General features: G+C 38.4%; 2 protein-coding genes and 2 pseudogenes across 2 annotated transcripts; 1 reads left to right on the forward strand and 3 right to left on the reverse strand.

Moving 5' to 3' along the window:
* The first annotated feature begins 22,952 nt into the window (after positions 1-22,952).
* LOC145138974 (CENP-B homolog protein 2-like) lies at positions 22,953-24,242 on the forward strand (annotated as a pseudogene).
* Positions 24,243-24,790: 548 nt separating this feature from the next.
* Positions 24,791-28,050, reverse strand: LOC145138975 (protein NRT1/ PTR FAMILY 5.2 pseudogene; annotated as a pseudogene).
* A 1,642-nt stretch (positions 28,051-29,692) lies between these two features.
* LOC145138412 (protein NRT1/ PTR FAMILY 5.2-like) lies at positions 29,693-31,754 on the reverse strand. The gene is made up of 3 exons (XM_079072504.1): positions 31,634-31,754; positions 31,223-31,440; positions 29,693-31,138 (listed from the first exon to the last, which is right to left on the reverse strand). The coding sequence occupies exons 1-3, from the start codon at positions 31,749-31,751 to the stop codon at positions 29,693-29,695; spliced, it is 1,782 nt and encodes a 593-aa protein (XP_078928630.1). The 5' UTR covers positions 31,752-31,754.
* A 4,028-nt stretch (positions 31,755-35,782) lies between these two features.
* Positions 35,783-38,007, reverse strand: LOC145137730 (heterogeneous nuclear ribonucleoprotein 1-like). Its single transcript, XM_079071868.1, has 2 exons — positions 37,628-38,007; positions 35,783-36,961 (listed from the first exon to the last, which is right to left on the reverse strand). Exons 1-2 carry the CDS (start codon positions 37,847-37,849, stop codon positions 36,014-36,016), a joined length of 1,170 nt encoding a protein of 389 aa, XP_078927994.1. The 5' UTR covers positions 37,850-38,007; the 3' UTR covers positions 35,783-36,013.
* Between the last annotated feature and the right edge of the window lie 34,082 nt (positions 38,008-72,089).

Raw genomic sequence — 72,089 nt, forward strand, 5'->3', positions numbered from 1 at the left:
GGTGCTATGTGCTAACCATAGTCTTACCATTATGCCATGAGCCGTATCATGGTCTTTCCTTGCCAAGTCGGGGACCAAAACCTTATGTCTTACAGACAAGTTCTAGGAGCCACCTCATGGTCTTCCATGCAAGCATCACAGAGACAACTAGCATACAATCTACAAGTACTTATCTACTTAACTGCCAGAGTCCAAAATCTAGTCTTGCATACAGATTTGCTAGGAGCCACCTCCTGGTCTTTCATACAAGTGTCAAGGGTCACCCCCTGGTCTTCCTATAATACATAAACCAATAGGCTGGCATTGGTGCCTTCAACCTAATAGTACATTGAGGAGACTCACCTTGCACTTCTGAATCCTGCAGATAAGTCTTTGATTGTTGGTCCACTAAAATCTTCGTGCTATCAATCACAAGTTAATCATCCATCAATAATCGGATTCCGACTCATACAAAGTGTCCAAACTAGGGTCAAAGACCTTTTTATCCTCTTCATAACTTGGCCCAATTCAACAATCCAAAAGCCCAAATTCCAATTAAACACCCAAGGCCCAAATATGGCCTAATATTCCAAATTGGGCCCAAATCACATAGTAGGCCTCCACAAATAAATATTAGATCAAAACATGATGGCCCAACAGGGCCCAAAGCAACTAAGCCCAAAAGATGGCCCAAACCGAAGCCCAAACACCGAAATCAATTCGTGCCGATTACGCGGGGCGTACTCAGATTGTACGCTAAGCGTACTGGCTTAAAGGCTTGTAATGTAACACCCAAAAATTCAAACCAATTTAAAACTTTTTAAACAACCCAAAAACCATTAGTTATTACAAACTTGTTTTCAAAATGTATAATATCAGAGTATCCCAGAAACATAGTCATAAAAAGTGAGGAGCTGTACGATCACGCCTTTGCCCTGCCACGATCCCCTGATGCACCTGAAACAATAAACTGAAACTGTAAGCCCGAAAGCTTAGTGAGTTACCCCCAGAATACCGATACACATACACTCCACATAACCATGTCACACAATGACATATCATAACAAACTGAACAGAACAACATGCAATGGGTCCACAGCTTTACAAGCTGGATTATCCCTGGGCCCTCAGTACGCGTCTGGAATGCCTATCGGGCCCTCAGCTCGTATCTGGAATACCATCGAGCCCTCAGTACGAGTCTGGAATGCCTACCGGGCCCTCAGCTCATATCTGGAATGCTCCCGAGTCCTCAGTATGAGTCTGGAATGCCTACCGGGCCCTCAGCTCATATCTGGAATGCTCATGAGTCCTCAGTATGAGTCTGGAATGCCTACCGGGCCCTCAGCTCATATCTGGAATACTCTAGGGTTTGTTGGCTACATCCATGTAAACCCTAATACCCATGACCTTTCATTTACATAGGATCCATGGGTTAAAAGCTCCATGGACCATCCATGAAAGCTTAGCCCAACCTAAATGAACTTGGCCCATTCCATATATATAAGAGTCCATATTTAATTAGTTCTTTTTGATCACTTAATTAGTTCTAAATTAATTCTTGATCAATACTAATTAAATAATATGATTCCATATTAATATATTAGAACTTATAATATATTAATATAAATGATAAATATACTATTCTCAAAAGACTATCCATATAAATTGTGCCGGTGAAGTGCAACCCAAATGGACCATGCCGGGTCGGGTCAAGTACATACCAAATATAGTTATGGACTTAGACATTAATCCAACAGTCTCCCACTTGGATAAGTCTAAAACTATTATTGAGTATGACTTCAAAACCTAACTGGCAATCGTAGCTCTTAAAGCCGCTGTCGAACTCTGACCTTGTCAATGACTTGTCCATTAGATAAGGGATCATATATTCCTCCATTCTAGATATCATATGGACTGAGACATGGATTATAATCATTCTCTCTGTCCATTTGTTGTTTCCCGATTTTCGATTTATGATGACTAACTGATTGAACAAATCAAATCAGTCCTGGCTTGGCCAAGCACTCACATGTGTCATCGCTAAATCATCGAGAGGACCACAGATATCGCTTTTATCCTGAAGGTAAAAGGAATGGATAAACTTCGACTCATATGGCTTGTTCTACTACTTGTTGAATCATACACAAAGGCACGTTTTATAACATCGAGTTACCAAATGCGTTTTCATGCAATCAATGTATAACCAACTCATAGTAACAACTCATATCTCTAGGTTTGAAGAATATAAGATATTATCGTCTCATGATCACTCGTGATAAAATCCATGAAGTGATTCAAATGAGCGCGGGTTGAATCCAATACTCAGAACTTATGAGCACTCATGAGTGTTGTAGCACCACTTTGTCCACCAAATTGGACCTCTACAAACCAACCCATGACAGTCTTGATTCATATCTACTTCCAACATATGACCGACTGTGGATGGTTTGAATAACTTAATCATTCAGGAAGAGCGACTTAGTTATTCTGCAAGTCAAAACATGCAAAGTGAAACACAAGAATAAATGAATCAAATATGGTATCAAACCCTATGAATATAAATAAACACTTTTATTTATCACCATGCTGATTACTCATTATTCATTGTTTCGGTTTTATCAACTTTATACTTGAATTAAAAACACTAGTTGTCCCATGCTCCAAGCATGTACACTATGTTTTTCTTAAACAATAGCTTTGCCATACACCAAGTATGCACTCTATGTTTGTCTATGATCCTTACTTTGTGAAATAAACCAATTGAACATAATTTCAATGATTCTAATTTCACACTCCCAAATCCTTATCGAAAAATGTGAGAATTTCAAATTCCTATCATTTATCGAAATCTGTTTAGATTTTAAACTTATATGCACTGACCCTCCTATAATGAATATGTACAAAGTCACAAAGACTTGTCAACAGTCATTATAAGGTATTCCAATGGAGATCAACTCCATGGAAACTAAGTCTCATATTCAAAGTACATTGCTTTGGACATGCTTCTTGCATTAAGTTTTCTAATCTTACACAGATAACTTCCACCTATGGAGACAACTCTATATTCTCATTTTGACTATCACTTCTGAATAAGAGATGCCTCTTTTCAGAATATGTCAATATGGTCCTTCCAAAATTAGCACTATACTTCCAACTGTCCCTGAGCAACCAAAATTAAAACCATTTAACACCAAATTTTGTAACTCCATAAAAACTTTGAATCAAATTTTTTTTTTTTTTAAAAAACTTTCATATCCATAACTTATGGAAGTTTCAAAAACCCTTAAGATCACAACTTTAAAAAAAAAACTTTTGAGCTCCAAAATTTTATGACAAAATATGTAACTCCTTAAAACATTTAGATCAAACTTTTAAAACTAATAAAATAATCATATCATTTTATCTTTTACTAAATTTGACCTAATTCAACTCATATAACAAATGATTCAAATTTTACAAATAATTCGTTTTTCACAAAACAAGTAATTATCTTAAAATTTGACAAACGTCATGTTTTTTTTTTCCTTTTTTTTTCAACTTGAAAATAAAACATTTGCATCAATATAACAGAAAACAACCCATGGCTCTGATACCACTGTTGGGTTTTGAGCATTCTAACACTCCTATGGTGTACATGCAACCCTATAAACCTTGGATCTATGTTTTCTCTATTATACATGCAAATATTAACTATTCCAAGGTTTCATCCTAACTAGCATATTATGAAGCACCTATACTACAAAGTTCTAGTTAGATGACATACCTTTTGATGTAGCTTGATGTCTTCAAGCTTTAAGAGCTTAGCCTCAATAGTGTGGAAGCCTCAAATGGAATCACAAATCACCAAAACACTTTGGAAGAACTTGAGAGAATATGTATGCACACTAGAATCGGCCCACTCTTATTTTCACACACTTGTGCCAATTTTGTGAGCCAAGGACCCCTTTATATATTATGGAGGATTAGGGTTACATCCATGTAAACCCTAATACCCATGACCTTTCATTTACATAGGATCCATGGGTTAAAAGCTCCATGGACCATCCATGAAAGCTTAGCCCAACCTAAATGAACTTGGCCCATTCCATATATATAAGAGTCCATATTTAATTAGTTCTTTTTGATCACTTAATTAATTCTAAATTAATTCTTGATCAATACTAATTAAATAATATGATTCCATATTAATATATTAGAACTTATAATATATTAATATAAATGATAAATATACTATTCTCAAAAGACTATCCATATAAATTGTGCCGGTGAAGTGCAACCCAAATGGACCATGCCGGGTCGGGTCAAGTACATACCAAATATAGTTATGGACTTAGACATTAATCCAACAGATACATGATATTAGGGTTAGGGTTAGGCTGCATGAGGGTTAGCAAGAATTTATATGAAGGCCAAATAGGGTGACGGGTTCACCCGTGTCCATCTTCAAGCATTTATATATATTACACATTTAGTCCCTCTCCATAAGAAAGCCTTTCCAACTAAGTCCCAAAATTTACTCCTTTAGTCCCTGCCTTTTAAAATCTTTTCACAATAAGAACACAAAGTTACCAATCATACCCTGGCTTTTGAAAATCTTTACAATTAAGTCTGAATTTACCGAACAGCCCCTCCCTCTACAAATCCTTTTTAATTTAAATCCAAATGATACCAAATAGTCCCTGACTTCTAAAATCCTTTGCAAAATAAATCCTGAAATTATGCTTTAACCCCTGGAGATTCACTTCTTGTCATTTGGCTTCCCGAAACCAACAACCCACTAATTGTTATTCGATTTTAGGCTCAAATAATATAAAATGATAATAATAATTACTTCCTGGGATTCCTGATTTATTATCTAATTACTTTACTTAAAATGGGATGTTACATGTAAGTTGCGTGTAAAGGCTTGTACCCCCAGCGTACTCCTCCATTCAGCCCAAACTCATTTTTCTTCCTTAATCCATTAAGAAATTAATCCAAAACATAGATCTGACTTCCTTGAGCTGGATAATCACGTAAAGTTGCTAACTTTACGTTCATACATGACTAAATGAAGCTCTTAAAGCTCAAAAGGACTTATTGGGTGACTTAACCCATGCATGAGACCTTAAACCTCATAAAGCTTGCACCTTTATGCATAAGAACCCCATAAAAAACTCATATCTAAAAGAATAAGTCCTTCAAACATCTTAACTCATAAAACAACCCAAAAAAGGACCCAAAAGCATGAATATCAAGACAAGAAGAGATCTAAGCATTGACAAGTGTTTGGCTGTCAAACCAACAAATAATGGGATAAAATAATAACAATAAAACTCAAATCACTGCTACTTCTTACACTAAAGATAGTATAGAATAAGTAGGGTCGATCCACAGGAATACAGGACTTATTATTTAGCCATATTCTCACACATCATACAAATAATATTAAAGTGGGGGTGGGGTTATGTTTAAACGAGAATTAAACTTCATAAGTAAACAAGATTAATACTAAAAATCAATAAAAGAAATACATTTCCGATTCGGATTCCTATACATGCATTATGTTGTAGGATGTAATATGCCGGTGATTCATGTTCAATCTAGGTTGGTAATTTAGATATTAACAAGCTCTAATACCCAAGTTGACAAAAATGTTTTATTCAAAACATGTTCTTTAAATAAAACTTCATTTAATTGATTCAATTCAAACAAGCTCTTGGATCAAATCATTAAATGACATTAAGATCTTGCAACAATTACCAACAATATCCAACATTCCTCATAAGTTCGGGAATATGAACATCTAATCTTTGATTACACTAATTTTTGATCTAATTACAACCAATTAAGTGCATGTTACTAACATCAAATCATAAAACATATACGAATTTCATAATTTGATTAACTAGATTGATAAGAACCCTAATTCATTGATCAAGTGAAAAGAGAACCAATCAAACATATAATTAAGATCAAATCGAAGATTACTAGATGATAAACATAAAATCAAATGCAAATTACAACTTAACAACAAACACTTAGGAATCCAGAATCAGAAATGATAAAGAAATCAGCCACACATGTCTAAGTGACACTACAAATTCAACTAGTTTGATCTTCAAATTAACTTACAAAATGTAAAATAATGTGTTTCCAAGATGCTAGATGATGATATGATACACCAAAATCGCCCCCTTCAAGTCTCTTGTCGAAGTTATGTTTAACATGCATGATAAATCGGAAGTTAAGAATTCAAATTTTGATCAGATCACGTCACACGGCCCGTGTAACGTATGCCTTGCCATTACACGGCCGTGTAATGACTCTGATGTGCTGAAATACTTCCAAAGCGTGGCCGCGTAACGTATGCCTTGCCAAAGCGCGGGCCGTGTAATGCAGTTCATAAAAGTCAATTCCTGATTTTCTTCATTTCTTCAATTTAGCTCCGAAAGTTCCGAAATTTCACCGAGAGCTTCCCTTGACCATCCTAAGCATGCTCCAATCTTCAAATCACCCTGAAACATCCACAAAAAATGGTGAAATATCGATAGATCCTCGATAATGTCCTTAAATGCAAAATGAATGAATATTACACTAATAATGCAATGCAATGCTATAAATAAACAAGAAATTAGCTTATGAAAAAGTGCAATTTATGCACCTAACAAATCTCCCCAAGCTTGAACCTTTTTTGTCCTCAAGAAAACAAAACAAAAATTAACCTTGGAAGAGATGAATGCAAATGCAAATGAAAAAAATGCAAACATAGAAATAAAAAGAAAGAATGCCTCAAGTTATTTATCCCGACAACATAATCATGATTAAAGAGTTGTCAACTTATACCCCAAACACATACGAATGTACTGCATTCCAAATCAGGACAGTAGAAGACTTGGAACACAAAGATTTACCAACCACTTGGTTTAATTGCATAGAACCATAGTATAAGGCATCTCCTAGTAACTTTTACTGTGAAGGCAGGTGCATCTCAATCTATAGGGCGTGCTCACTGAAACACTCAACTCGTGTATGCACTCATTTCACAAGATGTGTGAACTCACTCCTATAAAAGAATCTACACTCGTTATTTAGGGTGGAGGGCACTCGGCGTCGGTAAGGCATATCCCATTCTTCTTAGTTTTCTCTTCATGCTCTTCAATAGCTTGCGGTTGCACAAGCTTCATATCTTCTTCAAAAATCCGTGTCAACTCTCGGTAATCCATAATACGAGATAAATCCATAACCATATCAGGAGCGCAAAAGAAATATACAACAACAAATATACAAAATAGAACCATATAATCATAATTGTTGGCTTCAAAATAAACTTCTAATGCTAAACAAGCCAACAACATCAAACACAAACGAATTTCATGTGAAAATATCATCATGAAAAATCTGAACAGGCTTGGTTCGTTTTTTTTTTTTTTCAATTTTTTTGTTTTTTTGTTTTTTTTTTTGTTTTTTTTACTAGAAAGCAGCATGGATATGTAAAAAGATTCAACTTAAATATTACAAAAGAAATGAAAAACAAACATAAACTAAAACTTCTTTTTTTATTTTTTTATTTTATTTTATTTTATTCTTTATTATTTTTATTTTTTTTAGTTTGAACACAAAACTTGATAAATTGATTTTTGAAGAACTCTTTTATAAATGACAAACACTTGTAGAGATTTGACTTTGAAATCCGCCATTTTGATGATCTCGCGGTTTTGACTTTGGAAAACAAATTGGTTTAAAATAACGATAAACTTCTAATATGTACAAGTAGAAAACTAGAATGAAAATAATAAACAACTTAAACAACTATTCTTTGGACATTGATTTGACTTTAAAATGCATAAAGACTAATGTTGAAAAAGCTGCATAAATCCTATATTTTTTTTATATATTTTTTTATTTATTATTTTTATTTGAACCAATCTTTTTGAACCAAGCGAAGATCATGTATAATCCAACAAAAAGTCAATTAGTCTAAACTAAATATTACAAAACAAAATAAAACAAGCATATATACAAACGATTAACAAAATAAACTAAAAACGAAACTAGACAACCAAATGAACTTTTACGCCTCCTTATGCCTTACCGATTCACACAATAACGTACTCACGGGTATTTAAAAACGCCCTACATTTGATTATCACCTGCCGTGACCGAATTATTTAAGAGGAGTTGCTTGTCATAAAATACCTCAATGCACCGCCACTAAGTGAATAGCAAATAAATGTGTTCTCAATAGTTCTAAAGTTTCACAAATTAGTGACACCACATGTATAAGGGGTATAAGCAGACAAAACCTTGAACTTGACCGTGTATTGTGATAAAAAGTTAAAGGCATTCTAAAGATGAGAAGAAAGAGGAGAGAAAATTTCATGAAATGAACTTAAAAACCTAAATGAAAAAGAAAAATATTTTTGTATTTTTATTTTTATTTTTATTAATGCGATGAATAAATATGCAAATTTTTTTTAATGAATATGCATAATACACTCCTCCCCAAGCTTAAAAATGTGCATCGTCCTCGATGCTTGGGAAGAGAGCGGGACAAATTATTGAGGAGGATCTTGAGGTAGGAATGGAGGAGGATATTGATGTGGAAATTGTGGATTGTACGGTGGGGGGGTAATGTGGATATTGAGGGTTCTTGTTGAGAGTCTAAGAATGCCAATGCACCCGAATTTTGGCGTGGAGGGTGTAGGTCACGTTGACTAACACTAGAGTCAACGACTCTAGAACGCCTGGAATTACCCTTTTTACCACCCCTACGAGATGATGAAGCCATGAGAGAAACAATTTAAGGACAAAAATTTGACTCTTAAGCACAATGCACAACCACTTAATATGACCAACACACAATTAATACTCAATATGACAGTTTAAGCACAAAGATTAAAGTTTTTTGACTAATAATGCAAAGTCAAAGAATTGGAAGGAAAATACCCGATTTGGAGCTTGAAACACGAAATTGGTGCTTGAAATCACTTGTAATCTCTTCCACAATGTTTCCCCAAGCTTATCCTTGCTTGCTTAAATCCATGAAAAAATGAAGATTTGAGATGTATGTGTGTTTGTTCGGTCGTGTATGGCGAGGGAAAATGAGAGACAGGAGTCACGATTGAAATGAATGAATGAATGGAAGCTTGATTTTTCTTATTTCCGCACCCGCTCACTTCCAATCTTCATAAAAATTATTTTTAGACTCCCCTAATTATTCTAAGAACCTTGGAACACAAAAACTTAAAAGAAAATGTCCATACGAAAATTTTACAAATATGACCAAAATACCCCCGAGTTGCCTCTCGGGTAGCTACCCTTGTTTAAAGTCGGTGGCTCGACATGGACCCCAATTATTTGTCAATCTTGGTACTTTGGGTCCGCTACTTCCTCCACTTCCTCGTTTTTTACTTCAAATCCTTCATAATAAGGCTTTAAACGATGACCATTCACTTTAAATATCTTCCCGGTTTTCTCACTTGTGATCTCTTTTGACCTTTTTGAAATACCTTGCGTGAAATCATCTTGTCATGGTATGCTTTCGTCTTTTCTTTGCCCTAACACTGCACCAACTGCATGATTACTAGCATCACACATGATTTCGAAGGGTAAACTCCAATCCGGTGATTGAAGTATTGGTGCTGAGATTAACAACTCCTTCAACTGATCAAAACCTTGCTTGCACTCTTTGGAAAATTCGAACTCTGCATCCTTTTGTAGAAGCTCACACATAGGACGGGATATCTTGGAAAAATCTTTGATGAATCGTCTATAAAAACCTGCATGACCAAGAAACGAACGTACCTCACGAACACAAGTGGGATAAGGTAAAGACTTAATGACATCAATTTTTGCTTTGTCTACCTCTAGACCCTTAGAAGACACAATATGACCAAGTATGATACCTTTATCAACCATAAAATGACACTTTTCATAATTCAAAACAAGGTTGGTCTCAATACATCTTTGCAAAATCTTTTTCAAATTACCCAAACACTCATGAAAAGAATTACCATATACAGTGAAATCGTCCATAAATACTTCAATGATTTCCTCAACATACTCCGAAAAAATACTTACCATGCACCTTTGAAAAGTGGCAGGAGAATTGCAAAGTCCAAAAGGCATCCGTCTATATGCAAATGTTCCGAAAGGACATGTAAAAGTGGTTTTTTCTTGATCCTCGGGTGCAACGGGTATTTGATGAAAATCGGAATACCCATCCAAGCAACAATAGTGTGTTTTTCCCGCTAATCTTTCCAACATTTGATCAATGAAGGGAAGTGGGAAATGGTCTTTCCGAGTTGAGGAATTGAGTCTTCTATAATCTATGCAAACTCTCCACCCGTTTTGCACACGGGTGGGGACTAATTCACCTTGGTCATTCTTTATAACTGTAATACCTGTCTTCTTGGGTACAACTTGGACTGGACTTACCCACTTGCTATCCGATATAGGATAGATCATCCCCGCATTCAACAACTTTAAAATCTCCTTTTTCACAACCTCCATCATTGGAGGATTTAAACGCCTTTGAGCTTCTCGGGAAGGCTTGTAATCTTCTTCCATAAGGATATTGTGCATGCAAAGCGAAGGACTTAGCCCTTTGATGTCGCCTATAGTCCACCCAATAGCTTCCTTATACTCCTTCAAGGTGGTGACAAGCTCTTCTTCTTCTTTTGTTGACAACTTTGTGGAGATGATCACTAGTAAAGTCTCTTTCTCTCCAAGATACGCATACTTGAGGTGCTCGGGTAAAGTCTTGAGCTCCAACTCCGGTGCCTGCACAATAGAAGGAACAAGTTTCTCATTAGGCATTGATAACTTCAGTTTCAGAACATCAAACCTCATTTTCTTCTTCTCATCCATGCAAGATACAACTTCCATAATCTCTTCATCAATTTTAAATTGTTTGGCAAGTTTTTCCACTTTTTCCTTTTGAAGATTCCTGTCTAAAATGAGAGCTAACACATCAAGATTAGACAAATCAAAACACTCCTCTGTCAATGGTTCTATGATATCCACAAAATTCAAAGATGAAATATCACTTGGATATCTCATAGCATCATAGATGTTGAAATTTATCACCTCTCCATCAAATTCCATGGACAATGTACCATCATACACATCAATTTTTGTCCGGGCTGTTTTCAAAAAGGGTCTTCCTAGAAGAATTGAACTCAAATTCGGTGAGTCATCATCATCCATATCAAGGACATAAAAATCTGCTGGAAATACTAATTCATCTTTACCCCACCATCTTCACCTTTACCCGAATCTGAAACCTTTATCCTTACTCCTACCATGGGGGACAACCATGGCCAAAATCCTCCAAATCCACCACCTGAACAAACCTTTAGACAGTGGGCCACTCAAGATGTCACCCAACAACCTTTGTGCATAAATTACCCTGCAACAATCAACTTTGAACTCAAGTCTGGACTCATCCATTTGTTACCCTCATTCTGTGGTCTTGAGAATGAAGACCCACATAAATTCCTTAAGGAATTTCATGTTGTCTGTGTGGGTATGAAGCCACATGAAGTCACAGAAGATCAAATCAAATTAAGGGGATTCCCCTTTGCTTTACAAGATTCAGCCAAGGAGTGGTTATATGACTTACCACCGGGGTCAGTCACAACATGGAATGAACTTGCAAGGATGTTTTTGGACAAATATTTTCCAGAGATGAGAGCTTCGGCCTTACGCAGGGAAATCATTGGTATCAAGCAACAAAAGAGAGAAGCTTTGCATTCTTATTGGGAACGGTTCAAGAAATTGTGTTCAAGATGTCCAAAACATGGGATTTCAGAGTATCAGTTGTTACAATATTTTTGTGAAGGAATGTCATCTTGGGATAGAAGATTGCTCAATGCATCAAGTGGTGGATCCATAGCTGATAAAACTCCAACAGAAATCAGAGCTCTTATCAAAAACATGGCAGAAGAGTCCAAGCATACAACACAAGAAGAAGAATGGTACAGTGATGCACCAAGAGGAGTGAAAGAAATTTCTACCCCAAAAATTGAGAGTCAACTTTCTGAGTTGACTAAAGTAGTGATGATGCTTGCTAAGGATAAGGGTGTGCAACCACCAGTAGTTAGACCTTGTGGTATTTGTACCCAAGTTGGACACCCTACTGATATGTGCCCAATGTTACAAGAAGATGTAGAGCCGGTTCAAGCTATGGGATTCTCAAGCCAACAGCAAGGGAACTTTCAGCCAAGAAGCAATCCAAATTGGCACCAACCCAATGCCAATTTTCAGCCAAGGCCACCTTATCCACCAAGACCTCCATTTCAAAATCAAATGCATCTTCAACAAAATTATAAACCACATTTCCATCCAAATTAACCTCATCATCAATCTCAACTCCAACCTCAAAACATGCAGCAAGGAAGCAATTCAAGCGGGTCAATAATGTCTTTGGAAGACATTGTCAAGAGTTTAGCCACAAGTACTCAAACATTTCAAAATGAAACCAAGGCGAGTATTAAGACTCTGGAGCAACAAATGACTCAACTCGCCACTTCTGTGAGTAAATTGGAGTCACAAGGCAAACTACCCGCACAAACTGAAAAGAATCCAAAGCATAGTGCATGTGCTATCACATTGAGAAATGGCAAAGAATATGAAGGTCCAAAGATGATTGAAGAAGAAGAGATGGAGCTAGAGAAAGAAGAATAGAAGTCAAAAACACCCTCAAAGCAAGTTTCCATTGAAGCAAAAGTCATTCCTCCTCTATTTCCCACAAGGTTAAGCAAGTCAAAGCGTGAAAGGGAAGACAATGAGATCATGGAGATGTTCAGGAAGGTTGAGGTAAATATCCCTCTTATTGATGCCATCAAGCAAGTCCCAAGATATGATAAATTCCTTAAGGAATTGTGCACATCTAAAAAAAAGTTAAAAGGGAATGAAACTGTCAAAGTGGGTGAAAATGTATCTGCAGTGTTACAGAAAAGACTACCTCAAAAATGTAAGGATCCGGGTGTTTTCACGGTTCCTTGCAATCTAGGTAATCTTCATGTTCCACGAGCTATGCTAGACCTTGGAGCTTTTATCAATGTTTTGCCATACTCTATTTTCAAAACTTTAAATATTGACATATTGAAGAAAACCAGGGTGATCATTTAATTGGCTGATAGGTCTTTAGTACATCCAAAAGGTGTGCTAGAAGATGTGTTTGATGGATTTGATGAAGAAGCTCCAGATTGTTGTTGTTTCTTTAAAAGTCTGGCTTGCCTCCTTCTTTGTTTTGCAGATTTATCTATCTCCAAATCAAGTGGTAAAGGTGTATCTGTGCGAAAAGATCTTGGCATAAACAATTAGTACTACCGTATCCCCAACAACGACGCCAATTTGTTTGGCTGTCAAACCAACAAATAATGGGATAAAATAATAACAATAAAACTCAAATCACTGCTACTTCTTACACTAAAGATAGTATAGAATAAGCAGGGTCGATCCACAGGAATACGAGACTTCTTATTTAGCCATATTCTCACACATCATACAAATAATATTAAAGTGGGGGTGGGGTTATGTTTGAACTAGAATTAAACGTCATAAGTAAACAAGATTAATACTAAAAATCAATAAAAGAAATACATTTCCGATTCGGATTCCTATACATGCATTATGTTGTAGGATGTAATATGCCGGTGATTCATGTTCAATCTAGGTTGGTAATTTAGATATTAACAAGCTCTAATACCCAAGTTGACAAAAATGTTTTATTCAAAACATGTTCTTTAAATAAAACTTCATTTAATTGATTCAATTCAAACAAGCTCTTGCATCAAATAATTAAATGACATTAAGATCTTGCAACAATTACCAACAATATCCAACATTCCTCATAAGTTCGGTAATATGAACATCTAATCTTTGATTACACTAATTTTTGATCTAATTATAACCAATTAAGTGCATGTTACTAACATCAAATCATAAAACATATACGAATTTCATAATTTGCTTAACTAGATTGATAAGAACCCTAATTCATTGATCAAGTGAAAAGAGAACCAATCAAACATATAATTAAGATCAAATCGAAGATTACTAGATGATAAACATAAAATCAAATGCAAATTACAACTTAACAACAAACACTTAGGAATCCAGAATCAGAAATGATAAAGAAATCAGCCACACATGTCTAAGTGAAACTACAAATTCAACTAGTTTGATCTTCAAATTAACTTACAAAATGTAAAATAATGTGTTTCCAAGATGCTAGATGATGATATGATACACCAAAATCGCCCCCTTGAAGTCTCTTGTCGAAGTTATGTTTTAACATGCCAGAAGAACATGATAAATCGGAAGTTAAGAATTCAAATTTTGATCAGATCACGTTACACGACCCGTGTAACATATGCCTTGCCATTACACAGCCGTGTAATGACTCTGATGTGCTGAAATACTTCCAAAGCGCAGCCGCGTAATGTATGCCTTGCCAAAGCGCGGGCCGTGTAATGCAGTTCATAAAAGTCAATTCCTGATTTTCTTCATTTCTTCAATTTAGCTCCGAAAGTTCCGAAATTTCACCGAGAGCTTCCCTTGACCATCCTAAGCATGCTTCAATCTTCAAATCACCCTGAAACATCCACAAAAAATGGTGAAATATCAATAGATCCTCGATAATGTCCTTAAATGCAAAATGAATGAATATTACACTAATAATGCAATGCAATGCTATAAATAAAGATGAAATTAGCTTATGAAAAAGTGCAATTTATGCACCTAACAACAAGTGAACTTGATACCTTTAGGAGCTTGCAAAGTGATGAATGGTTCTAGATCTCTAAGTTTCCCACCAAGCTATGAACCTTCCTCCTTCTCCAATCTCTTTAAAAATGAGCAAAACAACACCAAATTCTCCTCAAGAGCTCAAATGCACATCAATGGAGTCTAAAAGAAGATTTCTAGGGTTTTGGGGGCTGGTAAAGAGGCCATCCCTAATGACCTAAGATGTTTATATAGGGTATAACACCCTAAAATAGGGTTTCCACTAACTCCTTGTACGCCCTGCATACTCCTTGTACGCCCAGCGTACGCGGCCTCGCACTCCCGATCCACCATTCTCAGTACGCTAAGCTTACACCACATTACGCCTCGCATACTATCCTCCGCAGTAGTACTCCCCGCGTACTAGGGTTTCCTTTTAAACCCTAAAACACTTTGAAGGCCATATCTTCTTTGTTACAAATCCGATTCCGACAATCCTTATATCCATGAAAAGGTAACAAGAAGCTCTATGCTTTCATCAACTCATATTTGCCATAAAATTTCCCGAATAAGAATCCAATTTCCATAAAACCGAACTGACACTTTACCGAAATACCCATTGACTCCAAAACACAAACCGAACACCCAGATCATCCAAATTACATCACCCGCCTCCAAATGAGAAACGATTCAGAACAGGGCGTTACAGAGATTGATGAAATCAATCAGTTTAGAGAAAAGTTGGTTACTTTGTTTTATATTTGTTCTTTTTTATTTGACTGATTTGTTGTATTTATGTTTACTTTATTTCTTTTCATAAAAGAAATCTTCATTTTTTATTTATTTTTTATGTTACATATAACAATTATATGACATTAGTTCACAATTTGTATACTTAATATTGATTAGGTTGGATAAACGAAATGGATCTTCACAGCCATCTGGTACTATCATCTTAATTTGTTCTAAACATGTTTCAGTTAATGATGATTTCCTAAAAGATAATGAGGTCAAGACGATTTTCAGAAGCAGAGAACCAGTCCGGGTAAATAAATATTTTTGTATCACATATATTTATATAAAAATGATTATTAACATCTTACTTTCTTTCAAGCAGATTGAACAGTTCGTAATTGTGCGTACTATAATAGGAATCCATCAAGACAAACCTTGGTTTTCCCAAAGTTGTGCTGACTATCAAACAAAGGCAGTCGAAATATCGGGTAGCAATGAAGATGTGAAGCTTTTCAAATGTACAAATGTTTAATGCAATAAGCCCAATAAGTTTGTTGTTCCAAGGTTTTTTTTGTTATCTTTTCAAATTACATATCTGGTTTTTCATTTAAATTAACCGTTTTAAATTTGTTCTAACTCCGTATATTTTAGATACATGATTCCAGTTTGTATACAAGACGATTCTGCTTCTACAATCTTAACTATGTTTGATCGGGAAGCATATGGGCTCTTGGGGATTTCAGTCAGAAACTTAGCATAAAAACATACTCTGGTATATTTTAATATATATTTTTTCATATATTATTATCTTTACCATTTAACCCTTATGTAATCGTTAGTTTTGCCATTTTTTCAGCTTGGATTCAGTTTGTCCATATATCCGCCTGAACTTAATTTTTTGAAAAACAAGCAATTAGCTTTTACAGTGAGTGTCACCAAATATAATGTGAGATTTCAAAACAGTGTCTACACAATCTCAAGGGTAACGGATGATAAGCAAATAATCAAGACTTTGGAGAGAAAGCTACTTCAATCGCAGGTTATCATTTACCATTACTTTAAGTTATGCAATTTCAAAACACCATATTTTTAAATTTCTACAAATACAATATATATATATATATATATATATATATATATATATATATATATTCATTTTTCTAATCTGCCCTAATATATCAATTTACTTTCTAATTACATTTGTATTTGCACATATATTTCAATTTTTAAAATATGGCAAAAGACTTTCTTTGGAAGACTTTATCAATAGTTATCAAATCTAAAGGATACATTGTTTATATTCACCTGATGTTCTAAATGGACTTAAAATCTCTGGTTTTCCAAACCATAAGTTGATTTTAAAAGTCGGTGTTCCGGTTATGTTACAAAGAAATATCGAGGTATCGACCAGAAAAATGGGTTATGTAATGGTACTAGACTTCAGGTGGTATCTGTAAAAACGTAAATTTCCAAAACAATTTTTCATTTTTAAAACATACTTTTATTCATAAGGTAATATCAAAACATAATGTATCCAATATTATCATAACAAAACATATCCCAGAATCTCAAGACATAAACTCCATGAGTGTGTACGGATCATGCCGGCGCCTTCCCACGATCCTCGCTAGTACCTGAAACACATAACACAACAACTGTAAGCATAAATGCTTAGTGAGTTCCCCAAAATACCACATACGCACATACGCCACTCAAGGCTCTAAGACCTTCCTGTCACTGTGTCTCAGAGGACTTCCGTCCCACAACCCTGGTAGACCTTCCGGTCCTACCCGTAATGACCTTCCGGCCCATATCATCTTGACCTTCCGGTCCATATCATAATAACCTTCCGGTCCTTAGCATTCATAACATACATAACACATCCATATCATATAACAATATACAGCACATACATCTCATAGCATATAAGACCTTCCGGTCACACATAGGTACCACTCTAGGTACAGTATAGTGAGAAGACTCACCTCGTACGAAGTCGGATAAACTCTCATGCTTGACGTCCCGACCTAGCCTCCTCCTATCATACGAATAACATTCCTGATCAATACCCTCCTATAGCCTCATCTCTAAAGATTTGGTAGAAGGTCATCCTACCCCTCCCTGAACTCTCCTGAATCAGCTTGACCGAAACCCTATGGTCAACTGAAGTCAACGGTCAAACTTTGACCCGACTCGTCGAGTGCACATGGGCGACTCGGCGAGTCCATGCGGGTCCTCGGAATCCTTCTAGCCTCACTTGGCACGTCGAGTCATCCCTTCACTCGACGGGTTACACCTGTCATGAATCGCGGGGCAACCGCGACTCGACTCGTCGAGTCCACTTATGAAGTCGGCGAGTAGCGTTCATGGCAACACTCAAATGACCTTCTGAGGTCAGATCCGCTTCTCTAACCTATAGATCTGACCTTTCCATACCTACTAATCACGTAAAGGTGAAACCTTTACACTCATGCAACACATATATGGTTCCTTTTGAAGAAATAGCCTTAAAAATGGCAACCTAAGTCCATCCCTTCCATAACACTTCATAAAGCAAGATGGATAATGCTCTCTGGACCTCTATGGGTCCAGATCTGAAGCCTAACACATAAAGGGACCATAAACTCATCAATTCAAGCCATAAAAAAGGTATAGAAAACCCTAGATTCATAGATCTTAACCAAAATAGAAGGAGGGTTCGATTTGCTACCTCAATACTGCAGATCCAAGCTTGAAAACCACGGATTAGCAATCCTCTTGACCTTCTCTAGCTGGAAACACCTTCTTCTTTGCAAAACAACACCAAAAAGGATTAAAATGGCTTGCTCTCACACACAACTCGCCCAAGCTCTCTAGGGTTTCTCTCTATGGACTGGTAGCCGCAAATGAGGGCTATAAGGACCCTTAAATAGGGAACAAGCCCAAAGATTTAGGGTTTCTGCCCACAGCGCGGACTCGTCGAGTCCACCCATCGACTCGTCGAGTCCCTTCATTAATCCAGTCAGCAAATCGCGATCCTACTCGACGAGTCTATGCGTCAACGCGTCGAGTCCCTCCTCATAACTCAAAAAGAAATACTCAAATTGCCATGCCTGGAAATCCGGATGTTACAGTATCATTGGGTAATCGCGTCATAGAAACACTGGTCTTAACTGGAAGCAACATTGGACATCGATTTTTTATTTCAAGGTTGTCTTTAACACCTTCAGATAACAAAATTCCATACAAGTTCAAAAGGAGACAATTTTCCCTAGCGGTTTGTTTTGCTATGACCATAAATAAAAGTCAGGGCCAATCATTGTCAAAGGTTGGGTTGTTTTTGCGAGAACCAATTTTCTCACACGGTCAGTTATATGTTGTTTTATCCGGAGTAAAGAGCATAGAAAAATTGAAGTTATTGATTTTAGATAAGGATGGTAATTTGAATAATAAAACTTCCAATATTGTGTTCAAGGAAGTATTTCAAAATCTATGTTTAAGTGTTATGTTTATTTTACTTATCAAATAAAGTTGTAATTACTTACCATCCAGAATCCAATATTTTTTTGTTTTTTACAGTTATTAACTTTTTTGTCTATAATTTTTTTTAAACTATACCTCCCATGGTTTCCACGGGTTATAACATAGTTTGGGATAAAAGGTTTCGGATGCACACAAAAAAATAAAATGATTAGGGTTTAATATTTAATTTTAAGGTTTAGTTGTAAATAATAGTAGTAATGGTAATATGATAACACTAATTTAATAAAAGGTTCTCAAAGATTTTTATACGTGATAATTTTAGAAATTAGGATTCAAATTTGGATTAAATTTTAATAGAAAGTTATTGAGATACAGTAAAACCTCTATAAATTAATAATGTTGGGACTGATATATTTTATTAATTTAGCAAGATATTATTATATCGATAAATTAATAAATTATTAATTTAAAGATTTGGCTTATATTCGTGAGCAACTCTCAAACCAATGCATCGACCTTCAAAATTTCCATGTCCGTTCACTTTACCTATTTGAATAAAACATAAACAAGGACCTTCAAATTTTCCATGTACATTCACACATTAATGAACTTGTCAAGTTCAATGTACATAGATCTAGATTGATCACTATAAAATGTCTAATGATAAATTTTAAAATCATATTAACTATGGCTTCTAAACTAAAAGGTGTTAAAAAATCAACGATGACCAATCAACAATGAAAACTATTATGCGAGTATCAGGGAGATCACCAAGGATGCACTCAACAAGATTTGGTGAAGTGGGTTGACAAAACTTTCAATTTGAAAGCTAGTCAAGGAATAATATAAAACACTCTTAAGAGATCATCGGAGTTCCTATTAGCTAACTTTGACAAAGATGGATCTTCCAAGTGTAACATCCTGATGTTCAGATACTTCTAAATTCATCCCTATAATTCTATTTCATGTCAATTGGTCAAGTGATAGCACCCTTGCATATAATTGAGGTTTGGACACGACGTGTTGGAGGCACCAACACGGCGTGTCTAGATTTGAGAAGACGCGAGTTTCTTTTTGGGCAACACGTCGTGTTTCCTCTTGGAACACGACGTGTTGATGGCTGGAAAGAAACCCTTATCTTCCGGGTTTTTCTCCATGTTTAAAGGAATATGGAGGCTAGGTTTTGTTCACCCTCAACCCCCATCAGTCCCTCAAGCCCTGAAAGAAACCCTAATCATTTTCTCTCCCAGTTGTGAAGCTAGTTTGGTGTTTTGAGGCTAAAGAAGGAAGAATATGGAAGAAGGAAGCAAGGATCCAACAAGCAAGCCCTATTCTTCAGTTTGGCACTCTTCTGGACCTTTGTAAGTGTCCAAGACCCGATTTTTATCATTAAAACTTGTTAGATCTTGAGTTTTGTCCCTTTTGCTCCTTGTTCTTGAATGTTGCAATGGTTGTATCTCATAAAGTTGCAACTTTATAAAGCTCCAGGTCAAGGTGACCTTGTAGTGTCTTGGATCTGGTCTATAATCAAATTTTGATGTCATGCATAAAGATTAGGTCATAAATCCTCATTTTGACATAATATGGGTTCAAGACATACATTGGACATGTATGTCTAAAAATCTCCAACCTTTGGGATGACTTAAGTGTTAGAATCACTTATGGAAAGGATGGACTTCAGATCTTAAGGATTAAGGGTATTTTGGTTAAGTCCTTGCATTATCAAGCTTGTGATTTGGGTTTTTTGGACCTTTTTGGTAGTCCCAATGGATAAAGTTGGAAACTAAAATTTACCCTTCATAATCACATTTTGGTCTAGATCTGAGCTTTGGAGCTCTTGAAGTCGATAAGGTAGCAAAATGTATTAAGTTGTTGGAACTCAGGCGAACATGACGTGTTTGCAAGTCAACACAGCGTGTTGGCTGAGGTTTTCCAGACTGTTTAGATGTTCGCGGAACACGGCGTGGCCAAGAGGAACACGACGTGTTGGGTCAACATGGACTGTTGACCTTGACCGTTGACTTTGACCAAGTTGGACTTTGACGGTACTTTGGGTATTTTGGGATCTTGATGGAATTGGTCACTTGGTGGATGTAAGTATTGTGTAGAGAGCTGAGATTCAAATTCGGGCCTCATCCGTTCTGTTTGCGAGGTGAGTTTTCATCACTATACTTACGGGTCGAAGGCCCCAAGGCCGGCCCATTGGTTTGATAACCTAATATTCGCTGATATGTTGAGTATGGAATAGATATGCATGCTAGTTTTGATATGCTAGTTTGGTAGATCTGTAGGACTGCCTGTGATACTGTCTGATTATCTGTGTATGTTATTATTTGTTATATGTCGACATATTGAGTAGGTTGGGTTGAGGTTGTACTGCTCCGTGCAGTAGCCAACAAACCCTGTAGCAATCCAGATTAGGGATGAGATTTAGAACCGAAAAACCGGACCGGAACCGGAATCGGACCGGAACCGGAACCGTTAGAACCGAAATATATAGAACCGGTTCCAGTTTCGGGTTTAAAAATTGGCTTTATCCAGGTTCCGGGTAATCTTGGTTTGGGTCCATCGGGTCCGGGTAAACCGGGTCTAAAAACTGGAACCGGTGTTAGGAACTGGAACCACTTTTAGTGTCGGAACCGGTTTTTGTGAAACGTTTAAAAGATGAATATCTCATTCGTTTCAACTCCGATTGGCATGCGGTTTTTTCCAACGTGTAGTTTAGAGTTTGTACATGATTTTAGACTATAAATTTGCCATTTTTATTATTATATTCATTGACTTACAGTCTCCCAAAGTCAAGATATCAAAGCTGAAAGTTTTTAGTTTTTCAGTTTTTTTGTATTCTGTGAAAAATTTAAAACATACATATCTAATTCGTTTGAAGTCGGATTGACATGTGGTTTTTTTCAACTTGTAGTTTAGAGTTTGTACATGAGTTTATACTATAATTTTTTCATTTTTGGTTTAATATTCATTGATTTACAGTCTCCCGAAGTCGGGATATCAAAACTGAAAATTTTCAGCTTTTCAACTTGTAGTTTAGAGTTTGTACTTTGTATTATGTGAAAAAGTTAACACATGCATATCTCATTCATTTAAAGTCGGATTGATATTCGGTTTTTTCCAGAATGTAGATTAGAGTTTGTATATGATTTTAGACTATAATTTTGTTAATTTTGGTTTCATATTCAATGAGTTACAGTCCCCCAAAGTGGGGATATCAATATGAAAATTTTCAAAGTTCAACCCACTAAGTAGTAAGTAATTACCAAAAATTCCGGTTTTTCAGGGTTTTCCGGTTCTAAACTCACTTTATCCGGTTCCAACCTACCCACTTTGATGTCTCCGGGTTTTCCGGTTCTAGACCCACTTTACCCGGTACCGTACCCGGAACCGAACCGGAATTGCTTCCTATATACCGGTCCGGTTTTCGGTTCTATAAAATCTCGTTAACCAGTTCCGGGTTTTCCAGGTCCGGGTCCATCCGGTCCGGGTTTGGACCCACTTTCATCCCTAATCCAGATATGAGCTGAGGGTCGGGGAGGGCATGTCAGACTCATACTGAGGGCTCATGAGCATTCCAGATACGAGTTGAGTGCCAGGAAGGGCATGCCAGACTCGTACTGAGGGCTTAGTAGTATTCAATCCGAGGACTGATCTGGTCGGGGAGCAAGCCAGACATAAGTTGTGGGCTAAGGGCAAGCCAGACTTATGTTGTGGGCTTAGGGGTAATCCAATATGTTAGCTGTGGACCCATTGCATGTTGTTATTATATATGTGTTATTTGTTGTGTTGGTGTTTTGGGGGAACTCACTAAGCATTAGGCTTACAGTTGTGGGTTATGTTTCAGGTATCTCAAATGATCGCTGGAAGGCGAATGCGTGATCGTGCACCTCCTCGTGTTTTATTCTATGATTTTGGGAAAACTCTGATATTAAACATGTTTTTAAAACTATTTTGTAAACAATGATGATTTATGGGTTGTTTTAAAAGTTTAAAATTTTCATGAATTTTATGGATGTTACACCAAGCGTCACAAAGCAGCCAAGTATTCGGACATGGAGAAAGTTGTTTATGAATGATTTCTCCAACATCAAGAGCGTGCAAATATAACAGGAGAGTTAATCATAGAGAAGGCGGTTGAGACGTTGAAGCTTTTGTATCCACAAGATTCTTCTGAGCATAATCTTTCACAGGTTGGCTTGAGAAATTCAAGTTAAGGCATGGTATCAAATCGTATCGCCAATTCGGAGAAAGTGGCTCGTCGACACACATGACATGGAGAATAAATTGGAGTCTATAAGGGAAAAATTAATCAATTTCCAATGAAAGATGTTTTTAATATGGATGAAACTGGTTTGTTTTACAGGTTACAAGCTGACCATTCACTTGCAACAAAACAACTTGAACGTAGGAAAAAGGACAAGGAAAGACTTACAATTGTTACCTGTTGCAATGCGGATGGCTCGGAAAAATTTCCTCTATGGATCATTGGTAAGTATGTAAAGTCACATTGTTTTAAGAATGTCAACATGAATAACATAGATTGTGAATACCGTGCCAACAAAAGAGCATGGATGACTGAGTTGCTTTTCGAAGAATTTGTTCGTAGGCTAGATGATCAAATGCATGGTCGAAAAATTCTCTTGGTAGTGGATAATTGTCCATCCCATTCAAAAAATATTCAAGGGTTGCAAAACATTGAGTTGTTTTTTCTACCGCCAAACATGACTTCAAAAATTCAACCATGTGATGCTAGGATAATTAGAGCCTTTAACATGTACTACCGCAAAAGGTTTTATCGTAATATTTTGGAAGATTATGAGTTGGACATTTCTTCCCCAGAAAAGATTAATATTTTAGATGTCATCAACTTGGCCGCCTTGGCTTGGAGAAATGTGAAACAAGAGTCCATAGCAAATTGCTTTCGACACTGTAAAATTTGTTCGGCTAATCCAACCGGCTTAAATGATTTAAACGATGTAAATTCTAGAGAAGACATTCGTGAGCTTGAGAACTTGATTACAGGAATGAATTATCGGCACAAAATGGATGTGAATGAGTTGTTGGATTATCTAGGTGAAAATAATGAATGTTACGAGGTTCAAAAAGCATTGAAGAAATTATAGCGGATACCGTTCAAAATTCGGTTGATGATGAAGTTGATGATGATTTAGTACCTTTGGAACCGGTCACTCTGAAAGATTCACAACTTTTTGTTGCAATACGAGAATACAATGTCTCAACTCTTAAGTGCAATTGAGAGATTTAAAGATGAACTCAATATAGATTTGAAGTTCACAGAAAAACAAGTGACTATAGATTCATTTTTTACTAGACAATTCTAGAATTTTGGAATATTTAAGTAATTATTAATTTATAGTTTCACTGGGAGCAATATATTTACATTGGGATTTCAAAAAAATTATTATTTTATTATTTTATTGATTGGGGTCCAATTTTGTACTGGTTCCAAGTTGGAACCAGACAAATTATTAATTTTATCGAGGTTATTAATTTATTGAGTATTAAATTATAGAGGTTCTATTGTAATGGTTAAAGATTTTTACCAGATTTTATAGGATTGAATTGTTAAAAAAAATGGTAGATATTTTAGAAAAATATCACGTGTCAAAGAAGTATGCTAGAAAAAGGACACATGACGTTTTTATGTTTTGTTTATTAGAAGAAATAGTTGTGTCATTTAATGCAATGGTCCATTATATCATGACAAATATTACCTAAATAAAACAATAGTTGACACTATCACATTCGACTAAAATAGGGTAGATAGTAAATACAAAATGTTATGTAAATATGTAATCATAATAGGAAAAAATACGAGAATTTATCCAAGGTTTGTGTTAATATGAAACAATATTACATTTTATGATCATCATCTGACAACATACCTTTGCTTTGTGAACTTCCCAATATCTTGTTTTCCAACTCTTGTTTGGTTTCATCAACTTCAACATTGTAGTCAAAGTTTTTTGCGGCAACGAGGAAGAAAAAGAAGTTCACGAAGCTCAAGATAGCATAAAAAACATAATAATAGTCTATATGCGATTCATTGAGGTTGTTTAGTATCCAACCTTCGTGTTCATTCCTCTTGGTAACATCAGACACAGTCGATAGTATAAAACTACTTAGAAAAAACCCGACACCAAGGCTAGTTGTAAAATAAGCAGTCCCAAGACTTTTCATTCCTTCAGGCGCTTGATCGTAGAAAAACTCAAGTTTAGCGACTTCCAAGAAACAATCAGCAACACCCATCAACGCGAATTGAGGAAGGAGAATGAATATGCTTAAAGGCACGATTTGTCCTTTCTCAGATATACCATGATCTTTAGCAACACTTAGTCGTTGTCTTTCTACAAGACTAGCGACTATCATTGTAACAATATGGAGGATTATTCCAATTGTCATTCGTTGCAACAAAGTAATGCCTCGTGGGTTTTTTGTGTATTTGCGAACCCAAGGAACAAATAACTGATCATAAACTGCAATACTAATTAGCATGGAGATCGTAAGGAATACTGATAGACAAGCTGGTGGGATGTCAAAATGTGGTCCCATGGATCGAACCAACGTTGTGCCTTGTTTGATGAAAAAAGTGTGTATTTGGGCCACTAATGTGCTAGGGATAAATGTTGCAAACAAAATCGGGATCATTTTGACCATTTGTTTCGTCTGCTCGACTTGAGTCACCGGGCACAACTTCCATTCCGAAGTTGGTTCATCGATCTTCACCGCAGCTTTGTCGAGGAACCGTAAAGAACTCGAATGCTCGACTCTATACTTCCCGGGACTAGAGTACTCATCCAAAGTTAACTCATGTAGCTCTTTAGGGTCAATAGGTAAAACCACATGTCTCTTTCTAAAAGTGGCAACCAGTACTTTGGCAATTTTAGTAAATGGGCTTTCTACTCTTGGTTTGTGCCTATAAGTTGGTGTACCAAATATAAAGGCTATTATGGCCACAAGGAGAGCCAATGTAGGGATACCATACCCTAAGGCCCAACCCACATCATCTTGAATATACACTAGGAATGTATTTGAGAAAAGGGTGCCAAAAAAGATGCTAAACATCCACCAATTAAAAAAAGTGAGCTTATGAGCCTTTTCCGTGGGCTCAAAATCATCAAACTGGTCTGCACCCATTGTCGAGATGTTGGGCTTGGTTCCACCGGTCCCAATCGCAATAATGTAAAGTGCACAATAGAAAATAGCAACTTGGAATGAAGAGGCCCGTTTATCGCAATCTAGATAACTCACATGTTTGCCACACGTTGGTGGTTTAAGAGTTGGTAGTGAAACCACAAGAGTCAATAAACACATGCCCTGTTTAAATAAAAAAGAGTGGTGTAATTAATATAACTCACATCTAGGGGTGTTCAAAACCGGATATCCAAAAATTTGGATATCCGAATTTCGGATATCCAAAAATGCAGATAGTGGAGTTTTGATAGCCGTATCCATATCCGAAATTTCGGATATCCGAATTTTTTGATACGGATTCAGATATAAAATCGGATATCCGAAAATCAAGGTCTGCAAAAATGAAAGTTTATGCAATTTATGTTTTGTGCTTACTTGGCAAAAAAATTAACGTTACAATTAACGTGGTAAATAAACTAATAAACAAAAAACTAGAGAAGCATTGTATTTTATTTTCGTATCAATTCATCCTCATTGTGCCTTTATGTTATAGTGCTTTAATAAGTGACATATATTTTCTTATTGCAAATTGCTGATACATACGATGCTACTAGCCTGCTAGGCTCTAGTGTATACTTTGCAAACAAACTAAAGTCACAAACAAATTCAAATATATATAATTGGGAAAGACAAACTACCTGATTATTCGATGACAACTACTTAATTCGTTATTAACTTTATAAATAAATTTAAATTAACACCACATTTAACTATGGAGATACCTATGGCGAAGATGAATATATCTTATAAAAAAATCTCGATAGTTTTAGCATAAGAAAACATAAAACAAAATATTAGTGAAAATAAGTTACTAAATTCATTAGGAATGACACTTTCGATGGAATGTTAACGATAAAACTCAAGACTATATATTAGTATTTTCCACTTTTCCATATTAAAATAGTAAATATAATAAGAAAAAAAAAAGATTTGGGATATCGGATATCGGATATCCGAAATATCTAAAAAGTTACAAAATCAATTAATCATTATCCATATCCGAATCTGAAAACACCAATATCCGAATTTCGGATATCTGAAAATTCGGATATCCGAAATTTCGGATGTTTTCGGATATGGATTTTAGATATTTCGGATCAGATTCTAGATACGAATATTTTTGAACACCCCTACCCACACCCATGGTTATGCTCGACCCCGATTTACAATTTAGCAACAAGATCTAGGGTTTAGAACTAATTTACGCAAAAATGTTAATGTTAACACACAACAAAGTTATAAAAGTATACCAGAAAATAAATGACCGAAGCAATCATGAAAGTCCAATATCTTCCCAAGTATGTGTCAGCCATATATGCACCTAAAAGAGGAGTCATCCACACAGTTCCCACCCAATTTGTGACATTGTTCGATGATTTCACCGTGCCTTCATGCAATTCCCTTGTTAAGTATAACACCAAGTTTGTTGCTATTCCATAGTATGCCATTCTTTCACACACTTCATAGCCTGAAAAATCAAGTTCAAAGAACAAAAAAAATTATTGTTGTTGTATCTATTCGATTCAACAAATAGTATACCGATTTCTTTATTTATTAAGCAGATAAAACCATGACACAAGTATAATATATTTGATAACTAATGCTAATAATATCGACAGAAAAAAAAAATAGTAATTGTGTTATTGTATCTCACATCGATACAACAGTGTCTTATATGTCTTTTTATACGCTGAGTATTTTTTTCTCCAAAACTCTTTTGGAGATTAAAACAATGACTCCACATATATATTACAAATTAAAGCTTGTAGAGGAAGCAGTAAGAGTATATATTATAATTTTTTTGTGACAGTCACCTAGCATGTAGTAACAAGCCCTCCATCTCCCTGTTTTTGATCGAAGGATGGGTCTACCCTTAAGATCTGTAGTGCCATCTTGCGTGAAATTATGTTCAATGCCCTTCTCATATTCCATGAATCCCAACTCACAAAATCACAAGAAAGAAGGAGAGAATATTTATGGAATCAAAAATCCTAGTTTGTAACCCCATTAAATAATAGTTCAAGTCATTTTCTCTTATCTGCCCTTCTCCATTTGTATATCACAAGGATACATTTTTGGTCACTTTCATTGATATCTTTTGATTGGAATTGACTAGTTTGTCCTTGAAAATTGATGCCTGCCTCTTAGTTTTGGATCATATTAGCATAAAGATCCACGAGGTAGACATGTTGCATACTGCCATGAGCTAAAAAACTCAACTCGGTGACTTTTTATTTATTTATTCTTTGTATTTTTTATACTAGCATAAGGATCCACGAATTGGATTTGAAGTCATATTGTCAACATATTTACCGTCGTTCCCATTAAGAACTCGATCGAGAGAGTGACCCCATCCTAATTAATTTGAGTTTAAACGTTCCATAATCCACTTTTTTCTTCAACAAGATAGACTTATTTTTACTATGGGCTAAAACATTAATCTTATTGGGTCAACTAGCAAACATTTTTTCATCCCCTTTCTAAATTTTTTACATAATAATGTGTTACAAACCACATAACTGTATAATTATAATAACAATCTAACTTTTATAATAATACGGTTTAGGAGTTTATGATATATATGCATTGGGATTCGACTGTTTTCTGGTAAAGATGAAATATAACCCATATAGAATTGATTAATATACTCAATATGGCTACAGATGCAATATATTAAAATATTAATTTAACTTTGAAAATAATTTAGCAAATTACAAACATGTGAATGCACTTTAGATGATGTTCGACTCCTTTAACAGGTTTTTTATACTTTACCCATTATCAATAAAACATAATTAGAATTGATACATTTTTATCTTAATAATTTGAAATATCACACCTGATTATTAGCATTAAATCTCATGTTAATTTGATCTGTAAGAATAAATTAAAATAAGACAAAATTGCAAAATGGTCCTTGTGGAGTTGTGGTATGTATTTTTTTCGAGGTTTAGTCTAAACCTCGACTTTTTTGGAACAATGACTTCATGTTGTCTCTTCAAACCATCGTAATATGTTTATTTAAGAAGCCATATGACTAGGACAAATCAATGCCAAGTCAACTAACATGTGGTGCCTACGTGGACATATTATTGGCAACATCATATACGAAGTAACCTATAAACCGGTAAAAAAACACCTCATTCCCTTCAATAACAAGTCATTTCATTGTTTATACCTTTAGAATGCACAAAAGTTAAAGTTAGTTTTGGGAACTTATAAACCCAAAGGGTAAACAAAAGTTAAAGTTAGTTTTAGGACCTTTTAAACCCAAAGGGAAAAAGGTTGTTGGGTTTTATTGACATTAACCATTTTCTTACAATAGACAGGACCATTTCATTTATTTATCCATTTCATTATATCATGCGCCAGCCAAGTAAAACAATTTATATATTACTCCGTACATCATTTTTTACCGGAATAAAATGTCAAATAATAAATACAAAACATTAGGGAATCATCATAGAGAAACACACACACACACACATATATATATATATATATATATATATATATATATATATATATATATTCAAAGTTGTGTGCCAAGAGGAAACAATATTACAATCTATGATCATCATCCGGCAACATAACTTTGTTCCGTGAACTTTCCAATATCTTGTTCCAACTCTTGTTCGGATCGATCAACTTCGACATTATAGTCAAAGTTTTTCGCAATAACAAGGAAGCCCATAAAGTTCACAAAGCTCAAAATCGCATAAAACGCATAATAATAGTCTAGGTGTGATTGATTGAGGTTGTTTAGGATCCAACCTTTGTGTCCATTCATCTTGGTGACATTAGCTACGGTCGATAAGATGAAACTACTAAGAAAATACCCAACACCAAGACTAGTTGTAAAATAAGCTGTCCCAAGACTTTTCATTCCTTCAGGCGCTTGATCATAGAAAAACTCAAGTTTAGCAACTTCTAAAAAACAATCTGCGACACCCATTAATGCAAATTGAGGAAGGAGAATAAATATGCTTAGAGGCACAATTTGGCCTTTCTCAGTTATGTCATGATCTTTAGCGACACTTAGTCGTCGTCTTTCTACAAGACTAGCAATGATCATGGTAATGATATGTAAGGTTATTCCAATTATCATTCGTTGCAGTAAAGTGATGCCTCGCGGATTTTGTGTAAATTTTCGAACCCAAGGAACAAAGAAACGATCATAAATTGCAATACTGATCAACATAGAAATTGTAAGGAATACTGCTAGACAAGCTGGCGGGATTTCGAAATGTGGTCCCATTGATCGAACCAAGGTCGTGCCTTGTTTGATAAATAAAGTGTGTGTTTGAGCGAACAATGTGCTAGGAATAAACGTTGCAAACAAAATTGGGAGCATTTTGACCATTTGTTTTGTCTGCTCAACTTGAGTCACCGGACATAACTTCCATTCTGAATCCGGTTCTTCTATCTTCACTGCAGCTTTGTCAAGGAACCGCAATGAACTTGAATGGTCAAGTCTATACTTCCCGGGACTAGAGTACTCGTCCAAAGTCAACTCATGGAGCTCTTTAGGGTCAACAGGTACAACTACATTTCTTTTTCTAAAACTGGCAACTAGTACTTTTGCCATCTTAGTAAATGGGCTTTCAACTTTTGGTTTATGCCTATAAGTTGGCGTCCCAAATATAAAAGCTATTATTGCCACAAGTAGTGCCAAAGTAGGGATACCGTACCCTAAGGCCCAACCCACCGTATCTTGTATGTACACCAAGAATGTATTTGAGAAAAGAGTGCCAAAAAAGATGCTAAACATCCACCAATTAAAGAAAGTGAGTTTGTGGGCTTTTTCTTTGGGATCAAAATCATCAAATTGGTCTGCACCCATAGTCGATATGTTAGGCTTAGTTCCACCTGTCCCAATTGCAATAATGTAAAGTGCACAATAAAAGATTCCAACTTGGAACGAAGATGCTCTTTTATCGCAATTCAGATAGCTCACATCTTTACCACATGTTGGCGGTTTTAGCGATGGTAGTGAAACCACAAGAGTCAACAAACACATACCCTGTTTAGTAACAAGATCTATGGGTTTGATTTCGGACGTAAAATATGAAAAATGTTAACATGCAAATAGAATCAATATATTTACCAGAAAATAAATGACCGAGGCAATCATGAAAGTCCAATATCTTCCCAAGTATGTGTCGGCTATATATGCACCCAAAAGAGGAGTCATCCACACAGTTCCAATCCAATTTGTGACATTGTTTGATGATTTCACCGTGCCTTCGTGCAATTCCCTTGTTAAGTACAAGACCAAATTTGTTGCTATTCCATAGTATGCCATTCTTTCACACACTTCATAGCCTGAAAATTAAGTTAAAAATAACCAAAATCAATCCTCTTGTTGTATGTATCATATTAAACTTGACAAATAATTAATTGAGATTATTTAATTATCAAACATATAAAACCATATAGATGGACTATAAAATATCTATGATAACCAGGATCATTGTAAAAATAATAATTCAAGCTAGTAAAAGAAAATAACAGTCACCTAGCATGTAGTAACACGCTCTCCATCGCCCAGTATTTGATCGTGAGACGGGTCTACCCTTAAGGTCTATAGTTCCATCTTGGGTGAAATTATGTTCAAGGCCCTTTTCATATTCCATGAATCTCAAAACACGAACACTAGAAAGAAAGAGATGGTATTTATTGCTAATATGTATCGGGCTACTTATAAGTGTTTGGATTCTTGGAACAATACACTATAAAAAAAAAATCCTAGTTTGTAACTACATTTAATAATATTCCAAGTTCTTTTCTCTTATCTACCCTTCCGTTTGTATATCACAAGAATACATTTTTGGTCATTTTCACTGGTATCTTTTGGTTGGAATTTTCTAATTTGTCCTTTAAAAATTGATGTCTGCCTCTTATTTTGGATCATTTTCGCATAAAGATCCACGAGGTAGACATGTTGCATACTGCCATGGGTTAAAAACCTCCAATTCCGGCAACTTTTGATTCTTTTTTTGTTACTAACTTATATGAAAGTCGAGGTGGCAAAATAAGACTGTCGGGGTGGTTTCATAAAAGGTCAAAATCAGATATTTCTTGAACAAGAGGTTTGTCTAATTAATCTGCTAGTAGATGATGACTGTATTATTGCAACAGCAAGCTAATTTTGTTTAATAAAGCCATTTCGGAGCTTATATCTCGTTAAAGATAAAATATAACTCAAAACTATATGTTAATGTTAGTTAGACCAGTCGAAATTGTCATATGTATAAGAAATGCAACAGGATGAAAAATGCAACCAAATGAACCATGTGAGTAATGTATCAAAATAAATTCGTGTCAAAACATTTAATTTTAAGAATAGAGCGAGCTAATTAACCCAACGATACTTTTTTTGTCCATTTTGAATTAATTTATTAAAATACCAAAACTATTACAAAATTTATAGATCTACCAAAAGGACTGTTGGAACTTTGTTTGCTTTATTCACTTTATATATCAAAAGCTTAAAATTATTGGATCCAGCTTCATGGGTCAATTGTGTGGTGTTGGGCTAGTGTTTCTAAATAACCTATCATTTAATAGGTTTTTTTTTTTTTTTTTTTTTTTTTTTTTTTTTATCATTACACATAAAAATCTGAAACATTCATCCTAGTTTTTCTCATCTATGTTTAAGTAGACATTGTACAGATTCAAGATTATATTTTCAATAGATTGATATATCCTCAAGACAGATACATATCCTGAAAATTTTTGTCTTAGGTCACTGTTTGCAGGCCTCAATCTACAAATTTTCGAGTTTGTATTTCTGTTGTAAACATCAACACACAATTATGTTTTTTATATTGTGAATCTTTATTTATAAATTCATTTAATTTGTGTTTCTTTTTGTTCAATTTCGAGTTTTGATTATTTTTGTCATAACAAGGACTACCATGTCTGAAAAATTACATTTTGGAATAAATTAATTTTGTTTTGGAATATCAATAATACCATTGAGATGTGACGTAAAAAGTTCCAAAATTTATCATTTTTAACATTACATATGGCCCGTATATTTCAGACTTCATTTATCCGATCTTTTGAACAATATACGGCTGACAAAGTATATACAAAAACAATGTGTCCAGAATTTGAAAACTAATATATTTGTACATTGGCATTTTAGAGTTCAAGATGCTTTGTTTTGTTGGTGATTTTATCACCAAATATATTTTAGTGTAATGGACTTAACAAGTGTTTCAAGAATAATGTTTTAGTTCTAATACAAGTTAGGAGGTGCGGGAGTGCACACTTGTATTTACTAAATATTGTTAGTACTGAACCCTAATCTACAATACAAGGTCTAATTTGTCATTCTTGAAAGATGAAAACCGATTTGATTTATCCGTTGTGATATAAACCTGTCAAAACGGCGCTTGTTTGAAACACAGAAAACGCAGAACGCTTTCTCTTCATCTTCTTCAAATTGATTCTGATTTTATGCCTAAAATCTGAATTGCTACATCAGGAATTATCCCAGTTTGGATTTCGTGATACCCAAGGCATATAGGGTCGAAATATCAAACAAGGAAAGTGTTTACACGATTCCTGTTTGTTATCCAGATTTCTCAGAACCCTAATTCGAATTCCCCATTGAAATTTAATAAAAAAAAATTATCAACATCAAAGTATATTCCGATGCAATGATATAAGTATATGTATACCATTTAGTTGAAAAATAGATTCTAGTGAACATTCGGGATTTAGAGAGAATTTTTTGAAAATGTTTGGTGCGAATGAAAGCATATGCCAAATTTTATGTATTCGAAATTCTGAAATGACTAAATTTTGCATTTGATGGCTTACCGTAAATACAAAAAAATTACTAAGTTTATGTTAATTCTCAATAATCATGTGATATTTTGTAGCAAATGGCTTCTAGATCAACAGTATTAAGTGTTGCCCTCTCTCCTTGAGGTTGAATGTTCAAGTCCTATCGTGGACGTAGGTAGAATTAAAGAGTAGTTTAAAAGTAGATTAGATTTGTCGTAAAAAAAATGATATTTTGTTTTTCTAATTATCCCTTAAAATAATTTAACAAATAATAGACGTTTTAAAATTAGGTAATTTTTGGTTGTTCAACAAATTTCAGCCATTTCTTTTTCTAGTTTAGCCATCACAATAAACTCAGCTGAAATTGCTAAATTATATAGTAATTTGAAATTGAAATGATCGTAATCTCATGTTAATTTGGCCTGTAAAAGTAAATACAAAAATACAATCAAATTCAAATGGTTAGTCGGCTAATAAGGTATAATACATATTTCGAATATTTAATATAAATAATCGGACAAATATTTATTTTTCTAGTCAAGTGTCCTTTTCCAGTTTGATACGTCTGTTAATTTTAGTATTATGTTTCGATTTAGACCTATTGACTATTGAGAGTAACTTTAACAATATTTATCAACGTGGTATTGTGACAGATATTTGGCAATGTCTAAATGAATACGATTGCATAGCCCACATGGCTACTCTTCATATTTTGTTTATATTCAAGAATAACGACAATTAATTGTAGAATAAAGATTCTACTCCATCTACCTCATAAAATATAAACGGGTCGCATCTTTGATTATATAGCTAGTGTTTGTTTATCAGTTTTTTAGATCTAGATATCAATCAATCGTTTTGAATACTTGTTTTTCTGATCCAGTTAATTCCTTATAAATATATGTATACAATTTGAAGTTTCCAAATCCTAATATCTATGTTAATTTCTTGATTGTTGTTTGTTTTAATTGAATTGTTAAAAGTAAAGTCATAAAGATTAAGGAATGTTGTTATTTTGGATGCAAATTAATGATAAATACCAATTTATGAACTTCTCTGGCATCCCACAAGCATAGGATTAGATAATTGGTTGAAAACTTGAAGCAACTCCTAAATAAGTACATTTTTATAATAAATTAAAAAAAAACTTTTATAAATTTTTATGAGCTCATTATATCCTAATAGGATATATTAGTATTACAAAAATGATTTGGTCTAAGGGTAGCAGAACAAAAGTAAAGATTTAACGGCCGAATCAAATAACCATTTCTGAAATTTTGTCTAGATATTAAAAAGAAAAATCCTTTAATGGGAACTAAAAAACGCTTTCTACGCCAGGAAAAAAAACACCTATAATAATATCATACAAGCTAAAATAGGCTTTTCAGTTGAAACAAATTAGAGAATAGTTGTTAGCTAAAATCAAAGTAGCCAATTATATAAAGTAACGAAAAGTAACAGGAAAACAAGTAAATCTGGATTGATATACTAGCTGGTTACCATCAATTGTTATATCATTGTCAGATCTAGTGGCCGAAGGGGGCGTTTGGTTCTGGGAATTCCATTTCCTGCCAACCAAACACACATGTGACATATTACAATTTCTTTAGATTCCAATTACATTCCTTCCAAAAACATTTTGCAAACAAAAAAAAAAGGAAAAGAAAGCAAATATTAGAAGTTTAAACAAAAAATGCATACCCATTTGCTGAAACTAGAATTCTTCTTGCGTTCCAACCTGGGATAAGGATTCCATGATTCCAATCTTGATGGATTCGTTGGTTCCTGTAAAAACAAAGAGAACATAACAGGGGAACAATTATGCCTCCAATGGTAAGGTAAGCACAATCAGCAGAGCTAGGTTGAGTTAATTTAATAAAAAGATTTAACCATGCAAATTAACTAACACATACAACTATAGCAAACTTGAGTTAAATGCTACAACTTATAACTGAAGAAACTTATAATGCAAGTACAACTACCAAAAATAAATTCTACTATAACATAATACTATTACTACCAAGATTCAAGCAATCCAAACCAGTTTTTAAGTTTGTTGCATAACCATTATTGGAGCACCATCACATCCACTTTTCAATCAACTCTCTGATCTCCACCCTGCATTAGAGTAACCAGGCTGCCCGTTATAGGCGGCACCAGCACCGGCCATATAGCCACCACCTGCCGCTTGTTGATCTCCTAGCCCTGATCTACCACCAGCTGCTCCATAACCACCGTTGTTTGAATTATAGCCATCAGTACTACCATAACCACCATACCCGTAACCTTGACTCCCATAACTAGAACCCCCACTAGGAGGTTGACCCACCGCTCCACCACCACCACCATTCCAAAGAACATTAGCCCCATACCCTGCATTCGCACCATACCCTGCACCACCATAGCCAGGAGTCTGACCACTCCATGGGTTTTTTAATGGACTGGGACTACCACCTATGTAACCGGAGTTTGCAGCACTCGGGTTCCCATATGCTCCGGCAGGACCACCATAACCACCAACACCATAACCTCCATACCCGCCATAACCACCATAACTCGGTTGACCATATCCAGAATACGGAGGATAGCCGCCACCAGAGTTCTGCGCCTGCATGAACCTATTACCATCCATTTGATTGTCAAATGAACCACCATTGTTGCCTTGATAGCCGCCACCACGGCCGCCGCCGCCGCCGCCAGGATTCGCGTCTTTGGGGAGGGCTCGTTTTACCTCCACAAGCTTATTGTTAAGTTCATGGAAGGTCTTCTGGAGGACTCTATCGACAGCATCTTCTGTGTCAAATGAGATGAAACCAAATCCACGAGGTCTGTTGGTAGTTTGGTCAAACATAATTACTACATCCGTTACATCACCATAACTTTCAAAATACTGGCGGAATTGTTCTTCTGTTAAGGTGGAAGGCAATCCACCAACAAATATCTTTTTGGTTCTGGAAGTTCCTCCTCCTCCAGAGCTTCTGCTGACATTACTTCCAGGCCTAGATGCTTGTTGTTCTTCTCTTGATAAAGCCCTCTTAGCTTCCACCTGCAAACCCAAAGTGGAGTTCTATATAAACATCAAAGAATACACATACACCACAATCTTCAAAAGGAAATAGAAAATGATGAGTTGTTCTGTTTCCTTTTACGTATAAACTTCTGAAATCCAATAAAGATTTTAACAACTCCATTAAGAGATAACAACCATTAAAAGGAAACCACGTTAAAACATCCAAATAACATGATTCTAAATTCTGACAATCAATGGGAGTGCTAAGATATCAGATTCAGGCACACACACCCACGAACGCAATTCAATTACAAAACGTGGAGATGGGAGTAACAGAATTCAACTGAATTGAGATACTTAATGAGGCTCTCAAATTTTACCATCAATGGTATTGAAAAACCTATTACCCATTCCAGAAATACAGCTTTGACTTTAATAATTACTGATACGAATATCATTGCTATTGCTTACGTTCAAAGACCGTTTAGAAACGATAACAAGCTAAGTTATTATCAGGTGGTTGGTTTCTCAAAGTAGAAGTAAACCTCTCATTTCGGAAACAAATTGATTGGATTGACAGTCACGAAAACAAACTTTACAAGTAAAAAGTTAAAAATCAGTACAAATTACTATTCGGAAAGCTGAAACAATCTGCAACCTAATTGAAGAATGAAGAACGATGAAAAATCATAAATTTCTTACATTGCGGCCATCGATGGTGTGCCTATCTTGAAGAACAGAATCAAGAACAGATGGATCTGAGAACACAACGAAGCCGAACCCACGTGGACGTCCGGTGATCTTATCGCGCATGATTACGGTCTGCGAGACATCGCCGTATTTGCCGAAGTAATCACTTAACCTTTCCTCCGTGGTGTCCCATGCTATTCCTCCTAAGAACAGCTTCCCTTCGTCTGAATCCATTGATTTTCTTGGTTTTCTCACACACAAACACGCAGCTCAGTTTGAGTGAGTGAGTGAGTGTGCGTAATTTCTGAATCTAGGGTTTGCACGGACTTGATCACTTGAAGTGTCCGTTTGGGAATTTGGGATCGAATCGCAGTAGAAGCATACGTCATGATTCCCACCAGTACGACGCCGCTTCACTGTTCATGGAATATGCGAGCGTATCAATATGATTTAAATTTAGGACAATATTATTTTTTAATCGTTTAAATCTTATAAATGGTTCAAATGGTCGACATAAATAAATTTTGTTAAATTTGATACATAATATATTTTTTTTTCAACCACAACAATTTATACTTTATAAAATTATATAATACAACATTTTAAATAAAATATTTTGACCATTTAACTTTGACAACTTTCTTCATTCAACCCAGTAAATTAAGATAAAAATAATATAAACTACTTTTAACCGATTATAATAGGTTATTGTGATCTGCATAAAAAAATATTATTCATGCATGGCCTTTTATATAAAATTATGATTTACAGTTTTTAAACAGTAAAAATAATTAAAATATATAATAGTTTTATGTTATGTAATACCTTTACTTTTGTGATTTAACCATTAATATTTTATAGACAAAAATGTAAAAATGATTATCATGATATGCATTTATTACGGGTTTAGTCAAAATCCCAACTTTTTTAGATTGGTGGTCATTTTGACCATATTTGTTTGTGATTTTGGTCTCTCATAAAACTGAAAAGACTAAAATGTCTTTGTGATACATTTTATTATGTTTTTATATTTACTTTAAAGTTTTATTAATTAAGAACATTGATGACCCACCTCTCTCTCCCTCTCTCTAATGCAAACACCTACACCTGGTTTGTGACCCCATCTCCAAAAAACGAACCCTATGTCTTCTTCACCATTTTCATTTTACCATTGTTGGATCATTCCACTTCAAACATAAAATTAGTTCCAAAAACCCCAAATCAACACCTCGATCTCTCATTCTAACACCGGTTCTTGATCAAATCCAAGAAGCTATTACATAAGATGATATGTATGTGAGTGTGTGTCTATGGCATAAGATCGAATTCAGTTACAGAGGAAAAACGTGAATGGGTTTATGATGAACGTCATGAAAAATGAAAACCCTTTGAGTTCGTGAAATCCCAGATGTGTTCTTGAACATACATCAGGTCCAAAAATGATTTCTTGTTCATGGTTCTTGTATTCTTCAATCTTTTGGATTTGGTCGTGAAAAAACTATTTCAATAACAAACCCATATCTGAGTTGCATCATGTCATCAAAATTCAATTCAGATCTTCATATTGTTCATCAAAACCAAAGTCAGATCCCAAACCTAATTTATGATGATTTAAAGTTTTGAACATCAAAACCCACAAAACAAAACCTTAAAAAGGGTATTCAGACCCCAAGAACACTCCACAATCGATTTATGGGTTCTTCAAACACATGGACTTTTTTTGGGGGTTTATTGGGTTTATAAGTTCTTGCGTTATTGAGCACACACACATTGAACACAATTTATGTAACATATGTTCTAGGTAATTTGTAACACCATAAATTTTCAAACAAATTTTTCATTTTAAATCACATGATTCTCATAACACATTTCTCACAAATCCCATTTATTTAATTTACAAAACGCAACTCCATAAATGTTTGATTAATAATCTAGGATCCTCAAAACATAACTCTTTCTCTGGTCTGTACAATCAAGCCGGCGCCTTCCCGCGATCCTGAGAAGAACCTGAAACATAGATAACATAACACGGTAAGCATGAAGCTTAGTGAGTTCCCCAAAATACCACACATGTCTCGTTATCCTCTCATGGCTATACTCAGATAATACCCCCCCCCCCGGTCAATGTGTCTCAGTGGGACCCTCCGGTCCCACAACTCGGGTGGACCCTCCGGTCCTAACTCAGGAAGCTCAGAATAATACACAACATAAATCACATAGACATAATGCAGGATATCACACTTCTCAATATAAGCACATAAGACACCTCAGTCACACAAAGATACCACTCATGGTAAGTATAGTGAGAAGACTCACCTTGTAAGAACTCGGACAACCTCGAACTCGAATCACCGGTCTAGCCTCCGCCTAACACATACGATAAATATCTTTAATTAATACTCTATTCACGACTCTAAATAAACCAAAGGTTATTCTCTCTCTCTCTCTCTCTCTCTCTCTCTATCTCTAACTCTTCGAGTGAGTAAAAGACCATTTTACCCCTCCATGATCTCCTTTCCTCATGTTTGGCCAAACCCTAAAGTCAACAGAAGTCAAACTCGAGTTAACTGTCCATGTTGACCTGACTCGCCGAGTGCACCTATGTGACTCACCGAGTCCCCATTATTCCTCATAACATCGCGAAAACCCAACTTCACTCGTCGAGTCGTCTCGTCGACTCGCTGAGTTACCCATATCCAGACTCATCGGGGAAAACCCTAGACGACTCGCCGATTCAGCTCTTTGACTCGTCGAGTCCCTTAAGTCAGTTTCTCATTCAGACGTTTTTAAGGCAGAAAGCAACCCCAAACTCTAGATCTGACCTCCCTAGGCTCGATTATCACGTAAAGACATAAGCTTTACATCCATGCATGGCACTTAGGGCTTGAAATGCCAAAACATAATCCATTAAGGGTTTCTCACTCAAAATCTCTATTATGGCTGAATAAAGCAGGGACCTTTGGACTCTAGGGACCTCACAAGGTCCAGATCTGAAGTCCAAATCTCTAGATGAACCCAATACACTCAAAGCCCTAAACTCCATAAACATGTGATCTAACCAACATAATGAGAAAGGTGTGGACTTTTTACCTTTCACAGAAGCTCTAGACGAAATAACAACGGATCTAACAGCCCCTTCTCGTTCCTTTCTCGAAATCCTTCCCTTCTCTTCAAAAGATGCACCAAAACACTCAAGGATTAGATCACACACACACTCTCTCTCTCTCTCTCTCTCTTAGCTCAAAGGCCGATTAGGGTTTCACACAGGGGAGTTGGGTAGCTGGTGAGGCGAAAATGAGAACATAAGTTCTCTTAAATATGCCCCAACCCCGGAGATTAGGGTTTTCATCTTACAACGTCTACTCGGCGAGTCGACTCTCTGACTCGTCGAGTCGGTCATTAAACCCACGTGGCCAATCACGACTCTACTCAACGAGTTGAGGCACCAACTCGCCGAGTTACTTAATAAACCCCAAAAATAAATATATAAATAACATGCATGGGAGTCCGGATGTTACAATTATCCCCCACTAGAATCAGACTTCGCCCTCGAAGTCATGCTCTGGAAATAACTCTAGGTACTGCTCGCGCATCTCGGACTCCGGCTCCCACGTCCACTCGGATCCCTTCTGATGTTGTCACTGGGTCTGAACCAGGGCACCTCTTTGTTCCTCATAACCTTCACTTTCCGTTGCAAGATCGCAATCGGCCTCTCAAAATAATCCAGGCTATCATCAGTCTGAATATCCTCCAATGGCACCACTGCCGTCTCATGTCATACAAAAATCTCTTTCCCGAGACACCTAACCCATACAGAAACTCTCTATCCCGCCACAGAAAGGATCCCCCCGCCGTTGTGGTTCCAGTTCTGATTCTTCAGAACCTGGGACTCTAGCAGTTTGACTCCATGCACGACCGCACATGCACGATATCATCATGTCATTTGCTCATCAAATGACCAATCTCCAAAATCATACCCCCAGCTCTAATCATCTTGAGACGACTGATGAAATCAGATCATTGACCATAACAACTGCCGAACACTCATACCTGACCATATCAGTCGATCCAGATCGTACTCCAAAGGGACGAAAGGGTCACATCTCACCAGAGACCCATCAACTGCACTACTATCAGAACCCATCTGAACAAAACGAACCCCAATACTCTGTTCTCAATACAAGAGAATGATCGTGCCCGCTCAGAGGTATCCTCGGACCTCTATGAGCATAAGCCCCAGCTCCCTCTCACATATCCCTTTCAACACTGAGCACCAGGTCAACTCTCGACCCAATAGTTGAACCTCCAAAGGTTACCCATTGCACATCCAATAAAACGACTTACCGGATTCCTTCTCACAATGACTATCTCGGCCCGTTGTGACTCACAAGTCACGAAGTTCGCTTTACCCCAAGCGAATACTACAACCCCAATCTAAGGTCGCCTCACTCCCGACCTCTGTCGTCTACTACTGTAACATCCCCCTCTGGCACGTATCATAATATTGTCCGCTTTGAGCCACTCGACACGAGGACTTCCCAGGGGGTCACCCATCTCGGTACTACTCCCGCCCGAGCATGCTTAACTGCAGAGTTCTTATGGGATCTACTGCCACATCGGCTTGGAAGGAGAACTAAGCATTCCTTAAAAGGGGTGTTGATACCTTCCTTGTCACAACGCGTTTTAAAGCCGTGAGGGCAGCAGATCCCATAAGAACTCTGCACTTAAGCGTGCTCGGGGCGGGAGTAGTACCGGGATGGGTGACCCCCTGGGAAGTCCTCGTGTCAAGTGGCCCAAAGCGGACAATATTGTGATACGTGCCAGAGGGGGATGTTACAAATGGTATCAGAGCATTGTTTATAGTGAACTGGCCTATCTAATCATACTTGATATGCAACTATAAATACAATGAGACTAAAACACTCTAAATAAAACGATACCTAGGTATACATTAAAACAATAACACTAAAAGTCTCTGGAGGAAATTGAACACTGTGATTAAACCCGGACAGTTATGTAGTCATATTGGGGATAAATATAGCTTGATCAACTATATTTATTCAAAATATGACCAATATGTGTTTGGGAGTAATCATGACGGGAAATGGATCTAGAAGCTTACCTCGTATCCAAAACTTCTAAGGAACTCAAACTTAAATAATTAAAGTACTATATGAGTATTTTAAAATGCTATATGCGTACTCTTCTTACACGTCTCCCACCCCTCGTGCAGACACTATGGCCGAATTTCATCATCCTGGAGATCCCTATTTCTCCAACCAGGGGAATGGTGGATGGTTGGAGCCAGAGGAAGAACCAGAGGAAAGAGCCCGAGGAAGAGCCTATAGGAGGACCGACAGAACCGGTAGCTGACTCGGACGAGGAGGAGGCTGATGGCAGCGACGCTGATGACTCGGACACGGGGTCCGAATTCATCAATCCGCCGTATATGGCCAGGGTGCCCCCATATAGGATGGGCCCCAATGGTCCTACGCCCCTATGGGGCACACGTCATCTGGAGATGGAGCCGCCAGTAAGGGGTGCGACCCCCATTTGGTATGAACCGGGACAACTACGACTTGAGTCACGGTGGACCCGCCGACCGAGCCTTACATGTGATAGTAAGGAGGACCCACGATATCGGCGAGCAGGCGCAGGCAACCGTTGGTCAGATGGTCGCCATAAGAGCCGCAGTTGAGCGTGCGGAGAGGATGACACATGAAGTAGTCAGGGACTACCAGGCGCGCCAAATAGCGTTGGAAGCCCGGCTTCGGGCCGCCGAGCACCACCTGGCTAGACTTCATGGCACATCTACCTCGTCAGCACCACCAGACCCATCATGTCTCAACTAGTACCCATTCACGTACCACCGTTATGGCTTTCTTTTATGTACTACCTTATGTATATCGACTACATGATTAAGTGATTACACTACTCATGGAGTCGTTACTCTGTCGAATTTTATTCCACTACGTGTATTGTATGCCTTATGTAGGCAAATTTTCATGTACTCAAAAGATTATCATTAATGAAAACGGCTATATATTTTATCATGATGTTGTTATCTGCTATGTGTTCTATTACTTTTACTACATGTTGATTATATGCATACAAAACCGAATCACTGACACTGTGCTATAACCAAGAAATCGTGAAACTAAATACATTGGATACTCAACATATTTCCGTTCCATGACAGAAAGATGCCTCAAAGACCAAACCGCGTAAACAACACGACACCGACGCCACCAGAAATAAACTCAGCCGCATTCCAAGCGTCAGTGTCAGTTGCGATCACTGCAGCACTGGCACAAATTCACAACGGAAACAACGGTGGAGGTAACAGGCAGGGAACCGGAAGCACAAATCAGGGAACAAATCACGGACCCACAAGAACCTGTACCTACAAGGACTTCACAAACGCCAAGCCTTGAACCTTCAACGGGCCGGGAGGCGTGATAACCCTGAAAAGATGGATAGAAAAGGTGGAATTAGTGTTTGAGATTTGCGGATGTCCTGAGGGGTGAAAGGTCAAGTTTATAGCCTGCACATTCGTCGATCAAGCTCTCTCTTGGTGGAATGGTCACGTGGAGGCCATGACACTATGCCATGGGAGGAGATTAAGGTAGTGTTTGTTTTTTGTCTGCAGATTTGCGTGACCTCTTCTGTCTGCGCCGCGTAGACCACGCGCAGACATTAGCCTTCGCAGACTGTTTGTTTTTTTGAAGACTGCAGACCTAAAATGTTTGCGCGCCCTCTTCTTGGCGCAGATGTGGACCAGAGTCTTCTAACATCTTCAGACATCTTCTAGCCTAAAAAAATATATATATCTTTATTTTTTTTTAAGTTTTTTTTAATTTATATTCTTTCCAACTTTATTAATGATAAACAATTTGAAAAAAAAATTACAAAACTTAAAAAAAAAAACGTTCGACGATACAAACATTATATTTTTGACAAATTTATAAATAAAGATTTATTACAATAATAGTCGTTGAAGTTGTTTATATAAATATGAAAAAAAAATCATAATATATTCTTATATTTTTTTGCCAAATTTTGTAAAACATTATTTAATAAAGTATCGTCAATTTGTCGAGAAAATATTTATGGTACGTTTTTAATGGATTTAATTGAAAAAATCGAAGTTTATTTCCATCCATTTATGTATCAAATTCTTTGATCACTAATTATAATGTTTAGTTATAACTTTGCAACCAAAGTTGTTGGTTTTTATCAAATATATATGTTAATTCATACCATTTTTATTTTTATTTTTTATACAATAATACATAAAAGTTGATCTAGATTCGTTAATTATTTATAACAAAGTCATAAAAATATTAAAAAATCACTTTGAAGTTTAAAAAAATCAGTTTATTTAGATTTCAGTTTATTTTAGTAGCCCGCAGATGTTAAAAAAACAAACAATCTTCTTTTTTCAGACTGCAGACGTTTGGTCCACCTCTTCTACTGCAGAGGTCTACAGATGTGGTCCGCAGACTGCAGACATTTTGTCTCAGAAAAAACAAACATCACCTAAGGAAATGTTGTTGGCCGAGTACTGTCCAAGGGGAGAAATCCAGAAAATGGAGCAAGAGTTGTGGAACCTCACAGTTCAAAACTCTGACATCGATGCTTACATATCAAGGTTTACTGAGCTGTCTCTCTTGTGTCCATGAATGTTCGAATATGAAGGGAAGAAGATTGAAAGATTTATTTGGGGATTGACCACGCCAATCGAAGGGAATGTGATAGCAGCAAACCCAACCACGTATGACAATGCAAAAAGACTAGCCAAGAAATTATACGACCATGGCAACAAAAAGGGTGTCAAAGTAGGGGAAGCGAGAGTTAAAAAGGAAGGTGATAACAAGAAGGGTAAGAATAACAAGCGAAAGGGGCGACAAAACACAGAGTCATCAAAGAAGCAACAAACAGTAGATGTCCATGCTGCTACTCAAGCTACCACAACACCACATGCTCCAGCCTCATCCACACCAAATACCCCCGCTGTATTTATGGACCTCATGAATTGAGTCTGCCGCTCATTCCTTGATAAATTCGTGATTGTCTTCATCGACGATATTCTTATCTACTCTCGAAGCAAAGAAGAGCATGGTCAACACCTCCGTTAAATCTTGGAAACCCTGAGAGATGAACGATTGTATGCGAAGCTCTCCAAATGCGAGTTCTGGCTCCGCAGTGTAAACTTTTTGGGTCATGTAGTCAGCAAGGAAGGGATTCATGTAGATCCTTCCAAGATCAAAGCCATCGAAGGTTGGGCGATTCCGAAAACACCAACAGAAATACGTCAATTCTTTGGTCTCGCAGGCTACTACCGAAGGTTTATCCATAATTTTTCCAAGATAGCCAAACCCCTTACCACATTGATACAAAAGGGTGTGCCTTTCAACTGGACGGAAAAGCAAGAAGCCGCCTTCCAAACCTTGAAGCAAGCCCTCTGTAGTGCACCATTGTTATCCTTACCGGAGGGAACCGAAGACTTCGTAGTCTACTGCGATGCTTCGAATCAAGGGTTAGGTTGTGTCCTTATGCAACATGGAAATGTGATAGCTTACGCATCCAAACAATTAAAGACGCATGAAGTAAATTACACCACTCATGATCTCGAGTTGGGAGTTGTGGTCTTCGCCCTAAAGATTTGGAGGAACTACCTCTACGGTACAAAGTGCACCATCTTCACCGATCACAAAAGCCTCCAACACATTCTAAACCAAAAGGAGTTAAACATGAGCAACAGAGATGGGTTGAGCTGCTAAATGATTACGAGTGCGAGATCAAGTACCACTCAGGCAAGGCTAACGAGGTAGTCGATGCCCTGAGCAGAAAAGAATACTCAGGTCGCCGGGTGAAAACCTTATCAATAACCATCCAATCCCAGTTAACCTCACAAATCAAGGAAGCCCAAACAGATGCATTGAAACCGGAGAACGTCGCGAATGAGACACTGCGTGGTATGGATAAAGATTTTGAAGCCAAAGAGGACAGAGCTTATTATTTCATGAACAGAATATGGGTCCCTAAATTTGGGGGATTCAGAGAAAAGATTATGAACGAAGCCCACAAGACGCGATATTCCATCCATCCGGGTTCGGATAAGATGTACCTGGACATTAAGCAACATTATTGGTGGCCAAATATGAAGGCAGAGATCGCCTGTGGGCAAGTGTCTCACTTGCGCCAAGGTGAAAATGGAATACCAAAAGCCCTCGGGACTATTACAACAACCAGTAATACCCGAGTGGAAATGGGAAAGGATTACTATGGACTTTGTGACCAAATTACCTAAGACAACAGACGGATTGGATGCTATCTGGGTAATCATCGATAGGTTAACTAAATCCGCTCATTTTCTGCCAATAAAAGGATCTTACAAGATGGAAAGGTTGAAACGAATCTACATCAAAGAGATCGTAAGACTTCATGGGGTGCCAGTATCTATTATCTCGAATCAAGATAGTAGATTTACCTCACGATTTTGGCAGTCACTTAAGAAGGAAATGGGAACACAACTAGACATGAGCACTGCTTACCACCCTCAGACCGATGGCCAAAGCGAACGAACCATCCAAACACTCGAAGACATGCTCCGAGCCTGTGTGATTGATTTCGGCAAGTCATGGGATACCCACTTGCCTTTGGTTGAATTCTCATACAACAACAGTTATCACACGAGCATCAAGGTTGCTCTGTCACAATTGGCATTTTTGCTATGAAATTCTATTCTCATGAAAACATCATCTATTGTAAGGCTTGTACTCTAAGTGAATATCATACCTTATGTTCAATCAACGTCATCCATTTGAATCCAAACTCTTGAATGAAGGTCAAAACCTAATACAATACATCTCATATGTTCAACTATGAGTTGAAAACCCTAGACATCCCGGTTCAAGTTCACTATGGACTAGGATTCTCTTATTGGGCCTAATGGACCAATAAACCTCCAACTTGACTATTTTGGGCCTAGGAAACCCTAATTGGACCCACATTCATAAGATTTTAGCATTTTGGGCCATGTGAGCCTAGAATAATGCATCTTATCTCAAATGGGCCTTCTTGGGCCATAAATGATTTCATTTGCCATATTGGGTCGTAAACCCTTCTAATTGGGCTTCATTGGGCCGAGAACCTTAATAAGGGCCCAATGGGCCGAAAAATATTATGTGGCTCCATAAAATTCGAACAAAGCTAAGAATGGACCAAAACCCATTTCTTTCACCTCATTGGGCCGAAAACTCATCCCTTGAGCCTTCATGGACCAAAAACCGTGAGTGGGCCCTCATGGGCTGAAAAATACCCATTGGGCTAATATACTCTTGGGTTAAAAAAGAAGAAAAATAGGAGAGTTTAACTTGATGCCACCTCAATAATAACCATCATATAACAATGTAATTGTTTAACATGTTTCCATGCACCAAACTTGTAACCATCATGTAAAAACCACTATACCTCCTCTCTCCTCCCCTTAAAACTCGACCACTCTCTCCCTCTCACACCATAATTCATTCCAAATTCATCTTTACACTCCATTTCCTCTCAAATATTCAAGAGTTTCTTCCATCTTTTACTCTAAAATTTCGTGAGTATGCTAGTATGTTCAAGAGTTCCTCATCAAAGATCCTAACTTGGTAAGTTACTTCATGATTAAGATGTTAAACTTCATCTTTATGCTAATATCTTTCATCAAAAATCATCAATCTCATGTTTATGCCCCTAGAATCATATCATCTTCGAAGATCTCCTCAAGAAACAAGCTAGGCCGAAAAACAACAGCACTTCCTCTCACCTCTTCATCAAAACCGACTTCCACACCTCAAAGTGAGTTCATACCCCCTATTTTCGATTTTTACTTGGTTTTGGGGGAGAATACAAGTTTCTTTATGTAGATCTATGTGTATATGCATGAATATGTGTGTTTTTCATGACTTATTTGGTGATTATGTGCTATTTACTTCACAAATCTAAAAATGTGTTAAAAATATTAAGTTTATCACTTGGATCTACATGAAAACCTTGAGAAAAGTATGTGTTATCACATATAATACATGTAAACTAGTAGATCTGGGATTTATACACTTAAAATAGTAAAAATGAGTGTTGTGTTCCAAGATTTATAAACTAAACTCAAAAATCAGCCCTTCACAGAAACGTTTTGGTCAAATCTCGAACTGTTTTGACCACCTAAATCATAATATTTTTCAAAACTGTTTTATATGAAAAAAGTTCATGTTTATACCTTTAAAATAACTACTCTCACGTTTTCTTATGATTTTTCTACAATGTTTGGCGAATTTTACCAAACTGCCTATCAGATTTGAAATAATTTCGGACCAGCCTGTGATGGTGAGCAATTTCACACTTGTTAGAAGCCATTAAAAATTATGAGAAAAATTGTGAACAAAGTTGACAAAATTTCCAAACTTCCAGAATTAACGGATCCAAATTTCGACTTACGATGATTTTTCTACAAATTTTCCAACAACTAGGTCCGAAAAGCCCAAAACCAGAAAATGTGTGATTTCACAAAAATCAAGCCAAAAATGATATTTTGACAAAAATGGGTTTAAAATGTTATTTTTACCAAAAACTAGTCATAAATACAAGTTTTGAACAAAATGGGGACTAAAGTGTTATTTTACTAAAATTGGGCCTTAATTGTAAATTTTTGGGTAATTGGACCAAGAACGTCATTTTTACAAAAAGTTGGCCTTTTATGCTATTTTAGTGAATAATTGAACCAAAACCAAGAATAAACTAATAAACGGATTGATTTTGATCATTTTTAGGTTATCGGTCCTTAGCGGCCCATTTATATGTTTGATAGGTCCTGAATACTATTTATATGTTTATTGGGCCTTATTGACCCATTAACATGTGCGACGGACCTTGGATACTATTTGCGTGCTACTTGGGCCTATAAATACCTTACATGTGAAATGGACCCTAGTTGTCCTTTTACATATATTTTGGGTCCATGTTATATAATCTCATTCATATTAGGTTTTGAAATGACTCACATGTTTAGCGATGCCCTAGTGGCTCACTTACATGGTTCGTTGGGCCTGGAATGAGTTTATACTTTTCTTCGCGTAAATTCGATTAAGGATCTAGTGAGTTTTGTCGGTTGACACCTATTAAGCGTACGATCGTAGCATGTTGTTATAATCAGAGTCTCTTGGAGGGAGAGCGGAGATTTGTGTATAGATCTATACGGGGATGACACCCCACACCTGAGCTGTTCGCTACAGTTAGACTAACTCAGTCTAGGGTGACGAAAACCTTATTCTATTTTCCGTCGGCATCCAACAACGCCAAGACATGCGAAATTGTCATTATTTAGTATGGTTATGACGACTCACTTAGATGAATTAACGTTATGAAGTTTACGGAAGACCATTCTCTTTTCTCTTGGATTACTCGGAAACATACTCTCACTGGTACTCAACCTCGGGGGTTGGTATGACAGCATTTTCTTTTACGGACAACATCGGGTTGTCTGGAGGCATTCTCTTTACATTCTCTTTCCTCTTGGATTACTCAGAAACATACTCGTACTGGTACTCAACCTCGGGGGTTGGTATGACAGCATTCTCTTTTACAGACAACATCGGGTTGTCTGGGGACATTCTCTTTACATTCTCTCTACATTCTCTTTACCCTTTTATTCAAATAAACAATAACATACATGCATTAATACAAGATATGACACAAACATACTAAACAGTTTTCAGAAAATATAGGATTTTCTGGTGGTTTCAAAGTTATACAAATCATTTTCACAAACATGCTTATGAACTCACCAACATTTTTATGTTGACCTTTTTAAATTAACTTGTATTCTCAAGAAACCGTTGAAGCAGGATGAGCGGAACAAACTAATGGATATTTTGTTATATTTTGTTTCATCATACTCTGACTATTTTGGCATGTAATATTCAAATACAATACTCGATGTAAACAATGAATGTTGTTATATTACATGTGTGATGATGATTATGTTATGTTTTAATTATATACTCTGTAATGATACTACAATGTTGAAAGTCACACCAAGCCCCCGGACGTTTCCGTCGTCTGGTTCGGGGTGTGACGTGCTCCTTTTGAGGATTTATATGGTCGCAAATGCAGATCGCCTCTATGCTGGGCTGAGGTGGGTGACACCCAACTAGCAAAAGGACAATCACCAGACAACACTCTCACAGGGCCATAATTCATTCGAGAAACGACCAAAAAGATAATCCAAATCAAAGCCCGACTTCAAGCATCGCGAGACCGACAAAAGAGTTATGCTGACAAATGGCGAAAGCCTCTGGAATTCCAAGTCGGAGATCGGGTGCTATTGAAAGTCTCTCCCTGGAAAGGAATGATCCGTTTTGGGAAACGGGGAAAACTGAACCCGCGATACATCGGACCGTTCGAGATTCTTGCCCGAATTGGTCTGGTAACTTATAAGTTGCTACCTTCAGAGCTCAGCAACATACACCCCGTGTTCCACGTCTCGAATTTGAAAAAGTGCTTATCATATGAAACTCTTGGCATTCCTTTAGAAGAGATCAAAATAAACGAGAATCTCATGTTCGTCGAAGAACCAGTCGAGATAATGGATAGGGAAGTGAAGCATATGAAGCAGAGTCGCATTCCGATTGTGAAGGTTCGATGGAACGCCAAGCGTGGACCAGAATTCACATGGGAACGCGAAGACCAGATGAAGCAGAAGTACCCTCACTTATTCTCTCATTCATGATCCTACCTTTCGAAAGAATTTCAGAACAAAATTCCCTCTAACGGGGGGATGATGTCACAACTAGCATTTTCAGCTAGGAAATTCTGTTTTCATATAAACATCAACAACTGTAAGACTTGTACTCTAAGTGAATATCATGCTATATGCTAACATGAAACCATCCATTTGAATCCAAACTCTTGATTTAAGTTCAAAACCTAATACAATACATCTCATATGTTCAACTATGGATTGAAAACCCTAAAAATTTCGGCTCAAGATTATTATGGGCTAGGATTCTCTTATTGGGCCTAATGGACCAATAAACTTTCAATTTGACTACTTTGGGCCTTGGAACCCTATTTGGGCTCTAATTGGACCAACATCCATGAAATTAAGGTATTTTGGGTCATATGGGCCTAGAATGATCCATCTTATTTCTAATGGGCCATTGAAAGAACCCCTTTCTAAACTTTCGTATTTCTGAAAGACCCAAACTTTCATACTTGACAATTGTTACTCCAAAACATGCTACATGCATATTTATAAAACAATATCTTACATTGATAAAGTGATTACAAAAGATTGGATACAAACCGACTATGTTTTAATATTCTACATAACTACCCAGGATATTGTAATTTTATACAAACATAAACCGAAATACAAAAGTAATAGTAAAAACTATTCTACATCTTCCGACAGTATATAACCATACTGGTTACTTATCTCCTGCAATTGTTAAACACTGAGAGGGGTAAGCGGTGACGCTTAGTGAGTTCAATAATAGATACAATATAACGTTATGTCATATATATACTTCAATATGGCAGAAGCAAAGAGGAACAAGAAACAACAAATGCATATGTGAATCATGTGACAAACTTTCCATATCAATCAATGATTTGATACAAAGATATACGATCAATAAAGCTTCGGCCCAAATGGCACAGAACACATACACTTTCTGATTAAAACATTTCGATAGATTTCAGGCTTATAGCCCTGTCTAACCATCTGCCAATGCCATAGAATAGAAGTCATTCTCTTACGGAGACATGTTCTACATGGCCAGAGGCTACGTACCAGTACCACCGTGAATCTAAGTCCTTTCATTGATCACATGGTCAAAGGTATAGCTTTGCTATCATAAATAGCAGGAATAAAAATAACACGGGAAAATAACCCGGAATAATAACACTGAAAAGCACATAGCACATATAACACCTAACATACAATTATTCCTATATATTGAACTCACCGTGAAATAACCGGGGGTTAAAATAGTAATTTGGGCAGTACTTCGGCTCTAAATATAACTTCCTTCGTTAAAAACCGAGAGATTTATTGAAAACCGGGCTCTTAGAGCTTCAAACCGAGAAGATAAATTTCTCGGGCTTCTCGGGCACTTCGGGGTGTGTTTCGGGTGTTGGAAATGATCCCGCGGCTTCGGGGGAAGTTGGAATGGCAAAAATATGGATTTTGGGGTGAAAATGAGCAAATTTCAAAAATATATTCGGGAGGGTTCGCACCCTCCTATTTATAGGGCGAATTTCAGATCTGGAGTGAGAAGGGGGAAGACACGCGTCGCATGCGAGGAGTGCCAGGTCGTCGGAGCTCGGACGCAACACGCATCGGATGCGAGAGCTCGCCACCGAGGCCACATGCGTCGGATTCTCATTGGACCGCTTCAGACTCGTCATCAGGTCGAAACACGGGTCGCCTCGCAGGGGAGAGCGACGTGGCTCGCATCGGACACCTCCACGACTTGAACACGCGACATGCTTCGGTTGGGCCTCCCTTCGGTCGTATCACAATCCGACACGGGGCACGCATGCGAGAATCCGGGTGACGTGTCCGGGTACTGTTCATGCGATTTTTCTCGGTTTTTCTAGGATTTTCTCGATTTTTGTGCCAAAAACTTCTAAAATCCATAACTTTCGCATACGAGCTCCGTTTTTGGCGTTCTTTATATGCATGCGTAGGGAAAATTATGCTCAACAACTTTTGTTTAGACTTCGTCGGCTAATTTTGACTTTATTTTTAATATTATTATTTTTAACAGACCGGGACAGGAAAATCCATTAAAAATTCATAGCTTCTTCATCCGATGTCCGTTTTCGTCTGTCTTTTTACCGTTGTACTACTATTGACGAGACATTCGATTCTCGTTTAGGTTGTGTCGGCTAAAAATCACTCGATCTAAAATTCGAGTTTTTAGTTGTCTACTGCTAAGCTGAAACTTAGAAAAATCATAACTTCCTCATATGAAGTCAGATTTGGGCGTTCTTTTTATGAAAATTCTCGGTTTAACAAGTACTACGACTTTCGTTTAGATCACCAAGGCTAAAAAGTAGTTTATAAAAAACTCACTTTTTACGTCATTCGGCGTCGTGCCGGTTTTGTCGCGGATCTTCGATTGGTCATAACTTCTTCGTTATAACTCGGATTTCGATGAGGTTTTCGCCTACATGTTTCTAACGAGATTCTTTACAACTTTAAATAATAAAATTTTACTTGTTTCAAATTTTATATTTTCGTTAAATTTTGATATTTGTCTTTTAATTGGAATCTCATAAGACTTCCAATATTTTCCGATTGATTCTAAACATAGTTTTACTTCATTTCTAGTAAAAACTATCCGTTAGAACTCAATACTCATAATTATATAATATTTCATAATATTATTTACTTAATACACGATTTCAAAACGTGTATGTTACAGCCATGATGCGCCATAACTAGTTTCATAAGCACAATTGGGCCGTAAACTACATCCTTGGGCATCATTGGGCTGTGAACCCTCATAAAGGCCCAATAGGCCGAAAAATAATTATTTTGGGCCTCATAAACTCGAAATAAGACAAGAGAGGGCCAAACTATTGTTGGATTAATGTCTAAGTCCATAACTATAATTGGTAAGACTTGACCCGACCCGGCATGGTCCATTTGGGTTGCATGGCATCATGCATTTGGATAGACTATAATGAGAGAAATAACACTTAAGGTTGGTTAATATATTATAAGTTCTAATATATTAATAAGGTTATTTAATTAGTATTGATCAAGAATTAATTTGGAATTAATTAAGTGATCAAAAGGAGACTAATTAAATATATGGGTTGATTGCGTAAACCATTCATTCTTATATATGTGGGCTTGTGATCCAAGATTCCTTATGTTGGACTAAGTCCATGGGGTGACCCATGGATACTCCATGGAGGTTAAAATCCATGGAGCATAAGGAATGGGTAAAGTTATGAGTTACATGGTGTAACCCTAATAGCCACCATATAAAAGAATCCCATGGCTTAAGAAATCGTGCACTAATGTGTGAGTGTGAGGGCTAGACGATTTTAAGGAGTGTTCAAGTTTCTATCAAGTTATTCCAAGTGTATTTGGTGTTGTGTGAACCATTTGAGGTGTCACACTTGGGGCACTAGGCACTCAAGCTTCATGAAGACATTCTACATCAAAGAGGTATGTATTCTATCTTGTTATATTTATTATTTTGTATGCTAGATTAGGATAATACCTTGGATGTTCATAATTGTATGTATAATAGAGAAAACATAGATCCAAGGTATTTAGGGTTGCATGTACACTTAGGAGTGTTAGAATGCTCATAACCCAATAACTATCTCATTTCCTTTTCTCCTTGCCCATTCTCGGCCCAATTAAAAAAAAGAGAAAAGATAAGAGTGTGATTAGTGCATTGCCACCTCATTAATAACATTAGGTATATACACTATTGTTTAACATGTATTTATGCAAATGAATTTGATCCTCCATGCAAAAACCAACTCACCCTCCCTCTTCCCTTCTTAATCTCGGCCCAAGAACAGCCACAACCACATTCATTTTCACTTCAAACACAATCCTTTCATGTCTCTCTAAAAAGACCAAGAACTTCCTTCTTCCTCATCAAAAATTGTGGGTTGTGTGTGGGTTTCAAGAGTCTTTTCATCAAGGTTTCAACCTCTTGGTAAGTTATCATCTTATACAAGTTGTTACCTTCCATTTTAATGCTAAGAACTGTTTCTTACAATAGCTTCATTTCGTGTTCTAACTTCCTAGAATCATCTAGGTTTGAAAACTTCTTCCAAGGAAGCACCTTAGGCCGAAAACATCTCCAATCTCCTTCCAAAAACCGATCCAAACCTCAATGTGAGTTTATACCCCTTGTTTTCGGTTTTACTATGTTTTGGGGGAGGATACGAGTTGCTTATGTGATAGATCTATGTATTTGTGCATGTTTATGTGTGTTTTCTAAGTTATATGTTGTGATTATGTAAAGAAAATTCATAAATCTCGAAAACTCTATCAAATCTTGACAATATTTGTAAACTAAAACACTTTATGCAACTTACCATAAAGATGAAAGTGTTAAACATGTTAATGATGTTGAAAAACTAAACAAAATCTTGTAAAGGGACCATTTTGACAAATGAACAAAAAGATGAAGCTTTTATGATACTTATGGTTTTTCAAGGACCAAAGAGTCATTTTTGTATAAAAATGGGTCTTTATGATATTATGGTTTTAAAAAGGGCCAAAAGAGTAAAATTTTCACAAAATGGGCTTAAATTGGGCCTTCACGGTTTTATGGGCCAAAATTGGAAAAATTATGACTTTTGTGGATTAAATTTTCATTTTAAACAAATTTGAGCCAAATATGTTGTTTTTCGGTCAAAAAGGGCTGAAAATGTCAATTTTTATATAATTGGGCCGAAAATGTCAATTTTTATATAATTGGGTCGAAAATGTCAATTTTTATATAATTGGGCCGAAAATGTCAATTTTCATGATATTGGGTCGCAAATGCTATTTTTAACAATAGTGGGCTAAAAATGTCATTTTATTTTATATAAGCCCATAAATGTAAACTTTTGGTCTTAAGGGACCTAAAGTGTCAATTTTATCAAAAATATGCCTAAATTGTAAATTTGCGGCTTAATGGGCCAAAAATGTCATCATTACAAAAAATGGGCTTTTTATGCCATTTTAGAAAACAATCAAGCTAAAGCAAACAATGTAATAACAAACGAACTAAATTCATCGATTACATGTTTATTGGGCCTAATACTTACAATCCATGGTATTGGGCCTTAGTGGCCCATTTACATGCTTATTAGGCCTGGATTATACATTACATTCTTATTGGGCCTTAGTGGTCCATTTACATGCTTATTGGGCCTGGACTATACATTACATGTTTAGTGGGCCTTAGTGGTCCTTCTACATTTCTGTTGGGCCTCGTACATTCACATACATACTCGTTGGACCTTTCAAACATAAAACGTACACCGAAACATTATATACAACATAATACAATATTCGCGTAAATTCAGTTAAGGATTCTAGCGAGACATGTCGGTTGACACCTCTCGAGTATACAATCGTAGCATGTAGTTATAACCAGAGTCTCCTGGAGGGAGAGCGAGAGTTTGTGTATAGATCTATACGGGGTGACACCCCACACCTGAGCTGTTCGCTACAGTTAATCTAGGTCAGTCTAGGGTGACAAACCTTACCTTAAACAAGTCGGCGCCTGAAAACGCCACGACAGGCGAATTCGTCATAATCAAGTATGCTTAAAACGGCTCACATAGAAATTCTCTCCATCATAATTTTACGGAATACATATAAAATCTTGTCGATACGAAAACATACATACACTGATAATCGGTCTTAGGGTTTTGAGACCACGACACTTTTATAAACATAAAAATATCGGATTTTCTGGGGAAATATACAGTTAAACAATACCTTCTGCTTACAACAGAAAATACAGGATCTTTTTTCCGGATTACATTTTTATATACATTCCAAAAACAGAAAACACACATGCATTAGTACTTGATTTTGACACATCACTTTTAAACCATTTTTCAGGATATATCGGATTTTCTGGTGTTTTACGAACAATACAAAACTTTTCATTCAAACATGCTTATGAACTCACCAACATTATATATGTTGACATTTTCAAAATAACTTGTATTCTAAGGGAATCGTTAAGCAGAAAGGTCAAAAAGAACATGTGGAATTTGTTGTATTTTGTTACCATCTTTGAATATTATGGCATGTAAATTATGATACTATACTTGATGTAAATAATGTTGGTTGTATTTTGATATGTATGATGATGGTGCTATCTTGTTTCAATTATATACATTGTGATGATATTACAAGATGAAGTCACCCAAGCCCCCGGACGTTTCCGCCGTCTGGTTCGGGGTGTGAAAACTACTCACTAGTTCCATGCGTCTCGCGGTCCTTCCTAAACCAACAAACTAGACTACTCAAGTCTAAAACATCAGACAGAAACACATCCCTCTCATAATGAGATCCACCTGAAATCCCAACCTGCTCATGTAACAACCAAAAATTCCAACCAATTTAAAACATTTTATTTCATTCAAAAACCATTAAGTTCATACATCTTGTTTTCAAAATAGTTTAGACATCAGAGTATCCCCCATAACCATATCACATAAATCATAAAACATGAGGAGCGGTACAATCATGCCTTCGCCTTGCCACGATCTCCTGAAGTACCTGAAACAATAAACCACAACTGTAAGCCCGAAAGCTTAGTGAGTTCCCCCAAAGTATTCATCAATGGACCATTGACATAGATAACCAATTACCATAACACCCATGAAGGTCAAAGTCAAAGTCCATGCCAAAGTCAAACTTCATGACTGACTCTACTCGCCGAGTCAACCCGTTGACTCGTCGAGTCCTTATACTCTAAAAACTCTTAGAACACGACTCAACTCGCCGAGTCACCCCAAGAGTCATCGAGTCCAACGATCTCCGAGTCCCATCTTGCTCAACTCACCGAGTCACCTCCCGACTCACTGCTTCGAGGTTTAACCAGAAGAGATTAGGGTTCTGCGACCAGACTCGCCGAGTCCAAGAACAGACTCGTCGAGTCCAAGGCAATCTTCAACAGACTCGCCGAGTGATTCTTCCAACTCGCCGAGTCCATGCACATGTTCATACAACTCGTCGACTACACCCATGTGACTCGCCGAGTCTCTCCAGTTCTCAATCAATACAGTGGCTTTTCGAACCATGCAGGGGCTCCAATCCATAGATCCACTCTTCTACAATCTAACCCTCACATAAAGTGGCAAACTTTACGTGAAACCAAGGAGATATAGGCCCAAAACACTCTAGGGATAGGGTTAAGGACTAGGGGGCTTCACCAACAACTCTTAGACAGGAGCTTTATGACATTTTGAACCATCACAAGCCTAGATCTGAGGTAGCAACCTCAGATCTAAGCCTCTAACTCGAAATAGCTCTCAATCATACCAAAAATGCCCCAAATCTCAAATGATAAAAGATCTAGATGCAAAAGAGCCCAAGCAACAGATTATTACCTCCAATATAAGCTCCAACTGAAGTAGATCCCAGATCTACACCACTCCTTTGCAGCAAGCCTCTTGATGTTCAAGCCCCTTTCCAAGATTTCCTCCTCCAAAGCTCTATTCTCTCTATTAATGGAGGCTCACTCGATTTTAGGGTTTCTGGATCTCAAAAGGGTAGTAAAGAGGCTAAGGGTGGGTTATAATGTTCTTTATATAGGGCACAACCCCCGGGATTAGGGTTTTCTCTCAACAACACCAACTCGTCGAGTCCAAGCCGCCGACTCGGCGAGCTGGCCACTAAAACCGCGACAGAATCCCGCTCCGACTCGGCGAGTAAGCAGACCTACTCGTCGAGTCCCTTCTTTTATTTACACTTTTGGCCCTTCATTGAACTTCTGAAATTTCGGGATGTTACAACTCTCCCCCACTTAAATTAGGCTTCGTCCTCGAAGCCTACTGCAGCATACACTTCAGAACAAACCCCTTGCACTGCAGACTCCGATTTCTCAATCAACTCAGGTTCTTACAAACCCTACTTCTGCATCTCTTTTAAAATGGCTTATTCTCGCGTGGCCTCCTTGCCACTACTCCAAGCCGACCATTGGCCTTTCATCTCAAAAGCACCACCTATCAATCACGAATCACCCGATAATACTAACCCTTCATATCAGGGGCACACTTCCGCGCCCTGCAAACGCTAGATTCTACAAACACCCACTGAGCTCTGCTAAGACACTAATCCATCTTCCTTCGCCTAAGATTGGCGATAACCCTGATAACTTGCAACCTGGAACGAACCCTGTTCCGCTTTCTGATTCTATCCCTTACGCGCTGACAGGATACTGCATCCTTCAGCTCCCATAACCCATCAACCAACCATATCACGTAACCACTCGTACCTGGCCCAATCAGCCTCGGGCTGGAATACCAGGCTCGCCTATAACGGGTCCAGTCATTCCAAGGATGGTATACCCACGCATCCTCATGTATGTTTGGCCCAATCAACCCTCGGGTTAGAATACCAAACACACCAGGTCCAATCAATCATAGGGCCCGATCATCCTCATGATGGAATACCCTAGATTGGAATACCTCCACATACATGACCCAAACCTACAACCATGCTCGGGACCCAAGGACCTTGTCCTTGCGTCACCCTCGAACCCTTCGGTTCGACACAACTGAGTGTAACCCAATCACACCTCCTTATCACGATCTCTAGGTCCTTGCCCTCCGACTGCAATATCCTTATACAGTCCTCATCACCGGTCCAGACTACTCCCGAGTCTGTCAACCTGCCATCTCACTTTCCTCTATCCAAATCTCCAATCTGGAATTACTATCCTTCTCCTCTTCCAAGGAGACTGAAATCATGTCTACATATCATCCAATCATTGTCACAATGACAGCACCTCACTATACATCACCCCTTAGCGGCGCACACCGCTATCTCATAACATGCATACATACCTAGAGACTGATCGCATAACCAGCAATCCATACATAGCCTGCCGCATTTCCTCAGCATTTCCACCATTCGGGGACAACCCCACCAGCCGCTATCACATAGCAACATCCTCCCTACTTGCTCCAAGATCCATGATACGTGCCAAGACCTTACTACAACTGAACCGCCTCATTGCACCACTCCAATGATCAACATTCAAACCGCGATAGGTAAAACTCTACACCCAGCAACTCATCCGAGAATTTCCAATTCTCCTGCACTTAGAGCACTAGCTATTATACACAGGCGGCGGGGCTGACATGCTGCTCAATCGAACCCCACTAATACACCGAACTTCAAGGAACCTAAGTTCCTGCTGAAAGTTTCCAATTCCCAGAATCATGACCTTCCTTTCTCACGAATTCCACACCGGATACTATCTCTCTAAAAACTCTCAATACTAACTCTTCTCTAACACATACAACACTTTATATCTCATGCGAGAAGCAACAACACATAATCATAACATAAATGAGATAAAGCAGAAAAACATACCGGCTGACACCTCTGGTGCTAACTTGATCTCCTCGGTCACAAGCTGATAAGCACACCCTGGAGCCTTTGGAGGCTCTGCTCGACCCTGACTCCTGTCAGTAAGTCTCAAAGTGGCTGGCGTTGGGGCCTGTACTGACTTGGCAGCCAGCAGAGGACACTGGGCCTTCATATGGCCCACCTGATTACAATGATAACAAAGTCGGACTCCTGCAGCTGGAGTCGATTGCCTGCAATCTCTGGCTATGTGGCCCTCCTTGCCACACTTGTGGCACCTCGAAGAAGAACGACAACTTCCCTCGTGCACCTTGCCGCACTTCCCGCAAGTGCGACTCCTCTGACCTCCCTGTCGATAATCAGCGGGCCTCATCTGCTTCGGTGCAGGCTGCGACTGCACCGGGGCCTGCCTCTGCTCTCTCAACTGGAGCTCAATCTCTAACTCGCGCCGCCCAGCGGCCTCCTGCAACTCCGACAAGGTACTACACCTCTGCGTGGATACGAACTGCCTGATGTTCGTCTTGAGCATGCTCAGATATCAAGTCATCTGAGCCTGCTCCGAAGCAAACTCAGGGCAAAACATCGCCCTCTCCGTGAACATCTTGGTGATCTCCGTCACCGACTCAGAATCCTGCTTCAGCTCCAAAAACTCCTGAGCCAATCTCTCCCGCTCCATCCGCGGAACATAACGAGTACTGAACATGTCTCGGAACTGGTCAACCTCCCGTGGTCAGAATACGATCCCGTGGTCAACCTCCACCAATCCTTCGCCCCGAGCCTCAACAGGTTCAGAGCACACCTCACCCTCTGATCAGCAGGGCATGAACATGTGAAGAAACATCCCTCCACATCTGACAACCATGTCATAGCTACAATCGGATCCTGAACTCCATCAAAAGTAGGGTGCTTAGTATTGTCGAAATCCCAATACTGAAAGCCCCGACATGCTCCTCCCCCTGCCGCTGCCACAGCCGCTGCGGCTGTCGCGGCCGCTGTCTCTGCCAGAGCTGCATAGCGCTCATCAAAATACTCAACCATGGCGGTCTTGATCGACCCAAACAGTTCCGGTAACTCGGCCCGGAACATAGCAGCAACCTCCTCATGTAGGATCTCCCGAATCCTAGCATCCAACTCATCCGTCCTCATCTGACCAATAACCTCGGGTGGTGTTGATCCATCCTGACCACCCTCTCCCGATCCCGAACCGGATCCTGACTCGAAACGTCTCACATCCGCCATACTGTAATAAACCACAAGAACCGCAGATACCTCACACAACCGCCGCGAACTAACCTCTAACCAACAACCTAGGGGTTGTGACTTCCTTGAATCGCGTATGGGTCCTGTGCTTTCAGTAGTACGGGCCCATACTACCTTCCACACCTACCCATATTTGTCTCAAGTATCACCACAACGCCCTAAGCACAAACATACATAGCAAGCACTCAATCCTCACCCCTAGAGGAATACCGAATATCTCATATCAAGAAAACCCTAGGCTAGCAGGCATCACAAATCAGACAATTCTATCATGCAATTCCTGAAGATCCCTAGCCTAGTACTAGCATGCTGTTCTAACATATCACATAAACAAATAACTTGTATGGTATTTTGGGGTAACTTACTGGCTCCGGCTGATCGTACCCTCTGCGTCCTCCCTTACTTATTTTGAAAACCATTTGAAAACTATTTTTGAAAATCTATCCTTGATTTGAGACTGGATTCACACGAATGTTCCTCCAATTCACTCAAACCAAGGCTCTGATACCAACTTGTAACAGCCAAAAATTCCAACCAATTTAAAACATTTTATTTCATTCAAAAACCATTAAGTTCATACATCTTGTTTTCAAAATAGTTTAGACATCAGAGTATCCCCCAGAACCATATCACATAAATCATAAAACATGAGGAGCGGTACGATCACGCCTTCGCCTTGCCACGATCTCCTGAAGTACCTGAAACAATAAACCACAACTGTAAGCCCGAAAGCTTAGTGAGTTCCCCCAAAGTACCCATACACACATAAACATACACATACAACAAAGAACAACATACCCTGGGTCCAATCAACCTTCCGGTTGGAATACCCCTGGCCCTCAACCATCGGGTTGGAATGCCTACATACTACGAGCCCAATCATCCTACCAGGATGGAATACTCTCGGCCCACAACCATCGGGTTGGAATGCCCATACACCTATACGTACAACAATAACTACTATGGTTCCAATCATCTCGCAAGATGGAATACCCCAGGCCCCTCAACCATCGGGTTGGAATGCCAACATACTATGAGTCAAATCATCCTACCGGGATGGAATACTCCTGGCCCACAACCATCGGGTTGGAACGCCACACTTCCTATACATACAATAACTACTACTATGGGTCCAATCATCCCTCTGGATGGAATACCCCAGGCCCTTCAACCATCGGGTTGGAATGCCAACCTACTACGAGTCCAATCATCCCACCTGGATGGAATACTCCTGGCCCACAACCATCTGGTTGGAATGCCCCTACACTAGCAACCATGCACACATAACAGGAAACCACATAGCACTCTACAGAAGCAACATACTAGGGCCCTATCATCCTACCGGGATGGAATACCTTCTGCTACTGCTCAACATACATATCCCGCAGGTAACCTCCTACCAGCGTACATAAGGCAAGACCAACTACAGGTCTATAAATATAACCACTACCCAACTACCAGGGTGCTGATCCAACAAAACTTGCCATCACTTAACTACCTTATCCTCCAGGATACTAAGCTAACAGAGCATAACATCATATCATTATCCTATCTACCAGTATACTAGCAAGCATATCATCACATAAGCATAACAAGCTCTAAACAACAATTCAAAGGCCGGCCTTGGTGCCTTAGACCCTTGAGTACAGTGAGGATAACTCACCTGAAATGAAGAACCGAACCACGAAAGCACACTCCCGAAGCACTGCTCCAAACCCCAACACCTATTGCCATCAATGGACCATTGACATAGATAACCAATTACCATAACACCCATGAAGGTCAAAGTCAAAGTCCAGGCCAAATTCAAACTTCATGACTGACTCTACTCGCCGAGTCAACCCGTTGACTCGTCGAGTCCTTATACTCTGAAAACTCTTAGAACACGACTCAACTCGCCGAGTCACCCCAAGACTCGTCGAGTCCAACGATCTCCGAGTCCCATCTTGCTCAACTCACCGAGTCACCTCCCGACTCACTGCTTCGAGGTTTAAACAGAAGAGATTAGGGTTCTGCGACCAGACTCGCCGAATCCAAGAAGAGACTCGCCGAGTCCAAGGCAATCTTCAACAGACTCGCCGAGTTATTCTTCCAACTCGCCGAGTCCATGCACATGTTCATACAACTCGTCGAGTACACCCATGTGACTCGCCGAGTCTCTCCAGTTATCAATCAATACAGTGGCTTTTCGAACCATGCAGGGGCTCCAATCCATAGATCCACTCTTCTACAATCTAACCCTCACATAAAGTGGCAAACTTTACGTGAAACCAAGGAGATATAGGCCCAAAACACTCTAGGGCTAGGGTTAAGGACTAGGGGGCTTCACCAACAACTCTTAGACAGGAGCTTTATGACATTTTGGACCATCACAAGCCTAGATCTGAGGTAGCAACCTCAGATCTAAGCCTCTAACTCGAAATAGCTCTCAATCATACCAAAAATGCCCCAAATCTCAAATGATAAAAGATCTAGATGCAAAAGAGCCCAAGCAACAGATTATTACCTCCAATATAAGCTCCAACTGAAGTAGATCCCAGATCTACACCACTCCTTTGCAGCAAGCCTCTTGATGTTCAAGCCCCTTTCCAAGATTTCCTCCTCCAAAGCTCTATTCTCTCTATTAATGGAGGCTCACTCGATTTTAGGGTTTCTGGATCTCAAAAGGGTAGTAAAGAGGCTAAGGGTGGGTTATAATGTTCTTTATATAGGGCACAACCCCCGGGATTAGGGTTTTCTCTCTACAGCACCAACTCGTCGAGTCCAAGCCGCCGACTCGGCGAGTTGGCCACTAAAACCGCGACAGAATCCCGCTCCGAATCGGCGAGTAAGCAGACTTACTCGTCGAGTCCCTTCTTTTATTTACACTTTTGGCCCTTCATTGAACTTCTGAAATTTTGGGATGTTACAGTAGGATCTAACTGAATCTTGTATTTGGTCTTGGGTTGCCACCTTTCATACTGGAAACTCAATGTTTTTCCGAATTGTTTCAAGAGCTTTTTGTGGGGCCATAGAAAATGGATCTGAAATCAAATACATTTAAATATAAACATCTGAAGCACTATATAACTAAAACAAAACTGACATCCTTGAAGAAGAAACAGATGTGTTAATAGCAAGAAGAAGAATGTGAATGTCATAAACTCATAACTATACTTATCCAACACTCCATTCTGGCACAAGGTGAAATCTTTATTACATCGGGTGGGTCCACGCTAATATTCAAACATAGAAAAAGAGCAACACATCCTGTTTTCATCTGCAGTTATTAAAAAAACATCATTTCAGAGCTAACTATAAATAAATACACTACCAATAACCACCCAACACAACATAGCATTTGTTTTCAAATGCATAGCTGTATTAGCAATGAATTATCACTGTTACTAGAACAACATGATGAGCTTTGTCTATCACAGCAACAACAATATGCTGCTGGGTTTAGCATATAGCAACAACAGCCTCCAGCAAATCTCTAAAGCGAACTACTTTGATAACCATGTGAACTCCAACTAATAAAACTAAATCACCCACTACAAGCTTTTTGCTTAATAACTGTAATGAAAACAAACATTTAACCCTCAATTAGTTGGGTATGCTAAATAACTTAATGAAATTACATATGAAACTAGGTTACATGCTCTATATGTTTCTTCTTTTTTCTCTCGCAATCAGAAATTTTAAAAGTAACATCTCATATGCATTTATTCAAACAGGTTACCTGCTCTCATGGTTCACGAGTGAACAGATAAAAAATTTACAAATTCATTTTTTTTGTGCTCAAATCATTTGTCTATGGAGAGTGATTTCAATCAGGTAAATCAAGTAATTCTCATGAACATTAATCATAAACTTTTCTAATTTCTTCAGATACAACACAAAGGGATGAACTCACATGGAGTCGTTAGCTTTGACGAATCGGATCTGATTAGCGAACCATGGGAAAGCAAGAAGTAGGCGATACGGAGAACATTGGTCAGCAGAGTAAGTCGACGACTGAGAATGAGTTGTAGTGGTGTTGTTGAGGTGTGTCGAGATCATGATAAACATACCTTAATCAGCCCTAGGGCTTGGAAACTTAAGCAGTCGTTCCAGTCTCCGGTGAGGTGAGGTGAGCATGAGGTCTTCGGTGGAAAGAGGTGAGCTGAGGTCGCTTGCAGGTGAGGAGAGCCGAGGTAGAGAACGTTGCAGAGAGCAGTCCTTGAAAAAGCCCTAGATAATGGTCCCTATGATTTTTTGATAAGATAAATAGTTTGTTCAATGAAGACGAGGGTTGGAAGACGACGTTCAATGAAGTTTTCAACGGTGAGGGCAAGAACGTTCGTCCAGAAAACCATACATGTTCATCCTCCTCATGAGAGTTTTGCCTTCGAAGATTCTTCGTGGATCTTTGTCCTCAAGAGTTAGAATCATTCTCGCAGCATTACGGATTTTGCTGAGTCATTCCTTTTCAACTTTGCATCGTAGACTGTATTCTCCGACCAATTTCAACTTTGTGTCTAGTCTTTCCTTTTCATTTGAGCGTCGATAATTAGGGCAAGAGGGAAAGGAGAAAAAAGGAAGGCGAGGTTTTTAATTTTTTAGGATTTCATTTTCCCCCTAGTTATTAAGGGATGGAACGCGCGTTCCATTAAAATTTATAAAGCGACATCCATAGACGACACCCATTTTATTATAGGTGCCCTCCGTGTTTTTTTTGGATTAGACACTAATTTAAGGGCACGCAATAATGCGTGACCTAAATCCTTAAATTTTTTTTGAAGAGATGACACTTTTTAATGTCACTCTCTTTTGCGTAACATAAATCAATGAGTGTCGTGCTTTGCGCGTCGTAAAAGGCTATTTTTCTAGTAGTGAAGAGTATCCAGCAGGAATATTTTAGAGAGAACTTTGAGTAGAGGAGTAATCTAGGAGAGATACCTAGACGAGCATTTGAGGAGTCTACTGAGGGAGTAGTGAGATACCCGCGAGAGGTAGGGTTGCTTGAGTTCAGTGATACCTTTTGAGTGTGAGTAGAGCAAATGGAGTTGTAGCCTAGAGTGGTTTTACGTGTTGGTGAAGATTATTCGATGCCCGAATCTTGCTTGCTTTGTGCTTTGTGGAGCTCTTGATGATGGGAGTCAGCCACCGAGTGAATATGACGATATTCAGGAGGTAGATGGCTGACATCATGAGGGGTTCTTCTACAGCTAATGGCAACAAAGTGTGAGGACCTACGAAGAGCCTGGGGAGTGACTTTAGTCAGAAGAGTACGCTGATAGAAGAGAGTATTCGCTGGATAGCGACCAGGTATATCGGGATTGGTGATCGAGGAGGTTGAGCAGATACTTAGAAGATCTGGGATGATCCGTGTGGAAAGTATGGGTAGATGTGGCAGGTAGTATGGGCCTGTACTACTGAAAGCAGAGGACCCGTACTCGAAACAGGGAGAATTTAAGAGGTTCTGAGTAGCATATTGAGAGGTGATAACATGGTTGAGTACCATGATAAGTAGCAGATTGAAAGGTGATAACATGGTTTGAGTACCCTGGTTCGTAGCAGATTGAGAGGTGATAACATGGTTCGAGAACCATGATTACTGGTGGTTAGTGCCTTAGAGTTTCCCTGTTATCCCGTTGTGATTGATTAGACTAAGAGCAAATATGATAGAGTGTGGGGCAAGAGGGCCATGTCGAATGAGTTTCAATGGAGCATACATTGGGAGGGAAATCGAGTTAGTTCCAAGAGATTTTATTGGTGAGATGCCAGTTGGAGTCGCAAGACTCAGGGATGAGAAGAGATGATGCTTATTGGAGGATCGCGGTCTGAGTGAGCAATCGACCAATAGATGAGACGTCACCTTCTGTGACAAGAGTTGTACTGTCCCCGTTTCTTGGGAGAAGCAAAGGAGATAACGAGCTTCTGGTTTTAGAGTTGGAAGTAAACCCCGTGGGGTAGCATAGGGTTGCAACCTTATCACCAGAATACTTGGGCAGTATGTGTGCTGCGAGGTATTTCTTATACAATAAGAGAGTCATTAGTGGGACTAAGATGGAAGAGAACAAGAAGGAGCCTTATTGAGGGAGGCATACTTTTAGCAGCAGTTCCAGGAGATTAAGAGGAGTATTTCTGTAACATCCATAAAATTCGAGCCAATTTAAAACTTTTTTAAAACATTTCAAAACACATGATTATTACAAACTTGTTTTCAAAATAGTATATTGTCAGAGTATCCCAGAATCAAATCATAAAATCATAAAATGTGAGGAGCGGTACGATCATGCCTCTGCCTTCCCGCGATCATCAGAAGTACCTGAAACAATAATCGATAATTGTAAGCTCGAAGGATTAGTGAGTTACCCCCAAAATACCAACGCCATACAGTCATAATCGTATCATATAACATAACAGCAAACAACATGCATAATGATCCATCAGTCTGACTGGACCGAATCCCGGTCCTCAGTCTATCTGGACCGCTCTTCGAGCCCTCGGCACGTCTGGACCGCCCTCATCGGGGCCTTCAGCCTATCCGGACCGCTCGCTGGGCCTTCGGCCTGACTAGATTTGCCCGGTCCGGGCCTGCAGTCTACCCGGTCCGCCCAGGGTGTCTTAGCCTACTGCACACAGTAGGACCTGCCTCAGCCCTTTCCCCAAACCAACAAACATGTGCACATATATGTAAACAAGTAAACATGCATATCTAACAGATCACTAATCATGGCAACCATCCTATAACCAGGATACCGATCTAACCGATCTCTAGCATAGCAACCATCCTAAACCAGGATGAAACCTAACATAGCAACCATCCTAAACCAGGATAAAATCTAGCATAGCAATAATCATAGCAACCATCCTAAACCAGGATGTAATCTAACATAGCAACCATCCTAAACCAGGATGAAATCTAACATAGCAGTAACATAGCGACCATCCTAATCCAGGATGTAAATCATAAAGGGTCGGCCTTGGTGTCGTAGACCCTGTTGATATAGTGAGGATAACTCACCTCCCAAATGTCGCACCAAAGTGATAGGCTCAACTCTCGAATCACCAACACGAACTCCACCACCTATAGTGACCATAAAACCCTTTTCCATAAATTTCCAAATTACCAAAATGCCCCCAGAGGTCGACTGGTCAACATTTGGTCAAAGTCAAAGTCCACAATCAAAGTCAACAGTCCATGTTGACCCAACTCGTCGAGTGTAGTTCACCGACTCGTCGAGTCCTTCCTGAACTCGAGAAGTCGTGAGATCCTTGGTTGACTCGTCGAGTTCCCTTATAACTCGTCGAGTTCATGCGTATCCAAAGGTTGGGAGAAACCCTAGCCGACTCGCCGAGTCATTCGAATGACTCGCCGAGCCCAAGGCAATCTTCATCGGACTCGCCGAGTTGTTCATCCAACTCGTCGAGTACAAGACCATCTTCACGTGGCTCGCCGAGTTAACTATGCAACTCGCCGAGTCCCTTCAGACCTTCATCCATACAGATACTTTTTAAGCCATACAACGGCTCCATATTGCAGATCCAAGCTTCTAAGGCATGTTTATCATGTAAAGTTGCAATATTTACGTGCATGCAAGGCCCTAGAGACTCTAAATGACCAATCTAAGCTTCTAATGGAGCTTTACACCTTAGGAGAGTCTCATTCTTGCAAGAGCTGGAAACTTTATGGACTTAGAGACCCAAGAGAGTTCAGATCTGAGGTTGCAACATCAGATCTGAGCTCAAACACAAGAAAGGCTTCCTAATAAGTTAGAAAAGCCCTAAAATCCACCCAATATAGATCTAGAATGAAAAGGGGTTTGGATAACGGCTTAATACCTTCCAAAAAGGATGCCAACTGATGTAGATTTCTGGTTCCACACGTTCCTTGCTCCTAGTCACTTGATCTCTAAGCTTCTTCCCACCAAAAATCCTCTTCCCAAGCTTAAGAATACAAATGGAGTACACTCACACGAATTAGGGTTTTGTTGAGCTCTCAAGGGACTGTAAAGAGGCTGAAGGAGGCTTATGATTCTTTAAATAGGGTGCAAAACCCCGGAAATTAGGGTTTCACCCTCCAGCTCCATCTCGTCGAGTCACTCATCCGACTCGACGAGTTGGTCACTTAAACTCGCATCCCAAACCCGCTACTACTCGACGAGTCAGGGCATCCAACTCGTCGAGTAGACCTTGAAACTTGAAAATTAAAGCCACAATGTTAATACCTAAGAATCGGGGCGTTATAATTTCGGGGCAGTGGCCCTCGTTGTCTACGTTGTGTATCGAATGTGAGAGTGAAGTCTCTTGCTTTTATGATGATTCCCGCGATGGGAGGCTGGTCAAGGAATCAGAGACGAGGTGTGTGATAGTGCATTATTTCCAGATAGAGAGTCAGGACTAATTCGAAACAGTTGGGGTATCCGGCCGTGTGTCGGTCTGAGGCTTCGAGATAACTAGGGGCAGTCACGTCGGGAGAATTCTGAGATTTTTGTCTGAGTTACGGGATATTTGGAGCTGCTTGGGTTCCATCGGGAAGATCATTGAGTGATTACGTGGTACGTTCCAAGAGTCAAGTGTGATGTACCCGGTAAAACAGTCTGTGGAGTAGACTGTTGGTATGCCAATTGGTGATGGTTTGAACCCTGAGTGGGGGAGAACTGAGTATTTTATTAAGAGGATCAGAGATTTGTTCGGTGCGGTTAGAGAACTGATTATGGAGATTTGCGGTATGAAAATATGAGATTTGGGTCGTTGGTGGATGAGACAAGGTGCGGTGTGAGATAATGCAACCACAGTAAGTAGTCGTTGACTAGGTACTTTATGGTGGTTAAGAGCTCTTCAAGTTGCAGTGGTTGAGATTCGAGGCGGTTGGTTCGTTGAGGTCCGGATTTGACTGCTGAGAATTTCTAGCTCAATGTATGGGTTATTGTATGCACTCCAGGAAGAGCAACAGTTGTCTGGCAATCAACTTCAGAGTCGGTATGAGTATTCTCGCATGGGTTTTGAGCCGTAGAGGATGGTGTTTCGGATAGTCGTCAATGTGTTCTTGACATTGACGATTCCTTCGTGTTTCAAGTTGTGAGTTGGAGTATTTCGAGGATTGCGGGTTGTGCGAGTGGAAGATCAGTGGTCGAGGTAAGACATTATGAGATTCTGAGAGGGTATGTTGCGGTATCCGAGTATGATGCTGTGAGTGGAAGATCCATGGAGGAGACGAGACATCATGAGGTTCCGTGATGGTGTACCGGGGTATCTGAGTACGACGTCCTAAACTTTTGGGATTATTTGAGACTTGAGTTGTGAGATGGCAAGTGGAGTACCGAGTGGCTATTGTTCCAGCGGGAACCCTTCAGCTACTTGTCATCGGACGGGGCTATCCAAATGTGAATTGTAATAGGAGAAAGTGTCTTGTTGCGGCAATGGTCGTCAGGAGTAGAAATGCGTAATCTGGGTGGGTGCATGTACCTATTTACGGTTGGACCACGGAGCATGAGCTAGTGAACTCAGTATGGTGATGACTTGAGGATGAGAATGTGGGGTGACAAGAGAGTGAATAGAACCGAGTGGGAGTAGCCACTTGGTATTATCAGGGGAAAACCATGGAGTGGGCCCATTATGAGTCAGTGAGTGAGAGAGTGTTGTAAGACTACGGGGAGCCGTAGCATCCATGAGTCAGTGGAGGAGAGTATTGTGTGGCTACAGAGAGTCGTAGCATACATGAGTCAGAGAAAGGGTATCGTGTGGCTACAGAGAGTCGTAGCATACGTGAGTCAGAGAATGGGTATCGTGTGACTGCGGAGATCCGTAGCATACGTGGGTCAGAGAAGGGATATCTTGTGACTGCGGAGAGCCGTAGCATTCGCGAAGCATTGAGAAAGTGCCATAGGGCTACGGGGAGCCATAACACTTGTTAGTCAGTGATAGAGAGTGTTGTATAACTGCGGGTAGTCGCAACCCTACTAGTCAGAGTAAGACACATAGCGGTTTGTAGGCTTGGGTAGCCTTACCAGAGAAGTCTGTGAGAACCTGGTGACCGAACCAAGGACGAGACTGGGGCCTCGGCAGTGATCGAGAACCGTTTTGTTTTAAGTTAGAGAGGGGTTATCGCGAATCAGA

This window comes from Lactuca virosa, chromosome 9 (genome assembly GCF_052849685.1).
Source record: "Lactuca virosa cultivar CGN04683 chromosome 9, Lactuca_virosa_CGN04683_v6, whole genome shotgun sequence".
Classification (NCBI taxonomy): Eukaryota; Viridiplantae; Streptophyta; class Magnoliopsida; order Asterales; family Asteraceae; genus Lactuca; species Lactuca virosa.

What these genes read in the sequence shown, in the direction of transcription:
- LOC145138412 (XM_079072504.1), bottom strand. Translation starts at nt 31,751, where the DNA reads ATGGAATATGAAAAGGGCCTTGAACATAATTTCACCCAAGATGGAACT. An exon ending in AGCGTGTTACTACATGCTAG is followed by an intron (nt 31,441 to 31,633) that starts GTGACTGTTATT and finishes CTTAATTTTCAG; the next exon opens with GCTATGAAGTGTGTGAAAGA. An exon ending in CCTCGGTCATTTATTTTCTG is followed by an intron (nt 31,139 to 31,222) that starts GTAAATATATTG and finishes GTTACTAAACAG; the next exon opens with GGTATGTGTTTGTTGACTCT.
- LOC145137730 (XM_079071868.1), bottom strand. Translation starts at nt 37,849, where the DNA reads ATGGATTCAGACGAAGGGAAGCTGTTCTTAGGAGGAATAGCATGGGAC. An exon ending in ACACCATCGATGGCCGCAAT is followed by an intron (nt 36,962 to 37,627) that starts GTAAGAAATTTA and finishes TTGGGTTTGCAG; the next exon opens with GTGGAAGCTAAGAGGGCTTT.